Source organism: Solanum pennellii, chromosome 1 (genome assembly GCF_001406875.1).
Source record: "Solanum pennellii chromosome 1, SPENNV200".
Taxonomy (NCBI): domain Eukaryota; kingdom Viridiplantae; phylum Streptophyta; class Magnoliopsida; order Solanales; family Solanaceae; genus Solanum; species Solanum pennellii.
This window is the reverse complement of record NC_028637.1, coordinates 92,876,899-92,948,987: the sequence shown is the minus strand read 5'-3', so window position 1 is coordinate 92,948,987 and position 72,089 is coordinate 92,876,899. Positions and strand designations below refer to the sequence as shown.

The 72,089-nt window shown below is 30.6% G+C and overlaps 4 protein-coding genes across 4 annotated transcripts; 2 read left to right on the top strand and 2 right to left on the bottom strand.

The window, feature by feature from the left end:
- Window positions 1–34,808: 34,808 nt before the first annotated feature.
- LOC107020923 (pheophytinase, chloroplastic) lies at window positions 34,809–38,137 on the top strand. The gene is made up of 6 exons (XM_015221492.2): window positions 34,809–34,976; window positions 35,500–36,257; window positions 36,605–36,831; window positions 37,126–37,317; window positions 37,417–37,573; window positions 37,727–38,137. Exons 2-6 carry the CDS (start codon window positions 35,535–35,537, stop codon window positions 37,964–37,966), a joined length of 1,539 nt encoding a protein of 512 aa, XP_015076978.1. The 5' UTR covers window positions 34,809–34,976; window positions 35,500–35,534; the 3' UTR covers window positions 37,967–38,137.
- Window positions 38,138–39,519: 1,382 nt separating this feature from the next.
- Window positions 39,520–47,969, bottom strand: LOC107007894 (T-complex protein 1 subunit theta). The gene is made up of 13 exons (XM_015206726.2): window positions 47,666–47,969; window positions 46,846–47,108; window positions 46,611–46,757; window positions 46,369–46,530; window positions 44,851–44,928; window positions 44,243–44,376; window positions 43,008–43,080; window positions 42,844–42,921; window positions 42,632–42,754; window positions 42,251–42,345; window positions 41,948–42,157; window positions 40,312–40,369; window positions 39,520–39,957 (listed from the first exon to the last, which is right to left on the bottom strand). Exons 1-13 carry the CDS (start codon window positions 47,799–47,801, stop codon window positions 39,889–39,891), a joined length of 1,626 nt encoding a protein of 541 aa, XP_015062212.1. The 5' UTR covers window positions 47,802–47,969; the 3' UTR covers window positions 39,520–39,888.
- Window positions 47,970–56,430: 8,461 nt separating this feature from the next.
- On the top strand, window positions 56,431–63,206 carry LOC107032673 (putative disease resistance protein RGA3). The gene is made up of 2 exons (XM_015234276.2): window positions 56,431–59,887; window positions 62,800–63,206. Exons 1-2 carry the CDS (start codon window positions 56,563–56,565, stop codon window positions 62,808–62,810), a joined length of 3,336 nt encoding a protein of 1,111 aa, XP_015089762.1. The 5' UTR covers window positions 56,431–56,562; the 3' UTR covers window positions 62,811–63,206.
- Window positions 63,207–65,809: 2,603 nt separating this feature from the next.
- Window positions 65,810–67,887, bottom strand: LOC107008245 (serine/threonine-protein kinase-like protein At3g51990). The gene has a single exon (XM_015207193.2). The coding sequence runs from the start codon at window positions 67,772–67,774 to the stop codon at window positions 66,131–66,133; it is 1,644 nt and encodes a 547-aa protein (XP_015062679.1). The 5' UTR covers window positions 67,775–67,887; the 3' UTR covers window positions 65,810–66,130.
- Between the last annotated feature and the right edge of the window lie 4,202 nt (window positions 67,888–72,089).

The window sequence follows — 72,089 nt, the reverse complement described above, 5'->3', positions numbered from 1 at the left end:
AAAAATTGCCCAAAATAGAACATAAAAGCAGGTGGTATTCTTAATTCTCTTTGCTTTTCTAAATTAAAATTATTTAAGTTGATGATTTGGGATCACTAATAAGTCTTGTCTATATGGGGTTCACCAACATATGGGGTCCAACCTTTCACTTTCATACTTTTACATATTATTATTATTATAAAATACACACAATACTTAAAAATATATTACTACTATGATTAAAGAAGTGGGTGTTAGGGGGTGGGGTTGAATTATTGATTCTACTATCATTATGATTAGTATAATGTCAATCAATAATGGAGAAAGGAAAGAAAGGAGAAATAGTTGTCATGATAGCTAGACATAATATAATGTAGAATATAAAACTAAAGTAAAATAAAAAGGTATTGAGGGTTTTGTATGGAACATGGATAAGATAGCTTAATCTTTAATTATCTTTTCGTTTCAATTTAAGTGTATTTAATTTAATAAAAAAATTATAATCAATAAATTTTTAAATTTTAACAACATATATATAAGTTTAATGACAAGATTTTAAAGAGTATATATATTTTAAATTTTGAAATATAAAATTTATTTCTTAAACCTCGTATTCAATCAAATTAAATTGAAATTTAAAAAGTAATCGTCGATTTCAATTTTAAAAATGAAAAATAATATAGTAAATATCTTCCTCTAAAATTCAATTACGTGATATTAATTTAAATTAGCTGAACAAGTAGATTTGAAAAAAAGATTTGATTTAATTTAAGTGTGAATATAAAAATAATTTTTATATAATTTGTATATAGTTATAAGTAAATTTTCTTTTATTAAGATGGCCCCACACAAATGACATAATGATTTGTGTAGTTGAACATGAATAATCTCATTATTTATTTTAATTTTTACCTTTAAATTTGTAAAGACTATCCAGCTCATACACTTAGAGTAGTCTATTATATTTGACAAAACTAAAGAATTAAACTTTACTAATTATAATTAGTTCAAGTAGGTCTAGTGGTTAGATACTAAAATGAAACTTAGAATAAGGTTTCATTTTGATTTAGATTCTATTTTGATATATTGCTTATTTAAGTATCTTATAAATAGTGGAGAGAACATATAAAGTACAAGAATGTTATTATCCAAATATTGAAATATAGGTTGATATTACAAAGTCATTTTTTCATTATATAATCACTTAATAACATTTATATCAATTTAATTTATTTATTTTTCCATAATATAAAAATCACTTAATTGAAAATGCACAAATTCTACAAAAACTCATTTATTTTTTTATTTGCCTCCAAGGTTTTAGGTTACAAGGACCACTAGGCTCTTTGGCTACCTAATAATCATTCTGGTCGACACTTCTCCTGGGAGACAAATCAACATTAGTTCCTTAATTTTACTTGTCATTTAGTAAATTATGTCATATATAAAAGGACATTATGATTTTCATTTTGTTTTCGATAAAAAATAAATTTTGAGTCTAAATCAATCTAAAAGTTAGTCCATAATATGAAAATCAATTTGGGAAACTCAATATATTTCCCTCTCTTTAGTGATAGTTATTTACTTAGTGAGCACTAATATATAGAGTTATGAAAAGTATTTCTTGATTATTTCTACGAATGAAAAAACCTAAATTCAAATTTCTTTCCTCTTGGATAATCTATATAACTTCAATAACTAATACTTTGTATATTTGGTTTGAATATTTGAAGCGTAAATAATAACATGCTGGTGCTCAACATAAAATAGACTAACAATTGGGATAAATTTGAATCTGATACTATGATAAGAAGTTAATACCTCCCGCTCATTGCTAGAGGTGCAACATATTGGGGGGAAAAGTCCTTTGTCAAATTTGAATAGATGACTTCTTTCGATCCAGGATACAATTAATTCAGCATGGACCACATAAGTGTTAGGATCGAAAATAAGCAGGTGTAAATGCGGAAGCTAGCAGCAAACCTCAAAAGACCACGAGTAAGAAGACAACGAGAAATATACCAAAAGACACAAAGATTTAACGTGGTTCGGTCAATCGACCTACGTCCACAAAGGAGATGAGCAATCCACTATAAATATGAGAGTACAAAATACAGAGGGAAACAACCTCAACCAAATTCACTCAGAATACATGAGAGGTTCACACAAGTGATAACGTATCAAGCTTGTGACCCACAATTTCTCCCCCTAACCAAAACTCTCAAAGCCATTAAGACTACATTGTGAATGCTGATTAAGTTAGAGGGAACATTCCTCTATTTATAGAGTCCTAAACATTTTCCTACAAGAAAAAAGAATTAGTCAATCCAAAACCTTTTTCTAAAAGGAAAACCTATTTATGGTAAGAAATTTAGGGCAAATAAAACTCAACAAATCTCCCCCTTGGCCTGAATTTCTGACAAAATAAATTTGTCCACCTTCTGCACTTAATCTTCAACAACTTGCTTCTCCTCTCCATAATCTCCTTTGCAAAATTTATGTCTCAACACAGAGAACCTCTCTGAAATAATTTCTCCAACGAAATCTTCATTACTGTCAAAAAGGTTGGGGCTAGAACTACACCCGTCAAGATGAACACTTCCTTCTAACCTGGTTCAATCATCGATTATCGAACCACTAAACCTGACTCCATCATTGAATCTGGCTCTGATACCACTTGTTAGGACCGAAAATAAGCAGGTGTAAACGCGGAAGCTAGCAAAGCAAACCTCGAAAGATCACGAGTAAGAAGACAACGAGAAATATACCAAAAGACACAAAGATTTAACGTGGTTCGGTCAATCGACCTACGTCCACAAAGGAGATGAGCAATCCACTATAAATATGAGAGTACAAAATACAGAGAGAAACAACCTCAACCAAATTCACTCAGAATACATGGGAGGTTCACACACAATTTCTCCCCCTAACCAAAACTCTCAAAGCCATTAAGACTACATTGTGAATGCTGATTAAGTTAGAAGGAACATTCCTCTATTTATAGAGTCCTAAACCTTTTCCTACAAGAAAAAATGATAAGTCAATCCAAAACCTTTTTCTAAAAGGAAAATCTATTTATGGTTAGAAATTTAGGGCAAATAAAACCCAACAGTTTTTTGAGTTGTTAGTAGTAGTTTCCTTGAGGAATAGTGGATCTTGTCACGACACTTATCTTTGTATAGTAAAGGCTTCATAAATAAACATTGTTGGAGAGTTTCAGATGTTTTATTTAAAACGTATGTTTCATACTCAGTTTATTGAGCGAAGTTTTGAGATTCAGTAAACTGTTTTAAACGCTTCTTTCAGTATGATGCTTTTATATGTTTGAGTTAGTCTTTCACTTGTAGTCAGTCAAGATGAGGATTCGCTCGAATGTCGACTACGTCTAGGGTATAGGCTCGGATCGTGACAGATGGATCTTATAGACTCTATTTGGAAATGAAACTAGCTACTTGCTAGAGCACCCCTTGAGTAGATCTAAAGAAACGTGACACTAATTCAAGGAACTCTTAATATTAAGATAATATCTGACCCTAAATTAGTGTATTTAGTTTTTCAATTAGGGTAATTAGTAGATATACTAGCATTTGACTGAATTTTTGTCTCCACTTTGTATTTCATGAGTTACTAGAAAATTTGAACTTTTTCTATGTTAAAACTTCTCAGGAGCCAATTTTTTCAGAGATTTCTCCATGAATTTGCCATAGGATTAATTAATTTCACATCGTTTAGATTTTTGATCGAGTATTTATTTTCTTTCCCTCTTCTCCGCTTTAATACAAAAATAACAAGAACCATAATATTATTCTATATTAATATACAATTATAGTAAGCACCTTTTTTTCATATTATTAAGTAATTTATTATCAAATATACGTGGATATTTATTCTGGCTTTAAGAGAAAAAAAAGAAAGTAGTATTGAATATTGACATTTGTTCAAATTGGTTGTTGTAAAGTTCAATTTAGTTGTAGAGGCGTGGTTTTTGCTCCTGCAACTTTTGTTATATTTCAAAAAGGGTTCCCTAAAATATGACTTTCACATTTCCCAAAATGCTTTTGGGGAAAAAATAAAATCCGTTTATTCTTTGTCTTATAGTATAAGAACTAAGATCCACCACCATGAGTGTGTTTCATGTGAAAGAAAATGTTTTTTTAGTAAAGGAAATATTATTTCAAAAATAATATTAGTATGTAATTCTAAAAAATATTAAGGTTATGAGATAGAGTGAGGAGAGGGGTAGCAGGGTAGAATAAGTCCAGGGATGGTAGAGGGGGGGGGGGGTATATTGGATAGATGAAAGAGAAAAAAAGATAATAAATCTGAAATGTCATTTATTAAATTTTATTTTACGTAATTTGATTAATGAATATAATTTTTTTTAAGAAATTTATTTTACCAAAGCAATTATTTTTAAAAAATGTATTTTAATTCCTTACTAAGTGTTTGATGTTTTGTAATATATAGAGCTCTTAAATTGAACACACACATTTGTTCGTAAAAAAATATATTATTATAAAAAGTTATTTCTTTATGAAAAATACGATTTTTTTATATGTTTATGAAAAAAATACGACTTTTATGAAAAGTCATCATGTCTTTATTAAAAAATATAACTTTTATGAAAAATAATCTCTTAAGTTCTATAAATATAAAGACTATCTAAAAGTAGTCTAAACAATTTTGAATAACTTTGTTGTATCCTTAAAGAAAATTGTTTGTATTTACTCTAATATATAAACGCACAATATCTCCATAAAAAAAGTGACTGCACACCTCAAAATCATCTTCTTTTTCAATTGTATTTCATATTTGTTTTTTTAACAATTTTAAAAAGATAACCGTGATAAATGGGAAAAAATGAAAACTGTCGTGGCTGTCTAAAAGTTTAATTTTGATTGATTTTGTTAGACAAAGTAAAATTTATGTGTTAACTATGATAAAGATTGTTAGTGTTCTTAGCCAAAAACACTGAGATGAAGAAGATCGGGATGGATTAATTTGTTATGGATTTTGTTTAGTTTAGTAGGTTGGATTTCGATTCGGATTGAAAAAGAAATTGGATAATTTCAATTTAAATTGGGTAATTTCAATTTGATTTGGAAGTTTCCGTCCAAAGAGGGGTATATTTTTTAAGTTTATTAACGATAGAAATAAAAATAACTTGTTTTTAACGGCAAGAATAAAGTTAACCAGTAAAACAAAGTTGAGAGATAATTTTAACTTTTTACCCTTATAATAATAAGGGCATAGAAAGGACTTTGCTTCTCTATATTAAGGACCAGAAATCTTATTACTGCATTTAAATGGCGTATCAAATGAAAATGGTAAAGGTAATAATTTTGATATGTTGAGACGATAAAATTGATAACAATAAGGGCAATGGATCACGAAGGAAATGACATGTTCTGATTTCTTAACTTCTCTTATTGTTTATTTATGAAATTTTATTCTTCGAAATTTTTGAGAAATGATTTTTCATAAATGTTATGATAAATAATTTATTTGATATGATCTTGAAATGCATTTTAAATAAGTTCAGAAATAACATATTTGATATGATTATTATAAACTTGTTATTGGGAAAAAGAAAATTATTATGGTATTACTGTGTTGCATAAAGACTACGTGGATTTTATTTTTAAATTATGAGATAGATATATAAATTCGTTTATTTTGATAGATAATATTTATACTTGAAAGTTACTAAAATAATTGAAATGAAGAGAAATGATATTTTTTGTTAGATCATTTTGCGTTTTTTAAAGCTTAAAGACTTTGTTTTTTAATTAAATGCTAATTTATAGTATTGAAACACGATAAACTTGACAACAAAATAATCTATTGATGTTTAGATAAATGTTTATGCGTTATAGTAGTGGGACACTATAAATTTGACAATATGATGATTTACTAATGTTAATTAGATGTCCACACAAATCACAATTTATGAAAAGGACATTTGAAACATTTTAAGTGTGGGGGTGATTGACTTATGATAATATTTGAAGAAGTTTAAGATATAAATTATCTTTTTTAAAACTCACAAGATATATCTTTGATGTACTTAACATGGTAGTTTGTGTTTATAAATTGACAATTTTACGATGATTAGTTGTTTAAACTGCTAATGTGATGATTATGCTATAACCCTTCTTAAAAGAAAATACTAAATAATTTTGTGAAATAATGCCGTTTGAAATGTTGTAGCTTTAATGAAAAAAAAGTATTTATTGTAAGATAATTTTCGTATAAACGTGATCATTCATACATAGATGATTGGTGATCTATAAATAGCGAATCTTGTGATGATAATGATAAAATTCATATAAGTTGGATTTGTAACATGTATCCATAAGTTTTGCATCAAAATAGATTTGAATTTCATAGTGGAATAAGAATATATCTAGCATATAAATGCTTGAAATGAAATAAAATAATTAGAGATATAATTTTGAAATTTTGTGATATGCCTATGTGAAAGATTTGTTTAGGATTTATATTAATCTTGTAAATTTTAGTTTCAAAAGATGCGGTATAATAAATGTGCGAATAAATAAGACTAAAATCCTTAAACTCAAACACTAGTGATGGGAACCCAACTTTAAGTTAGTATACATTCTAACAGTACTAGTTCAACGGATAATAACAAGTTATTTTGTATTGTTCAAGCATGAGTCTTCTCTTTATAGAGCTTTGATTCAAGCATATTGTATATTGTTTGTTATATGAGAAGTTGAGGAGTTCTTAAATATGTGAAACAATAGGAGCATTGATTGTTACACATAGGTCAAATTAATTTTTAATGAAATTAGTAAACGTCTACAACAACATGGACATAACATCTAATTTCACCTATATGCATATATGATATTGTGAAAGTGGGGATTGTTGGATATGTTGTAATATATAGAGGTCTTAAATTGGACAAATACATTTGTTCGTGAAAGAACATGTCTATTAAGAAAAGTTATTTGTTCATGAAAGCGGATGACTTTTATGAAAAGTAATATGTTCATGAAAGAATACGACTTTTATGAAAAGTCATATGTCCATGAAAGAATATCACTCTTATGAAAAATCATGTCTTTATGAAAGAACATGATTCTTATGAAGAGTCATATCTCAAGTTCAATAAATATAAAAACTCTCTAGAAGTAGCCTAAGAAAAACATGCATGTATAAACAAAGGATTTTGTTATATCCTTGAAGAGAATTGTTGGTATATACCACAATATGTAAATGGAGAATATCTCTATAAATAAAATGATACACGATCTTGGGCATATTTGTATATCTATATTGCTAATTTTGCTCATAATTATGCTTTTTGGAGTCGTTATGTTTAGGTTTAAGAGTCGTATTGAGTTAATTCTGTGTTTCAAAACGAACCAACGTGATTAGTTGTGTAGGTAGGCGCTGTGAAAGAAATGTGCACTAAAAGGAGAAAAGAAAGCAACATAGAAACCTAAGGAGGGAATGGAGCAAAATGAAGTTGAAGAAATGCCTCAAAGGCATTTACGTGCTACCTCCGCGTCGCGAGGCAAGAAGAGCAACTGTAATCCTCGAATCGCGTTACCTCCGCGTCGCGCAGAAAGCTTCCTCTTTGGATCCAAAGAATCAAATGCTTCTGCATCGCGCGCCTGAAGCCCAGAATTGATCGAATCGACTTTAATATAAATAGGGTTGTATTTTAGTTTTATTAATTATTCTTTTTCTTTTTTTCGAACGGGGAAAAACAGGATCACGACTTTGTAAGTTTTTAGGGTTATATTTTGTCCTTTCATCTTTCATCTTTAAACTTTTTGAATGATTCACATACATTGGAAGATTGATTTGATGATTATGAGTAGCTAACAACCCTAGCTCTAGGGTTGTGGCTACAGATGAATGGAATTTGTTGAATTTGTTAATGGTTTTGCTATGAGTTATCTATGATTCGTTCTTATATTCTTGCTCTTCGTATTTCATGATTGACCAACATAGAAATAAATCCGTTGTCCAAATTGAACTCGAGAGAGGAATAAGAGGATAGAACATGGAATATAAGAAGTTTGGTTGACTCTAAATGATATACCTAAAAACCTTGTTTGAATCATCATACAGGAAGATATCTTAATGCTCAACTTTTATTCACTCTATCCCCGCTCAACGATGTAGTTAGGATAATATCTGTTATAGGCGATTAGAGGTCGAGAGATCATGATCATACTTCTAACCTTGTGGTTCAACATGAGATAATTTCAAAAAAATCTTTATTAAAAGATATTGATTTCATGATTCCTGGTAAAAGCCGCAGTCCTAAATCTTTCCCATATTATTGTTTGAAACCTAAGAAATTGAATCACAATAGTTAATTTATTTCTAAAAAGAATTGGAATGGACTTATCATTGGTAAAGATGGTAAGGAAAAAATAATTAATTAGGATTGTGGAGAAATTTTAATTTTGGAATCGTAAATAATAGTTGAAAACCATGGAAAAGACTACTCTTGTATGATAGGGAGTATGATAATATGATGTGTGCTATCATATTATTTGATATTCATTAAAGTGATAATGTGGTGTAACCTAATATTGTGTTACTGGGGCAATATCTTGGAGTTTTAAAGTTAGAATGAGTGTAACACTTTTGTTTGACAATGGTCTATGGTAAGGTATTTAAGGAGTTGGTACAAATATGTAAATGGGAAAACATTACTAAATTTCTTATATTTCTGATTAAGGCTCGTCGGGCCACCATAGCGAACCCCGAGACGCTAGAATGATTCTACTATGACTTTAAGTTGATCAAGATTGAAAGATTCCATTAGCTGATTAAAATTTCTTGAAAGTTTCAATTTTAAATTCGACGTGTTACATATTTAATCGTTTCAAATGAATATAACGCTATGTGTGTGTATATATATATACACACACACTTATACTATTTTATTGAATTTTTCATGGAGAACTTTCGCATATAGTCACTCAAAAATAGCCTAATTACATTCCATAGCTATAGTTTGCCCATTCGATTCGTAGCTACATGTTATGGGCAGGGGTGTTGTAAGAGAGATTGGGAGAGAGAGGAGAGAGACGAGCGAGATTGGAAGAGGCAGGGGAGAAACGAGCGAGAGAGGGCAATAATTTATATAATTCGTGTGTTTTTGTGTAATTGAGTAATACAAAGTCGGAATCCTTCCAATATTATGAAAGTAGAAATAATGAATTAGTATAAACATAAACATATAAATTTTAACCAATAAAAATTACATTATATAAATTATATTATACAAAATTTGAAAACTACAAGTTTATACAAATTTTAATAAGTTATACACAAAAATATTGAATATATATGGTGATCTCATATACAAATACAAATCATTGTGTACAAATACAAATCAAAGAAGAATTATTAGTTGTGAATTATTACAAATATGACGAATTATACAAATTCAAAATTAATTTATATAATTAGTGATTGTTATTAGTTGCGAATAATAATTTAACAAATTATAATTTTAATAAATAATTAATAAATATAAATTGACTTAACCGCATAATTTTTTGTCCGTGAAAAAAACTTTTTGAGATGGGGAAGCGGACAATGGGCTTTTGAGTTTTCGTTTTCAAATCCAATGCGGCGAATCCTTGTGGTGAGCCCACGCCATCTTGCTTGTTGGGCCCCCGCGTGTTGTCACGCGCCAAACATGAACGTGGAATCAAGCATTTTCTGTCTCACACTCATTTTGCTGTCGGATCAAATGCCAATGAGTTTTGTTGTTTTTACTTTTTCTAAATAAATAAATTATTATTATTACTACATTATAATTTTTTAATTTACTTCAAACTTTACATGCCTTTAAAGAAATATTTCTCATATTATTTATATTAATTAATGTATATTTTTAGGTTTTATAAATAACTCGGAACAACAAATAATGTAAGGATAGAATGAGAAAATATAATTATATTTTTTAATATGTTAAAAATAATAAGTAAAAAAGAATTTTTTTTTAAAATAAGAAAGAAATAAAAATGAATGGGAAAATATTATTAAAAGTGGAACATTATTTGCTTCGAAATCTTGCAGGTTCTATTAAGAAGGAAAAGAAGACCTATTTTCGTGACATTTGTTTAGTTCAATTATTTTTCACTAATATAAATTGTGATATAAAAAAAATTCTATTTAATTAAAAGGTTTTGAATTTAATCTGTTGAGGTGAAATAAAAAAAAATTCTTCGAATGCCTCTCTAGAAGGAGACAATGAAATACGTAAATTGAAATTTATTCGAACATTAATTTAAAAAATTAAACATCAAATGAAAAATAAATAATTATTTTAGGAGTCAAATTGAAATTGCTTTCTCTTTGTCTTTTTGTTGGATGAATATGTCATATACATATATTTAAATTTAATATTCAATATGACATCATTGGTATTATAAAATGATTTTTCTTTCCCAGGAAGAAACAAAGAAATCCAAAATAAGATGTTCAACATTTTCCTGTATTATTTTTCGTGTCAAATTGAAATTGCTTTTTCTTTATTTTTTTGTTGGATTAATATTTTGACGTAATAATTGTTTACAAGAGAGAATCTCAAGAAAATATGTAATTTGAATATAAAATTTATGCCTATTTAAACAAAATAATTTTAATTTGAAAGTTTCATTTTATATTTTATATTTATCCAAAAAGTAGAATTTCAATTTTTGGAACTTCTAAAATTCGATCCATAAACTTAAATGTTACAAAACAAAGATCATTATTTGCCGTATTTTGCACCATATAAGAAGATAACATTAAAGATTATTGATTTACTGAATTAATGGTACTTTGTAAAATATTTATAGTTAAAAAAATTGTGATTAACGTATAACCATAAAATGAACGTTAAAATATGGACACAATGCATTAAAATGTTTATTACCTTATTTATAAATCATAATTTACTCATTATTTTTTTTCAAACATCATTCATAAATTTACTGTGAATATATTCACAAGAAAAAAAAATTGTAAAATAGAAATTACATATTCAAATACTATACTAATTTCAAATCAACCTTGCACAAATATTTACATCATTTTTTTCATCAAATTCCAATGCCAATAAAGTTCTCAGTGATCACTGATCAGTGTCTTTTTAGCAATCATTTCAGTGTCATAAATATCTCTGGCAAAATTACAGAGATTCAAAATGTGGAATAATTTGAACAAATTCTGCTTTCATGTTTTTTTGTTATGCGCATTTAGACATATTTTAGGTTAGGTGCACATATATTTATTAGGAGATAAATAGAAAATGTCCTCTTCGAATACGTTTTATTTTACGCTCTACTCTTTAATTATAGAGAGTTGAAATTTGAAAAACTACTCATATATATTTTCTATTTGAATTTTTGGATATTAAATTGTTAGTTCATTTATGTTATAATTAACCTATTATTTTTTATATAAGGATATTAATTAAATCTTTGATATTAATAGTTCTTTTTAAATGTTATACAATATTTTTAAAAATAATTATTTAATCTTTACTATTTTCATCCAAAAATAATAATATTTCAAATGATTTTTAAAATTTTTGTCATGTTAGCTGAATTTAATTTGATATTACTATTGATTTTCATTATGCATAAAATTTTAAATGATAAACTGAGAATTTTAATTTAAAAATACAATTTGTAAAATAATACTTTAAATCTAACATAACAATGTAATGCATAGCATAATAATTTTAAAAATCACAATAATAATTTAACAATTCAATAATTCGTTTCCAAAATTTAACAATATTCGATCTTTTTTAATGTAGTTGATTTCTTTTTTAAAATAATTCTTAGTTGTTCTTTAAAAATTAAAATAAAGTATAAATCGATAATCTATATTATATAAAGAGTTTTTTAAAAATAAATTACATTACATGAAATTTATATAGGTTAATTACTCGAAAAATAAGATGAAAAAGAAAGGATTTAAAATAAAAATAAATAATATAATGTAGGTTAGGAGTTAATTGTTTCAAAAAATAAAATAAAAATTATATTTTAAAAGTAAAATAGAGTGTAAGGTTTGAAATTGAAATGTCTTGTCGATTAAGGTCAACTTGTGACCTCGACATAACATCAAAGGGAAAAAAAATTCATATTCCATAAGTAAATAAACTTTCATAACATTATCCGGAGTTTTGTCATGTTTTAATTATAAAAAAAAATTAATTTTTTTAATTTTAAATTTGAAAATTGAAGTTGTGTCTGATCATGATATAAATTGGAATTGTGTTTTGACCTTTCGTGAGTAAATTAGAGTGAATGAAAGTGAAAATATTTTTCTTGTTTCTCGTATTCTTAAAAATTCTGAAATTTCATAAATTTATGAATAAGTATGTTTTTTTTTAAAAATAATGAAAAGTTTTCATGACCAAACATCTATACATTTATGTAAATTTATTTCATTCATCATAACAAATATACTCTCCTGCATTTTAAAATAATAGAAATATTTTTAAATATTCTACCATTTTTATTAGAGTTCATGAATTTTTAATTACTTTGAATTATTTTCTGAGTTCAAGACATTTTTTAATTATTTAATATTGAAATTAGTTATTATGTATCAACACCATGTACGCCAACATGGATTGCGGTGGAGTGCTAAGTATTATTTCATTCTTAACCAAGAGCTTTTGGTTCGAGCTCCCAACGCGAATTTAAATTTAGTCAGGCTCCAATGTGGATACTGAATACCTTTTGAAAAAACAAAAAAAAGACCATATACTAAAAATCCAATACTTATTGGAATTTGAAACTTTAATTCTTCCAATTATTTTAAATATGTATTCAAATTCAGATTTCTAAATCTTAATATACATCCTAAAATCGAAATGTGTATTATAAATCAGGCCTTAAAAAGATGCAAAGTTAATTAAAATAATTTAGTGAGGAGTTGTGTAATTAATATCTTGTTCAATTTAATACCCAAAAGAATAGAGCAAAAATGTAATTGTTCAAGTGTGTTTAATTTGCACTCTAAGAACATAAAGGTATTAATGATGTATGAATATATTTGTTTCTTAATTAGGAGCATATTATATATGCATCAGCAGATTTGGTGAAATGTTTGTGTGTTTTTAGGATAATTTGCTTAATTAGCTCTTGCAATCAATGAAGAGATACACACTAATTGCTCCATTCAGTAATCATCATCAAACGAATAATTATATCACTAAAACGGGCCCCTTTTTGCACACGTACTTCTATGCTATAAATAAAAAAACACAACAAATAATTGCTCACACATCATAATTACATTTAACTAAATATTTTGATTTTATTAATTAATTAATAAATAATAGTGGAAATTATATAGACTAGCTAATCATAGTTAAGTACTCTACTATTTTTACATGATTAAAAACAAAAATATTATTATGATAAAGGAGATTAATTTAATGTCCTAATAACCCCTCTATTTTATGAAATAGAAAATAGTAATCCATGTGGAAAAAAAAATTCAACTTTATTATGGTGTAAATATGAGCTGAAAGTGCTGTAAAGTGAAAAGCTTAAACATGAAGGTCCAAAAGTCATAATTGATTGCTTTTATGAAGGCAAAAAAAAAAAAGAAGAAGAGAAGATAAAGAGAAAAATGAAAGTTTCTTTTTTGCATTGGAGCATCTTGGAATGAGAATCATGAAATGATTGAAGTGAGAAAAAGCAATGGAATCATGTATGACAATACCAAAGTCTTGTTGTAGCTATCATTGTGTTGAAGAGAGGGCCAAAGTACCAAACCCCATGAGTGAAAATATACTTTTATCATAGCGGACTCAGAATTCTGAAATTACAATAAAAATGACTTTTAGCAGCGTTAAATATTAACATTAATAAAGAGTGCTAACGTCTTTATTGGCATTAGTTAAGTGTCATTAGAACTATTGTCGCTAAAAACTTTAGTGACATATATAAAGAGTGACAATTGCCGCTAAAAATATATATTTAGCGGCAATTAAGAATTAAATGTCGTTAATGATCATTTTTATTATAGTGGAAAGGCTTCCCTGCTTTAATTATAAATTTTTAGGTGTGTTCTACTATACTAATCTTATTATATATACTTTGGAATTTTAAATTTAATTACTTAATACTAAATATAATATGAAAAAAAAAAGAAAAGGAAAAAATTAATTTTACTAAATTGAATAAGTAGAATAAAATATCTACCGGTATAAAGGTCAAGTAAAATTAAACAGGAGGGAATATGCATGAGATTCTTTTAAGGTAAATACTAAATAGTAATAACTTTGTCTAATTATGACCCTTTATGGGAACTTTTCCCTACTTATTATTGCACTAGATTTCTTCTAACTTCATAAATCTTTGAGTTCGTTAGCATCATAATTGAATACCTTTAGTTTTATGTATTGTAGTTGGGATCGTCAATCACAATTTTATAGCTAAGTATTTAAAATCAATATGCACATATAAAATGTAAGGAATAAAAAACAATTGAAATTTGGCTTATCAATTTCGAATTCTAAACTTGTATATAAAAAAGTTGTAGCTTTACTCGAGTTTTAATTTCAGCTATTTACATTTAAAATTAATTTGGAAAAGACTAAACATTATACATTTTGTATTTCTTTTTTTAATTCATGTCTTAAATAATAATCCTTCAATCCACTATTTGTGCATTTGTCACAAAGTAGTAACTCCCCTTTGATGATGGATGTTAAATTTGACAAGATTCAAAAATGGATTAATGAGAAGATATGGTAGTTAGGAGGATAATTCTTCATTGGTATAAAAGTCAAGATAGCAACTTTTGTAGGTGAAATTTAGGTGAACCATAAATTGATTTCACAAGGTAAATGTTGACATTTTGACATATTGTGATGTCATGGATGACATCAATAGGAAAAATTTACTCCTATAAATAGGTAGCTCCTAATTCATTTGTAACACACCTCTAACTTGCCTTAACATCTCCTGAGGCTTTTGTTCTCCTTTCTCTCTTGTAGTATTTCACTTGTACTCTTTTGGAGTGAAATAAATATTGGTTGGTTGTGTCCGAGGAGTAGGCAAAAGAAAACAAAAGTTTGCCGAACCTCGTTAATTCCTGGTGTTCTTTTTGTTGTTGTCTCATTTACTATTTATTAGCTACATTTAGATATAGCAGTTGTGATTACATCACTCTCTATATATTCGGCTTCCGCAACAATGGATATAATTGCAATTATAAGAAATTCAATGATGAGAAAAACAATGTTTGACTCAAAATGTCGTTATGAATCGAACAAATAAGAATGCTCAACAAACTTAGAGTTAATGTAAGAAAGAATTTACTAAGTCCTTTGTCTAGTTCATTAGAAAAAAATGTTAACACGCAAAACATAATGTATTATTTTTGAACGTATTATAACATATCATCTAAAAGAATGAAAGAGATGTTATCTCACGTTATTACTAGTGAGGTAAGAGGACCAAAAAGATACAAAAATCTTTATACTAAATTTAAAAATACATGTCACGAAGTATTAAATCATATCATAAAAAAATTACACTGAAACGTGGCATGAACGAGTATAAGCTCATTCTAGAACTTTTGCAACTCCTAAAGAGGCAAAAGAAATTTATTTTGAAAAAGCATAACAGCTTGTCAAAAGGAATTCTTATTAGAAACTTATTTCATTAGCGGTAATTTTAGGTGAACTCTTCCTATTAAAATCAAAATGCACAAATAATGTGTAAAAATATTTTATTCAAAATTTGACTTGACAAATCCAAATTCCAAACTTGTATATAAAAAATTTGTAGCTTTACTCAAGTTTCAAATTCAATTATTTACATTTAAAATTAATTTGAAAAAGACTAAACATCATACATTTTATATTTTTATTTTATTAATGTCTTAAATAATAATCCTTCAATCCACTATTTTAGCATTTGCCACAAAGTAGTAACTCCCCTGTGATAATGTATATAATTGCAATTATAAGAAATTCAATGATGAGAAAAACAATGTTAGACTCATTCTTTTTTTGTTATGATTCGAACTAATAAGGATGTTCAACAACTTAAGTTAACAAACGAAGAATTTAGTAAGTCCTTTGTCTAGTTCGTTAGAGACAAAATTTGGATAAGCAAAAGATAATGTATTGTTCTTTATTAAACGTATTATAACATACCATCTAAAAGAATGGGAAAGATGTTATCTCACGTTATTATTAGTGATGTAAGATGACCAATATAATACAAAAAAATTGTATTAAATTTAGAGATGTTCGTCATGAAGCTCTACACACATCATTAAAGATTTACACAGACGTGACATTAATATAAGCTCATTCTACAACCTAACTCATAAAAAAGCAAAAGAAATTTATTTCGAGAAAAAACAAAAGAGTTTGTGATCAAGAGGAATTCTTATTAGAAAATTGTTTCTTAAGAGATGATTTTAGATGAACTCTCCTATTAAAAAATATTTGAAATTTGGCTCGTCAATTTCAAATTATTACCTTGTATATCAAAAATTTTGAAATTTTACTCAAGTTTCTAATTCAATTATTTACATTTAAAATTAATTTGGAGAAGACTAACATTATACATTTTGTTTTTTTTTTTATTTATGTCTTAAATAATAATCCGTCAATCTACTATTTGTACATTTGCCACAAAATAGTAACTCCCCTTTGATGATGGATATAATTGCAACTATATAAAATTCAATGATGAGAAAAACAATAATGTTGTTACGAATCTAACAAATAAGAATGCTCAACAACTTAAGTTAATGTAAGAAGAATTTAGTAAGTTCTTTCTCTAGCTAGTTCATTAGAAATAAACTGTGAACACGCAAAATATAACGTGTTCTTTTTAACGTGTTGTAATATACCATCTAAAAGAATAAAAGAGATGTTTTCTCACGTTATTATTAATGATGTAAGAAGATCAAAAAGATACAAAAAATTTATATTAAATTTAGAAATATTTGTCATGAAGTTCTAACGTACCACCGCAGTATTCCACTCTATGAGTGACATTAATGAGTCTAAGCTCATTTTAGAACTTTTGAAAATGCCAAAAAAGCAAAGAAGAAAAAATCATTTTGAGGAAAGCATAAAAGTTTGTGAAGAGGAATTGTTACTAGAAAATTGTTTCTTAAATGATTTTTTAGATTAACTCTTCCTATTAAATATTGAAAATGAAAATAAAAAATAAAAAATAAAAATTCACTTCCAAGATAAAATTAAAATTCCTTATTCTTTGATCATTTTTACTATTGCAGAACAATTATTTGTGGTAACATATCTTAATATATATTCCATGTTTCATGATTATTTCTCCTTAACTTTTTGTGTGATTTTGACAACAAAAAATGATTGTGTTCATGAAATAAATGTTTTACTCATATCTAATTTTTCAAAAGTTGTAAAATTATTTGTTGCAATTGATGTAACTGTTAAGTCAAATAATCAGAGTCAATACAAAGATTAGTTGGATATTTTAAATTCTGATCAATATTTATCAATATTGAGTTACTAATTTAATAAATTTCAATGGTTTCAAAAAATTTTTTATCGAATTATTAATTCCATAACGATTTAGAATTTTTCATGGATTAATCTTTAATCAATAATAATTAAGTCGTAATGTTTAAACAAAATATGCACGTCTTAATACACCTTAGAAATATGATTTATTTCTTTTAATTTTCTATCATATAGTACTATTTATACCAGTAATAGAATACAATGAACATATACATATACACTAGAAAAGAAATATATTGGAAGTCTTAATTATTAAACTGATAATCCAACTTTTAATGAGCAATCAGCGATACATTAAAATTGATGATTTATATCTTAACAATTCTATAAATGGTTGATTAACATATCTATTAACCTGAACCACTACGCCTATAGCTGATTTGCCACCTTACAAATTGACGTTAAAATAAAATTGTCATTACTATGAATTTTAAATCCGTGTGAAGGTTCATGTAATAATACACGATTAACATGTTGTTATTTAAAACACATATTATAAATGCTAAAATAATTAGCGATGATTTTCAAAGAAAATATGTTTTATTCCATGACTATCATTATTAGGCATTAGAAAATGATAAATTGTCAATAGAGTAATACATAATATGTAACTTTTGTATTTTGTATATAAAACAAAACTTATTGCTAATTTAATAGATTTATCATATGCAAAACTAATTTGTACCCACAACTTACGTAAATGGGAATAAAAAGATTTTCCTAACGAATTTTCTGAAGTGAATACCCTTTTTTTTTAAAAAAAATAAAATTTAACTTATCAAAAATTCAAGATTACTAAATATCATCCCTGTAATTCAACAGTTGCCCATTGTTACCAAAAATTGAGTAGGTTAGGCTTAGAGTTAAATTCAGTTGGGCCATAATAGTTAGGCCCAACTTTGCTAAAGCCTTGTAGCTTGTAGTCATAAATGGATGATTTACATAAATAGCCACTATTTTGAGAAAATTGATCATTTTGCAAAATTAGAATAATGATCTGAAGTAAGAAAGTGAATTCATGGTCTGTATTTTAAATTAAAACCTAATATTTAAATCATGGGTTCAATTTTTAAAGAGTGGTCATGCTTCCAAAGATACAATGGCACAAAAGTGGCCACTTAGTGTAAATATGTGGTAATGGGGATCATATATTTAGCCCAAACCAACTTTACTTGGTTAACTTTTAGAATGGTGAATCAAGTCAAAGCCCAAGACTTGTTAACAAATGACTACTTATAATCAAGGGAAAATTGTATATAATAGCAAACTAATAATCTAAAATAAATGGAGTAGCTAGGGTTTGATTTAATTGTGCTCCATAGCAAACGTTAGCCAAAATTTGCCAGGCGTCTCTCTCCCAAAAATCTCGCTCGCCACTCTCCCATTCTCGCTCGCCACTTTCTGCTCGCCTCTCTCGCTTTATACACAGAAGTGTATAATTCTGTTTCTGTTTTGTATAAAGCGAGAGAAATTGTATATACACATGCAAAAACATATATCTTCGTGTTATACACTTAATTATACAATTTACAAACATTTTACTTCAATTCAATTGTAGACAAATGCAATTTTATACAAATATTGCAGAGAAAAAGGCCAACGAATTATACAATTGCGAATTATACAATTACAGTGAAATACAATTTTCTCTAGCTTTATACAACAGAAGTGTATATATTGTGTTTCTGTTTTTGTATAAAGCGAGAGAAAAACATATATCTTCTTGCTATACACTTATAATTATGTAATATACATACAATTGTGCATTATACAATTGCAGTGAAATAGGATAGCGAATTATACAATTGCAGCGAAATAGGCCAGCGAATTATATAATTTAGGCCAGCGAATTATACAATTGTATATGTATAGCGAATTATACAGTTTTATGTTTGCTATGGAGCGCAATTATGCAAACTTTGCTATAGCATACAAATATGAATTTTTTGTTTGCTATATGTGAAAGTTGCCCTATAATCAAAAGCTTTGCGTTTGCAATTACTATATCTTAGATAAATCTTATAGTGTAAAAGCTAAATTATCTTTTATTTCTTTTCTTTTACTAATTACGCAAATTTCATGTTTTTTAGGCAATCCAGATATATAACTAAGGATCTGGATACATTATTTGTGTCAACTTGTTGCACTGATCAGGGGGGCGGGGGATCTGAAAATCAAATTAAGATCTCATAGTACCATTTGTTGTGCTAATTAAGGTGGAAAAAAATAAAAATAAAATTAAGATCTCATAGTACCTATCTGTTGCGCTAATTAAATGAAAAAAAAATTGAAAAACAAATTAATATTCTATAAATTACGTTATTCCATTTCAAATTACTGTCAGAAATTCAATCAAATAGTATAAAAAACCAAAAATAATAATTTACTTCATCTTGTATCAGTATCCGATATGCATTGATAGGATTGTGTCTTTCGACAACAAAAGAACCTTGTGTAATTATGTGTGATGCAGGTTTATTGAGCTGTGAGCAAGAGATATGTTTGGCCTGTACCAATTCCTCTTTTCTCCTATAAGAAAACTATCCAAATAAAGGACAGTATATTGCACTAAATTTTGGCTATGCATTGATACAATATATAAAACGGTTAAAGAGATATATAACTTTGATGGATATATGTTTGTATGATAATTGCTATGTTTTAGATAGTTTTGATACAAATTTAAATTTATATATCAAGACTAAAAATTAGTTCATAATATATTACAATTTATGCATCTTGTTTTCAATGAGAGAAACCATATTTTATAAAAAATCATATATGTAACTATTTCAAATAACACTTGTTGTGTGTGATACATAACAGAATAGTGATCAATTAACATGTATATGATATATGTAATAAAGTTTGAAAACTGTCGAATTTGATATATATTATGTATCATGCACGTAACAATTCTTGATACACATAAAGAATTTATAAATCAAGTGTATTTATTGGGTAATGTTTTATTGAATAATGTTTACAATACGTAGCCTTCTGTTGAATACTTTTGAGTATATGTATTTGGTAATAAAAGAACGGAAAATTGTATATAATAGCAAACTAATAACCTAAAATAAATGGAATAGCTAGGGTTTGATTTAATTGTGCTCCATAGCAAACGTTAGCTAAAATTTGCCAGCGTCCTCTCCCAGAAATCTCGCTCGCCATTCTCCATTCTCGCTCGCCTCTCTCGCTTTATACACAGAAGTGTATAATTCTGTTTCTGTTTTGTATAAAGTGAGAGAAAATTGTATATACACATGCAAAAATATATATCTTCGTGTTATACACTTAATTATACAATTTACAAACATTTTACTTCAAATATTGCAGAGAAAAAGGTCAACGAATTATACAATTGCAGTGAAATACAATTTTCTCTAGCTTTATACAACAGAAGTGTATATATTGTGTTTCTGTTTTTGTATAAAGCGAGAGAAAAACATATATCTTCTTGCTATACACTTAATATTGCAGCGAAATAGGCAGTGAATTATACAATTGTGCATTATATAATTGCAGTGAAATAGGATAGCGAATTATACAATTGCAGCGAAATAAGCCAGCGAATTATACAATTTAGGCCAGCGAATTATACACTTGTATATGTATAGCGAATTATACAGTTTTATGTTTGCTATGGAGCGCAATTATGCAAAGTTTGTTATAGCATACAAATATGAATTTTTTGTTTGCTATATGTGAAAGTTGCTCATAAAAGATTGCCAGTTATATGTATAATATACTTACTGTTGAATGTGATATATAGTTCTCTAGTTATACAACATTATGATTTATGTATCAAGATTGAAAATACATTATATAACTGGATACATGTAAATGATACATTATGTAGTGTTTATGAATCAAATACGTTTATATCGAACATGTTAAACACTAATCAAAGATTCAACAACATTAGAGTTATGTATTAATACCTTAAATATGAACATGATACATTGCACAAAACAAAAGGCTATTATAGAAGTGTTGTATCAGATCAGTAATAACACTAATAAAAACTAATTTAAGAATCAAAATAATATGTATCTTTTGGTAGTCTTTTGGTAGTGAAGAACATGTTATGGCAGATCCAACTTTTTTCCTTTTTTTTTTCATTAGATTTAGAGCTCGAGCATGCATCATTTTCTCGACTTCTCCACTCTCAAATTCTTCATGATCAGTGGATTGTTTCATTGGTTAGATGTATTTCCACGAAAGTTTTCACCGTTAGAATCAAATACACAAGGTACCATATTAAAAGAGGGAGCTGAATCAATATGTATCAGAAATTGTAAATGAAAAAGATAATTTTTAAAAAAAGAAAACAATAATCGAAGAACTGTAAGAAATAAAATCGATAAAGAAATAATTTTACCTCTTTTGGAATTAAAAATGATGAACTGGAGAGAAAATAGATTTGAAATTCAAAAATGGAGTGATAATATATATGCCGATATATGTGAGTGATTTTAGGTGTGTAAATAGAAACAGAATCGTTGGATTGGAAGGGTTGTGAATATGTATCCGGGAAAAGAGAAAAAATGGAGGAAATGATGGATTTTTTTATTATTCTTGAAATGACAGGAAATTTAGAGAATATGAAAAGAAAAATTGTATAGTTAGGTAATGTATCCTATCAGTGGCGGAGCCACATATAGTTAAGGGGTGTCGAGCGACACCCTTCGTTGGAAAATTACATTGTGTAGCTAGAATAAAAATTATTTTTTATGTATATATATTACATATTGATACTCCTTGGCTTCTACGCGATTTTATTTCTTAATATTTTGACACCCCTTAAATAAAATTCTAGCTCCGCCATTGTATTCTATGTTTTAATGCTTACTTAACATTACTTATTACTTTACTAGACATAGGTGCTCGTGCTAGGCACGGACCCAATATCTATTATTTTTAAATTTTAATATATGTAAAATAGATAGGATTTAGAAAGTTAATTAAATTTTTAATATGTTTTTTTTTAGATATTTTAAGTTGTTAATTATTATTTTTTTGTGTAAATTTAATGTGAAGGAGGCCCATTAAGATGTTCATAATCAAAGTATTTTTCACCATCGATTGTTTTTTTAATCGAAGTAGTTACAAGATATGAACAAATATTAGCAACGTTTAAAATAATAAACCTTCACTAATGAATATAAATTTAAAACTAAAAGTCATAGATAAAATATGTTTCATAATTTCAAAAAAAAAATTATACACTAATCAAAATTAAAATAAAACAAAAGAAATGATTTTAATTTTTTTTTCAAAACACACTGAAGTTGACACATCAACGGAGACATGTCTGCTTTAGCATGAACTCTCTCTTATATAATAAAAGAAAATTTATCTTCCAAGACATGCTAACATTTGTCATTTCAAAGTAATTCCTTCGTTCACTTTTCACTTTTATTTATTTATTTTAATTGTTACATGTCTCTTAAAAAATAATATTAAGTATGTATGACATTTATATACATATTAGTTAAGTATGAAAAAGGTCTTTCTTCTAATATATTAAAAGCGGTTAGTATAAATGAATATTTTAATAGAATGATTAGTAGATAAGTAAAAGTGACGAGAGATTAGATTCAATATATAATCATCCCAAGAAGCCCCTTTTGATATTTGAACATCTTTTGATCAAAAACTGTCTTTTTAACATTATGTAGTTTTTCCTTTGATTTTTCATGCGGTGTCCCTTTGATATTTTGAACATCTTTTGATCAAAGACTTAGTCATTTTAAGGATTATAGTTTTTCTTTTGATATCTCACGCGGTCTTAATATTCACATTAAATTTTGATTATATCAAATTTGTATATATTAAAAAGTTACTGTTTAATATTATTTTTTTATATTCATAATTTAAATTTGAAATCTTTAGTTAAGAAAAAAATTACTTCATCTAGATGCAGACATAGTTGCTACAAGTGGATTTTATTATTCAAAACGTGTTCTCTACTCAAACAACATTTTATCCACACTTTGTACCTATCATTTTTTTCACAATTAAATACTTCATTTAAAGCACACGATTCAATGGCAAAGACTCTGCTTGTAACTTTGAGTAATCAAAACGGTAATTATTGTAAAAAGTTAAGGATATATTTATTTATTGTAAGATAAAGAAATAAATAGTGTGTAAAATAGGATATAAACAAACATGAAATAAACGAGGGTGTTTCTCTAAGATATTTTTATGGTCCCTCTTATTTATTCACAAGCTTATTTTCCCCACTTTGCCTTTGAATTTTCCATTTTGATGTGCCTCCTATAATATCCATAACAATCGCCTTACATAGTCAAAAACATAATTAATAAGATTAATTATTAAACAAATATTTTTTTAAATAGAGTGTTTATTTTAAGTAAAATAAGACTTGAAGGTGCTTTTGGAAAAAAAAATTTAATATTTTCTTGTGGGTGTAGAGTGTAGACTAATGCCAACTTAGGATTCGAAAATAATTAAGACACTATTAGACATGGATGCGTGTAAGTTAAAGTATCAACACTTCATCAAAAAAATATTGTTAAACAAATATAAATTGATGTCAGTAAATATAAATTAAACAAAAATATAACACAGTTCAATGTGTGGTAAAATAATATTGCCAAACAAATATATACTCAAAAATATCAACAAATATAAATCAAACAAATGAGTAACATAGTTCAATGTGTGGTTTGATGATTTTTATCATATATACTTAAAAGTTGCTAGATGCAATTTTTATTTTGAAAAAAAAAAACACAAAAATGTAGTGACTAGAATTAAAATTGGGAGAAAATGCTAGCGAAGGAGTGGTGTCACGACCCAAAAATCACGAGTCGTGATGGCACCTATGTTCCCAACCGATAAGTAAGCCAACCCAACAAGTATCACCAATTCAACTTAAACGTGAGAAAGATAATATCAAACTAATATCTAACATACTAAGTATTCAAATAAATGCGGAATATAAATAAAACTACCCCAAGATTTAGTGTCATAAGTACAAGAGCTTCTACAATATGATACAATTCCAAACTAATATAAAAATCTAAACATAAGAATTATCCTATCAGCATAACAAAATAACCTACTAAATAGAGGTAGACTGAAGGTGTGGGCCGCAGAATATCCCAAACAGCACACCACAACTCCAAGATAATTCAAACTCATATCCAATCTCGAAGAACGTTCCCAAATTGAAAGTCAATCACTCAATCTGCACCACAAAAGTGCAGCAAGTGTAGTATGAGTACGAAACCACGTGTACCCAGTATGTCTCATTGACCGACAACGAAGAAGTAGTGACGGGAGTTATATAAGAAAATAAATTCTTAGATTATACAAGTATATATATATATATATATATATATATATATATTACACTTACTATTTAAGTTTCATCAATAAAGGAAATCAACATTAAGTATTTTCCAAACACCAAACGAAACATAAAATCATCAAGAATGAATGATGGGATGAAATGCAATGCAATATGATACCATGTAATGATATGTCTCAGAATACCCAGTACTCACTCAACCGTATATACATGATACTCCTCGGAAATACATCGAGAGTTCATGACCCATGGGGGACTCGCGAGGTCCATATACCGACACGGACGATCTCCACGTGTCTGTGCGGACGATCTCAACGCACTATCATAATATCAAACAATTTTCGCACGGACGGTCTCCACGTGCCCAAATTACAATCTTAACATCTCACCATCCCCAGCACGGACGATCTCCACGTGCCCAACTTATACTCAGTCTCATCTCTATGCATGTGCACAATATTGTTTCAATAGAGGGAATGATGATGCATCTCAATCAATCAATATGAATATAATACATAACCACCTCAATTATCTCAACTATACGGGTGAAATAAATAAAACACAATCACACAAGGAATTCAAGTCAATAATATATCAGCTAATGCCCATATGCTTTGGCATTCTCAAATTTCAGTCCACATTCTATAATAGTACTTTTCCTTTCTATAACACCGGTACTCGTACCAATGCCCGTCACACCATTGATACGAGACCACCATCTTTCCCCCTTACCCCTTGTCTATTTTCATTTTTTTTAATCTTTAATTAGGAAAATGTCCTTCAACAAGTCTAAAAAGTCTTAACATACCTTAGATGCCGAGCTTGTGCCACGAATCTTTTAAGATTTTTCCTTTCCTTTTCGCAAGGTTTCGGAACGTTCCCAATCTACCAATTTTGCAATATTCGTAAGTAAGCAATTTTTGTAGACATTCAAATTATTATATGTCTATCATAGACGCTAACACTCACTCATTTTTTTCAACAAACTCCAAATCTTGATATATATTGGCATGCCAAATTTTTCATACTTGCTAAATTTCAAGCCAAGAACTTAACTCTAACCTCTTCAAATGGACTAAAATTCAATGTTAGATCATATAAAATAACACCTAATAATTAATTACCAATTAAAAAATCTATTATCATTGTATACATTATTATTATTATTTTTTTTTGCAGAAACCCATTTGTAAACAAGTGCCAATTTTCTAGAATATTTATCAAATTCCAATCATTGGCAATCATTGACAATGATTGGCTCAATCTTATTCCTACCATTCTGAAACTAACAATATATATAATAAATTCTTTTGACAAAATCACAGAAAACATTAACCTGCAGCCATTCAACTATTCGACTTCGATCGATTTTTATATATATATATATATATTTTTGAATACTAACCCAATTGCTAACAATGTAATATAATTTAGTAATCATCACCAACTTACCCATTATTTCTTATCACCCATTATCAATATAGCATAAAATAATAACATAATCCCAAGCACTCCGACAATATATTACTATATATAGAATTGAAAAGAACGAATATCTCATATCTTTACCTGAACAATGGCTATGATTTTTCTCCCTCTCGCTGGTCGCCTGTGGTAAGGTTTCGCATCCATTTTTTTTTCTAAACAAGAGTTTATTAACCGTGAAACCCCACTAACCTATTATCTATATTACTTATTTAATAAAAGTTTCATCAATTGGGTACTCATAGTTATCTAATAGTTTAAAAATACCCCTTTAAATTTTTAAATGGAGTCAAACTAGTCCTAGTTTTCAAAACGACCTAGCGGGTCGTTACATCATCTACCACTAAAACAAACGTTCGTCCTCGAACGGTAAAATAATAGGATATCAATAGACGCTCAAAAAGTTAGAGATATCTGGTCTATATGTTTGAATTGTACTCCTTAGTAGCCTGATCATCCAGATGATACTTCTTCAATATCAAAAACATTACTATTACACTCAACAATAAAAAAAAAACAATATAACTCAAGTTCAACTTTCCTTTCTTTTTGAATCTCATCACACCTTTTATGAGTGAAACCTTTAACAAAACATGTTCTCCAATCATGAACTATAAATCACGAACCTTTTTAATTTGTATAACTCTCACCTGTTTTTAAGCGATGAGAAACCTATCTTGAAGAACTTGACCTTATATAAGAATTTTCTCAATCGATCAGTGTCCCACAACCCAATCAGCTCAATACATCATATTTATCTTTTGGATATCAATATGTCCTACCATGCAATATCTCGAATGACGCTATCTCACTATTCAAATGATAATTGTTGTTCTATGTATACTCTACTAAAAATAAGAACTTGACCCAATCACCACTAAAGTTGCTCACACACGCCTGAAACATGTCCTCTAAGACCTAAATAGTTTATCAACAGACCATTGAAGGTGAAAGCTTGTAATAAAATCCAACCTAGTACCAACTCCATATGCATAGACATCCAGACATGAGATATCAATTATGTATCTCAAATAAATTTAAAATGGGCATCTCATACAGGTAACTATCTCCTGAATGTAAATCTAGACTAACTTATTCAAACTACAAGTAATCTGAACTAATATAAAATATATACACTTGGTAAATCGGTCCATTATAACCCATATAACGTCAAACTTGCACAAGATACGTGGCAACCCTGCCAAAAATTTCATAACAATATATTTCCACTCCAACTCTAGTATAAAAGCATCATTTAATTCCTACTTTCATGCTTTTGGTGCTCATAATTTTCTTGATAACAATTCAAACACGAGATACAAATTCAATCCCTTCATACGATACTATCGATAATATTGCTTCAAAATAAAATATACTCCAATTGCCTCTAGATAAAATAAAAAAATTGAACTATCGAACTCTTTCATGATTAATCTAGTCAGCTCACATATTGGAAGAACATAATTAAGTCTATAATACTTAAAACTCATTCACCACCAAGAATTTCTTCCTTGACTTCTCCTTATAACACCTTATCGTAAGTCGTACACAAATTTCCATCACCAAACTATCGAACATGAATAAGCATCTCACCTCATGTAACAAAGGTAGACTACCCATACTCACTGTATTTCGCCCTAAGTAATCTACTAGCACATTTGTTTTGTCCATACGATAAAGATTAATCATTCCATAATCCTTGAGAAACTTCCATATCCATTGTATTAAATTTAGATTTCTCTTATTAAAACTTATACTAAACACCTCGCAATACACACTATAAATAAATGCCTCTACAATTTTAATGCAAGCACCACCACCACCAAGTTTAAGCTATAACTAAGACAGTTCTTGTCTTGAACTTTCAACTATCTCGAAGCATAAGCTATTACTTACCTTTCTTCATTAATACCCAACCAAAAGATAAATATAAAGAAAGACCATCCAAACACAGCTGTTGTTCGGGCCTAAAAACAGTATCATACTAACCTCTGAATTCGATCTCCACCGTTCAAATCAACCATTAACATGTCACGAACACTCAATCCAAATTTCAGCTCGATCCAACGGTTAATTAATCAGGAAATACAATCTGAAGTTTGTTGGTCGAAGGGAAAAATGCAGCAAAACAAACCTTTTTCTTCTCTCTTCTCTCCTCTCTCTTCTCTTGTTAAAAGCTCTCTAAAAAAAAATCTATTATGTCCTAAAGTCTTTCAAAAGAAATACTACTGAGTAGTTGAGTTATTCCCTCAAGACCATCCTCTATTTATAGAGTTGTTTTTTTTTTTTTCCTACAAGTCAAAACCAACTGGAAATAGGATTACAATTCAAATCCTTTTCCTAATAGAATTGAAAACAAAATAAAGAGAATAAATCCAATTCATTTTCAAGTAGGATTAGACGATGAGCCCCTTGGTTGAAACATGGGCAATAGCCCAACATTGAGCTTTAGAAAACTCACCTCACACACATCAAACCATTGAAAAGCCGATTATTTCTAGGTTAATCTAGTTAATGCATGTGTAATGAATGCGAGCACCATTGATACTAACCAACTAGGCGTAAGAAAATCCAAATATCATAGCTAAAATAGGCCAGTCCCAATTTCAAACTGCCTCAATTCTCTTGGGATCCCTGTTAATACATTTCTTGGTCACTTACATTTCAACCATGCCACCAAACTAATCGAAATCCACACTTTAAAAAAAACATGAACAAAGCTTAATTTTCTTCAGAGTCTAGAGAATCATCCTCAAATAATGCTCGTGATCCTTCCTACTATGGGAGTATACCAATATATTCTAGATGAAAATAATAACAAAGGAATCTCAATATGATAGAAACACCCAATAAAAATGTACTTGATCCAACAAAATTCCTTACTCAACAAGTCTTGTTATCGTTCTTTCAAATTTATCAAAGTATTCCAATAAGAAATAATAGAAATAGGCCAAGTGTTTAACTATAAGTCAATACTAATTTTTTTATATCAATCTCACATGGAATGCCCTTAAAAAAAATTCTTGCACCATTTAAATGATTTCTAAAAGAGACATAGCATCACTAGTATCACAACTTAAGACGAATAGGTGAAGCAACCCTTATTCCTCACAGTGAAACTTTAGAGACAATGATGCCTTTCTTAAATGGGTAATGATACTATCCTGCCACTTAAATTTTTAAATATTAGAATATTTGAAGTTAGTGTCTTACACTTATAGTCATAAATTTCATGACAATGAGAAATTCAATCCATAACCAAATGATGTTTAAATCTTCCTCATATAAAATAACTATGATTTTCCACGTGTCATATACTATTAAGTCAATATAAGATCGATGTAATCGATCTACCACTAAGAACCATCTACAGGTGTAGGAATATGTATAGGCATAAGAGAAAAGGTCACAAAGCATATCCAGATTCAAAATAAGGTACATACTTACGTAAAATAAAGTAGATCCACTTTCGAAATAAAATTATAGTCAACCGAGAGCATATCGAACTATACTTTGGACAACCCAGGTTACTCAAATACAGTTATTTATTTGCGGAGGTAATATAACCAATCATCACTGTATTGTTCTATGATCTGTGTATTGATTCATAACTATTTTGTACCCATCTCTACAAGTGTTCTCATATAGCTTCATACAAGTATCCTTTCCAACATCCTTTGACAAAAAAAATTTTTTTTCTCCCCTCTCAATTTCAACAATATTACTGATCCTTAATTCAATATATAAAAAGCTCCCCGCAATATGAATTTATCACTATTTATCATTAATTATTCATTAAAATATTCTTGCTAGTCGATATTAGTATAGCCTTTTATAATCTCTTGATGTATTTAACTTAACTCACCTTGTTGATTCTATCAAATGAAATATCAATATGGTCATCGTGCCATTCAACTTGAACTATTCAATTTATCTTCAATATACCTCCACTCTAAAGGATAAAAAGGGAAATATGTCATACAAATCTTATAACAAATCTTAGTCTCTCAACATCATGATAAGTGATCACATTTTATATCTCTACTCAACTTTTTCCCATAGCCTTACCATAATGGCTAAACTCTTATTTGATCAATTGAATGTTCCTAATCTTATCATTATCTTCAAGGCATCAACATATACCATTTCATTACTAAATTATTCACATATCATAAACACATGTTATAAAATTGTCCCTAGTAAATTCAAATGAAGTTCAAGTATCCTTGTCTAAATCACACCTTGAGAAAGTTGTTCTTACTATTTCAAACCTCGTCAATTTCATTATTAAAATTTGAAATGCTCAATACTAAGTTATTTTTATAACCACACAACTTACGTACTAAACTGCATAATATCATCCCCTACCACAAATGTCAAATTTGAAAATGTATCCTCACCGTTGGTGAGAGAATGAAACAAGAATTTTGACCTTAAACCAAACCACACACGCACGATTAGGAATGAAAGAAGAAAGTTTCCTAAAGTCCTGTAGTCTCTCAAAGATAAGTAACGGACGTCTCCGCACCTATCCGTAAGACTCTACAGACTCAGCTCTTGTACTCGTGAGACCGATGAACCTAGGGCTCTGATACCAATTTGTCACGACCCAAAAATCACGAGTCGTGATGGCACCTATGTTCCCAACCGATAGGTAAGCCAACCCAACAAGTATCACCAATTCAACTTAAACGTGAGAAAGATAAGTATCAAACTAATATCTAACATACTAAGTATTCAAATAAATGCGGAATATAAATAAAACTACCCCAAGATTTAGTGTCATAAGTACAAGAGCTTCTACAATATGATACAATTCCAAACTAATATAAAAATCTAAACATAAGAATTATCCTATCAGCATAACAAAATAACCTAATAAATAGAGGTAGACTGAAGGTGTGGGCCGCAGAATATCCCAAACAGCACACCACAACTCCAAGATAATTCAAACTCATATCCAATCTCGAAGAACGTTCCCAAATTGAAAGTCAATCACTCAATCTGCACCACAAAAGTGCAGCAAGTGTAGTATGAGTACGAAACCACGTGTACCCAGTATGTCTCATTGACCGACAACGAAGAAGTAGTGACGGGAGTTATATAAGAAAATAAATTCTTAGATTATACAAGTATATATATATATATATATATATATATATATATATTACACTTACTATTTAAGTTTCATCAATAAAGGAAATCAACATTAAGTATTTTCCAAACACCAAACGAAACATAAAATCATCAAGAATGAATGATGGGATGAAATGCAATGCAATATGATACCATGTAATGATATGTCTCAGAATACCCAGTACTCACTCAACCGTATATACATGATACTCCTCGGAAATACATCGAGAGTTCATGACCCATGGGGGACTCGCGAGGTCCATATACCGACACGGACGATCTCCACGTGTCTGTGCGGACGATCTCAACGCACTATCATAATATCAAACAATTTTCGCACGGACGGTCTCCACGTGCCCAAATTACAATCTTAACATCTCACCATCCCCAGCACGGACGATCTCCACGTGCCCAACTTATACTCAGTCTCATCTCTATGCATGTGCACAATATTGTTTCAATAGAGGGAATGATGATGCATCTCAATCAATCAATATGAATATAATACATAACCACCTCAATTATCTCAACTATACGGGTGAAATAAATAAAACACAATCACACAAGGAATTCAAGTCAATAATATATCAGCTAATGCCCATATGCTTTGGCATTCTCAAATTTCAGTCCACATTCTATAATAGTACTTTTCCTTTTTATAACACCGGTACTCGTACCAATGCCCGTCACACCATTGATACGAGACCACCATCTTTCCCCCTTACCCCTTGTCTATTTTCATTTTTTTTAATCTTTAATTAGGAAAACGTCCTTCAACAAGTCTAAAAAGTCTTAACATACCTTAGATGCCGAGCTTGTGCCACGAATCTTTTAAGATTTTTCCTTTCCTTTTCGCAAGGTTTCGGAACGTTCCCAATCTACCAATTTTGCAATATTCGTAAGTAAGCAATTTTTGTAGACATTCAAATTATTATATGTCTATCATAGACGCTAACACTCACTCATTTTTTTCAACAAACTCCAAATCTTGATATATATTGGCATGCCAAATTTTTCATACTTGCTAAATTTCAAGCCAAGAACTTAACTCTAACCTCTTCAAATGGACTAAAATTCAATGTTAGATCATATAAAATAACACCTAATAATTAATTACCAATTAAAAAATCTATTATCATTGTATACATTATTATTATTTATTATTTTTGCAGAAACCCATTTGTAAACAAGTGCCAATTTTCTAGAATATTTATCAAATTCCAATCATTGGCAATCATTGACAATGATTGGCTCAATCTTATTCCTACCATTCTGAAACTAACAATATATATAATAAATTCTTTTGACAAAATCACAGAAAACATTAACCTGCAGCCATTCAACTATTCGACTTCGATCGATTTTTATATATATATATATATTTTTGAATACTAACCCAATTGCTAACAATGTAATATAATTTAGTAATCATCACCAACTTACCCATTATTTCTTATCACCCATTATCAATATAGCATAAAATAATAACATAATCCCAAGCACTCCGACAATATATTACTATATATAGAATTGAAAAGAACGAATATCTCATATCTTTACCTGAACAATGGCTATGATTTTTCTCCCTCTCGCTGGTCGCCTGTGGTAAGGTTTCGCATCCATTTTTTTTTTCTAAACAAGAGTTTATTAACCGTGAAACCCCACTAACCTATTATCTATATTACTTATTTAATAAAAGTTTCATCAATTGGGTACTCATAGTTATCTAATAGTTTAAAAATACCCCTTTAAATTTTTAAATGGAGTCAAACTAGTCCTAGTTTTCAAAACGACCTAGCGGGTCGTTACAAGTGGTGAGACAAGAATTTAACGACCATGCTAGATTAGCTTTTGTGTATAAGACTGCACAAATAAATATATTATCGTCATTTAGATATTATACATGTGTACCTCTTTCTAAAATAAAACTCATAAAACATGTTTTTTATTTTTCAAAAGATATTTTTTTAAAATACTCACCTAATCGAGTCGTGAACACCCTGGAATGAGTAATAACCATATAAATAACATGTAATTCCAAATAAGTTTGAAAAAATTGGCCAGAGGTGGCCCTATTGAGTGCACCTCAATTTTTTGGTACAAATTAATAATAGTAATGTGCGAATGATTTTTTATGATAATTTTTTTAAAATATTTTTTTATACATAAAAAGTATCTTTATAATAAGGATAAGTTAATAGGCATTCGGTCATACGATATCATATCATGATATTATATTGTGAGATAAAATCAGCATTTAAACATTTGATTTTACGTCGATTTTATCTTATGATTCTATATTCTCCAAAAACCATGATATCAAATCATATGGGAATACCATATCATGATTTGAGATATTTTAATACAAAAATTAATTGACACGTTTATATTTTGTTAAAACAACCCTACATTTATATCTAGTAACTATTTATTTCACGTGTAAATGAAATTATAGTCACATCATTACTTTTTCAAATTTATTATTCACACGAACATATAGTCACTTTAGGTCACACTTCACGAACATTGAGTAATAAAATCTTGAAGAGCCCGTGAAAAGTGCTTCATTTTTTACTCAAATATATTGATGAAAAGTGAAAGTTAGATTGAAACAATTACTTAAGTGGAGAAGAAATAACTTTATAATAATTTATTATGTAATTTTATAATTTTTTATTTAATTTGATAAAGATTGAATAAACAATTGAAGCAATTTTAGAGCCTGTTTGGCTCAGCTTAAAAGCTGGTCAAACTGACTTAAAAGCTGATTTTTGACTTATTTAGCTGTTTGGGAATACTCAAAATAACTTATTTTAAGTTAAAAAAAACTTATTTTAAGCCAAAAGTTAAAAGCTGGGGTAGGGGTGCTTTTTTTTTTTTTTAGCTTATAAGGTATTTCAAGTTGACCACATTTTTATCTTTTTGCCCTTAATATTTTTATACAATCTCCAAATTACCCACATAACCCTAACTTTTCTCTTCCATTTTTCCCTTTTCACGTTTGGCATAGCAACTTCAGCACTTTTATCCAGACACATAACTGCTTATTTTAAAAATAAGTTTCAGCACTTTCAAAAGTACTTTTTTAAAGCTACTTTTATTAAGCCCATCCAAACGGGCCCTTAATAGTTTTAGAACTAATGAGATTTTCATGATTATGAAAGAATATAAAATACCAAAATTTTATATCGAATGTTCAAATAAAACTTTAATTTCATCTCATGATTCCATATCATGATAGTATATCGCATGGCCAGACCGCCTAAATCTACCATTTTGTTAAATATTGTCATTTGTTTTATTTTTTCTTGGTTTCTAAATAGATCCCACTTTTTTAAGCAATCTCTTGTCTGGACTCTAGAGTTATGTAGAAATATATAACTAACTGAATGCTAAAAAGAATAAGAAAAAGCAATTCTAAAATCCCATATCACTTCTCCTAAGCTCTTGGAGATTTTGCTCATAATTATCTTAGAAAACTGATTTAAGGTTAGTTGGCTTTCAATTTTTCTTTCTAGTTTGTTAAGGAATTGTGAAATGTTGGTCTTTTAGGTTATTGATTTTTAGCTTTTATTGGATGTTTGAGTTGTAGAATTTTCAAGTAAGGTTCAATATTTGCTCAATTTTTTGGTTTTCCAGATAAGGTTGATCTGTTGACAGATTCAGAATTTGAAGTTTGTAGTTCGGGATTTAGATCTTTTGAGTTACTGAATTCTAAATTAATAACTGTACATATTAAATGGATTTTTTTAATGAAAAATATAGAGTTTGAACCAGAGTTATTGGGTTCAATAAATGTGTTTACATCAGGAAAAAGATGAAGGTTGAATTTTTTTTTGTTGTAGAAGAATATGATGTTAGTTGATTTTATCTTATTAGCCAAGTAATAATAATTAGATGTGAATAAGTAAATTACTATATTGTTGTTGAGTTGATTGCATTACTTCCCTGTATTTTATTAGTATTTGATAACAACCTAAATGCTTTGTTTTCAATGTATTCTTGATTTCAGGTATTCATTTTAGAGTTTAGAAAGCTGACTCTGGGATGGAATTTTGTTCTTTCTATTCGACACCCTATTACTGCGTTGTAAATGTTAAACCGAATGTGATTCAAAAATGCGTAATTTCAAATCAGACAATGTTTTCTAGACTAAAAGAAAGAAGATTGTGTTCTGGTTTAGATGTTTATAGCGTAGAGAAAAACAGGAAGCGGAGATCTTGCACTGTCACTTCTGTTAAGGGGGTTGACAGTGTTGTTGACTCAAGTCTCTTGAATGAAAGCTATAACACAGATGTCGTAGATGGGAAAGTCGGTACAGAAGGTGTGACTAGTAGAGGTAGATCAGTACCAAAGGTTATGATTCCTAGTTTACCAAGTGAAGCTAAAGGCGATGCTGTTGCTGTGATTGATAGCTGTTTGTGGGAATGGAAGCCAAAACTGAATGTTCATTATGAGAAATCTGGATGTCAAAATGTTAACTCCGCGCCAATACTTTTTCTTCCTGGTTTTGGTGTTGGTTCCTTTCACTATGAAAAACAGCTAAAGGATCTTGGTCGTGATAACAGAATATGGGCATTGGACTTTATTGGACAGGGAAAGTCATTACCTAGTGAGGATCCAACTTCGCGGTCAAAAAGATTAGATGAATCGGAAGGTGATGGAAACAATGCTCTCTGGGGTTTGGGGGATGAAGTAGAACCTTGGGCAAAAGAACTTGTCTATTCTATTGACTTGTGGAGGGAGCAAGTACGCTATTTCATCGAAGAGGTACAGTTTCTATCTTTGTCCTTGTGTTTTTTTCCTCGAAGTGGTTGATCTGTAGATTAAGCATTGTCATTGATGTATTGCTAGCTTTTTAAATTCATTGTTTTTCAATACTCTGGCTCGTAACAAAGGCTAGAAAATGAAACTATAAATATTCATACAAGGCTTACAAGCACATTACAGTTGCAGTCATGACAATTTGCTATAGTGTGCCAGACAAATGTTCCTTAGCACTACTTGTTTCTTTTTGTTTGATTTAGGCTATGGAACGATGGGCTTCTCAATAAGTTTCCAAATTGTTGATTGGTTACAAGGAACAAATTATAAACTTGTATCCTTTGGTGATGCAGGTTATTAAGGAACCAGTCTACATTGTGGGAAACTCACTTGGTGGATATGTTGCTCTCTACTTTGCAGCATACTACCCTCAATTAGTGAAAGGTGTAACCTTGCTGAATGCTACGCCTTTTTGGGGATTTCTTCCTAATCCTGTTAGATCTCCGAGATTATCTAGATTATTTCCATGGGCTGGTACTTTTCCTCTGCCCTCCAATATCAGAAAGCTCACAGAACTTGTGTAAGTGCCCTGACTTTCTGTTTTGATTATGTAGTTTCCTGATCCTACAAACTTATATACCGAGTAATAGGATCTTCTTGCCGGCAATACAGTTTATATTGGTTAGCATCAAGACGATGACCAAATGATGTGTTGTTACATTTTGCAACTCATGCTGAAAAAATGAATCGTTCTTGGATAATTTGATGTTCTTTCATCATATTAATAGAGGGACATTATGGATCGTATCCTTGTTTTTGGGTTTTGTCTGGTTCTCAAACTTATCCGTCTGTACGCTTCATTATGCTTCTGTAGATGGCAGAAAATTAGTGCTCCTGAGAGTATCGCAGAGGTGCTTAAACAAGTTTACGCTGATCATACCACAAAAGTAGATAAAGTTTTCTCTAGTATTCTTGAGGTAACAGAACACCCTGCAGCAGCTGCATCCCTTGCTTCAATAATGTTCGCTCCTCAGGGACAACTAAATTTTAAAGAGGCACTGACTGGGTAGGTAAAGCAAGTAGTATTACATAGCCGTGTCATTTGGCTTGCATATGTTTTCTTATACAGTAACAAAGCTTAAATCTTTCACCTTGCTATATCTAGGTGTCGAATGAACAATGTACCAGTCTGTCTCATTTACGGGAAAGAAGACCCCTGGGTGACGCCTATTTGGGGTTTACAAGTTAAACGTCAATTCCCTGAAGCTCCATATTATCAGATTAGTCCAGCTGGTCACTGCCCCCATGATGAAGTCCCAGAGGTACGCCGTCTTTCTTAGCTATACATCTGCTTTTGACATTCGATCTTGTCTGTCAAAAAAGTTTAAAACCTTACATGATATAAGATGATGATCATTCTATGCCATACACACTGACTCTAGATTTTGGTTTCGCCTCTAAATACAAACGTGCAGATTGTTAATTTTTTGCTGCGGGGTTGGATCAGGAACGTTGAATCCGACAGTTCAGTTGCATTGCCTCTACTAGATTATCCAGAAAGCGTTGAATACGACGTTGTCAAAGAATTGGAATTTGTTCGGCAAGGAGTGAAAAAATCAGCAAAAGTGCAGTTTTATGGATCAATGACTTCTCAATGGGAGAGGCTTTCCATGTTTCTAAAATCTAGATTCCAAGATGGAGTTTACTCTCCATAACTGTACATTTTTTTTTTCATTTCTTTGTATCCACATTGTGAGATCAATTTCTGTGTTACATAGCAACTTATGTAAACTGTAATTAGGTCACATATATTGAGTGTAAAAAAGAAAATTTAATTCCTTGATTAAATCTTGTTTATTATTGACTAAAATGTCAATTACCATGAACAATTCTTGTTTTTGTTAGGAATGATTAAAATGACCAGATAAGAATTACTATGACAACAGTCAAATTAACGTAATCCTTTTCCTATCATATTCTCTTTTAATCTTATTGTTCATTCATTTATGTTTGTTATTTTAGAGTATAGATGTATAATATTTTCACCATAGCTTTTGCTCTTTTATGTATTCAACATGCTTTTAATTAACGCTTTTCTCATGTTCGAGAATTTATCAAAAACATTGCATATTACTTTTTTTTTTATATATCAACTACCTTGGTTCAACTTGAATGTTTGATATCAATGTAATCATATCAATTTACACGCAACTCAACTAATTCGCCGACCTGAAAAAGCCAAGTTAGTCCCTATCCCTCCAAAATATAAGCTCATACCAAGTGTTATATAAATGAAGGTCAAACCTTAGTTGTACAAGTTATTGTTACATGCCTCAGTCACTGGTTTGTTCGTCTCCTTTCAGCTATTCTACATAAATACGTCAACTCTGATCCAACACGATGGCCAACAATTACCACTTGTTTCTAGTTACCAAAATATGGAAAGTTGAGTTCATTACCACACAATTTCGAGCTAGTTAAAACTCACACGTCCTAAAGAGTCAATTAGTGCACCATTTTCAACTTACTGATGCATCACAAAAGCTAATCCAATTGGATTAATAGATAAAGAAAACTTCACAAAGTCGTTATTATCTGGGGAGCCAAAATTGTTCTCATTTCGTCTCTGCATGATGATATTTGAGAAAATGTAAATTTTATAGGGCAAAAGACAAAAATCACATACTTTTAAGGTAAAATTACAATTTATTCCTTATAAGTCTATAATTACAGAAATCCCTCAAATTCATTGGCGCAAGATACATTAATAATTTACATTTTATACATGATACATTAATTTGATGTACATTTTATATATAATACACTAAATTAATGCACGAGAGACATTAATCGAGATATATTAATCCGATACACTGATACATTAACTTGATGCGAGAAAATAAGAAATTTAGGTGATTGGTAAAACTAATAGGAAATTATAGCAGTAAAGAGAACTTAAAGTGAAATTTCTGTCATTTTTCCAATTTTATTATATGTTAGTGGTTATGGTAAAAGAAATTAATAAATGAGTGAATTTAAATTTAGTACCGAAAATACCAGAAGTATCAAACTTATGTAATTCAAATGCTATACATGAATGAGAAGTTTAAGCAAAGCTCATATGCAACAATTTTAATAACATTCCAAAATAGATTATACATAAATTAGGGGTGCTGAAAGTAATTGATTTGAATATCATATTATTAGCAGTTTAAAATTTAAAAAAAAATAATCTCCATTGTCAATTTGATTAAAGAAAGCATAAAACTGACATTAAAATTCATTTTTGTAATTTGTGGAAAGATGATATTATGATTCAGAATAGAGTATCACATAAATTAGAACATAGAACTTCTTTACTACAGAAAAACGACACCAACTAGCTAGTTTTCCAATAATCGACGTCGACCAGCGAAACTATTGCCTAATACCATTACATGGCATTTACCTAAGCAAATCAAAATACACAATAGAGACTTAATACTGTCAAGAGCAACAAAATTCTTGAGCCAAACCTCTGCCATCTAACAAGAAAAAACTCCAAAAGTAAAAATTATAAGAAAAAGAAGAATCCACAAACCATGCAAAAGAAAACATTATCAGCAGAAAGGAATGCGAGGAAGATGGAGAATAAAGATTAATCCTCGTCCATCCCTGCAGGTTGTTCTCTCCTGCCTGGACCTCCCGCTGGTTTTGACATTATAATCTGCACCAAGAAATAGACGTTTAAAAAGAAAAACTAAAGAGGAGGTAAGAAGTCTCTACTCAAAATCAAAAACAGAACTGGAAAAAAACTAGATTGGCAAAAATAGTCGAATATGAGCACAGATCAGTTTCAAATAAGCCCTCCTTATCCCTCTCCTATCATCGACTATTGAACTTTAATCTATCTATCATTTTTTTTAAAAATGAATTGGATAAGTTATTAATTTAACTATTATTTAGTTTTCTCCCATGCATCTCAAACAAAAGAGTTGACATCTTCACAAGGTGGTAGAAAACTATGCACTTCTCAGGATTCAAACATGAATTGAGTAGCAAATCTAGAGAAAATTATTACCTGGTCTACCCGAAGCACAGTGCAGACAGCATCAGCAGCATATTTTAGAGCAAAAAATCTGCCCAAAAAGGCCAAGATGTGTTAAGGAACAATGATTTGCATAAATAGATAATAAAACCACAAAAGAGATACTCGGGATACAAAATACATGATCATTGTTCATTAAATAATACAATACTCCATTTGCTTCAATTTATTTGCCTGATTTTTGACTTGGCACAGTTTCACGGAGTTCAAGAAAGTAAAAAAAGACTATTGAATCTTGTGGTCTTAAATTAAAGATGTGGATTTATACCAATATGCCATTTAATCTTGTGGCTCTTAATCATGCCATGTTTTGCACTTCTCCATATGGCCTGGTTGCCTCCACCAAGGAATTGCCTATTGAAACTAAACCAATGATCCGGGTACTCCTAAGTCTATACAAGACACAAAATGAAGAGACCCTGAAGCCTGCTGAAAGCCATAGGCACCCATAAACACTAGCCTGTCAATTCAAATTTATGTCTTGTTTCTTCATTATTTAAAAGAAAGTTTTTGTTTTACCCTAGGATCAAAATCAGTTGATGCTGGATAAAAGATCTCACAGAATTTAACAAGAAGAATAATAAAGAATATAATTAAATAACTTTCTTTGACAACTGGTAAGTAGGATTCCTTCGGCATTGAGAAAATGCCAGCCACCATCAGAAAAGGTTACATCCATGTTCCAACAAAATTTTACAATCTTCCCATCATGTCTATGATTTGATCTACATCTTCTATACATAATTGTTTACACTAAAAAACGTGACAGCAGAATATATGAAGCATGTCTATTAAGAGAAAAAACATGGCTTATCCTTGGGTCTATCTAAATGCTTCATACGTCCTTTTAATCCTTTTTATTCATTAGAAGTTCACAACTGGTATGATTTAGGTATCCAGTAATTGCTCTATCTCGGATGTGAATTAATATTTGTTGCTAAACTTGTTTTGTACATTGTTGTTTTATTGTCTCTTTCTTATTTCCTGCATCAGTTACACTTCTTTGAGCCGAGAGTTTATCGGAAACAGCTTATCTACCCCCGCAAAGGTAAGGTTTGTGTACATCCTTCCATCCCCAGACCTCACTTGTGGGACTACACTAGGTATGTTGTTCTTGTTGCTACTATGGAATCCATCTGCTGACGAACCAAATTCCAATCTGATCAACATTACTTTATGTCAAATCATCCTTGGTTTTCACAATTGTAATCAGAAATGTGTGGTTGCACACAGGAATCCCTAGGGATTGCTCACAATTGACAAAAGAGTCTCTCTAGAAACTAGCTGTATACTTAAATTGCCTATTAACAACAATATGAACGAGTGTACGCACATTAACATTCACAATATGCCATTCTAGATGAGAACAGGTTCAGTTAGCTTGTAAATTCACTCCCTCTCATTGCATCAGGAAAAATGAATCAATTGAATGCTACTCCAGTCTACTGGATCAACTATAGACATGCTAGTGAAAATTTGTTCAAGAAAAACAATAGAACTAAACAAGCAAAAGTGAGAAACATCTAGAACTTTTTTTTGTGTTCACATAGATCACTTTCAACACTTCTTACAGAAAGAAGAAAACAGACACCATGAAAAGAACACTTACTTGGTAACATAGAGGTCCCATATACTCAAGCCAGAGATATCCTCACAGGCACCTTTCTCCAAGTTAAGGCCCACTTTGACATTTCCAGATGCATGTTCAGCATACAAGGATGATATGATCTCCATCGCATTGAGGCCAGCATTCTCAGCTAGCGTTTTAGGAACCATCTCAAAACTTTCAGCAAACTTAGCTATTGCATATTGATCCAACCTGAAAATAACGACTTGAGTTATACAACAGAAAAGTTGACCTGCAGTAAGAAGCAAGAGATCATCTGCGAAAAAAAATCAACAAAAACAATACCCCATCTCTTTGAAAGAGAATTCTTTCAGCTTTCTGGCCAGCTCAATTTCAGTAGCTGCAGCTCCAGGTACGATCCGACTATCCCTGCACATTGCCTGGAACGAACATAGAGAAAGCAAAGTCAAATTTTTTTTGAAAATGATAACTTTATACCAAAGTCAAATTTCAAGATCAGAAGCAGACACAATCAAAGCTATCCATCATCTCTCAATGTCTCAATTCTTAGTAATCAAAATTTCATAATGTAATTCTGAACTCTAATTCTACGTCCAAACAACACCTAACAATGAAGGGACAAGTAAGCACAACAGACTATTACACATGCGTGAATCTGCAAAGAAAAGAGCTAAGGTATAAATACTATGTTTTTTACTTTTTTACCTTATAGGTATTTACACCATCATCAACGGCTCTTTCAAGGTCGTCCAAGATACTATCAGTGCTTCCCCGCAGAACAACAGTGGAGACAGAATTTCCACCATCTTCATTTCTCACAACTGTAACCTGTCACATATTTAAGTAATCAAATATACTGAAAATACCAGCTACACACTAAACGAGCCCGGATATAAATAAAAATCTAAGAATATTACCCTGACACCGCCAATTTCCTCCACTGAAACAGAATCCACATGGCCAAGGTCATCTGGATTTGGCTGGCTAAGCTTTAACTGTTTTTATAATCAAAGAAGAATGCTATAAGAAATTTAAGTATTATCTTTTAACATATATTATCAAACAGAACTAGTATGCTTACAAGTGCAACAGCCCCAGTGGTACGGCAAAAACGGCGGAGTTCAAACTTGGAGCTGATTTTCAATACCATAAGTCTGCAAACACAAAAAATGAAGTCCATATGAAGCAGTTCTAAATTACACCAGCGTAGATGTAAACACATTAACAAGTCTAAGAAACAGAAATTAAAATATATTTTCATAAGAGGTCACATAAAAGATTGAACGCTCTAATTTGTGTAAAGCAAAGAGTACCTGTGATGCAAAAAGAGATCTTTTCTTCAACGGACAATAAATTTAATTTATGGGGGTTAGGGGGTAGGTACGGAAAAAACAAACATCTATCACTATGTAAGAAGGAAATAGTATTAAATATCTCCTTCCATTTGACCAAACAAGCAAATTTCCTCCATCCGTAAAGGAAATAGTGTTAGTTCGTCTTTTCATGGCACTACACCTCTTATCAGTGTATCTCCTCAACTGCTTTACCGTAAAACTTAAACATTAACTTATATCACCAGAGCATTGTCGGCAATACAACACAACACAAGGACTATAGTCAGTTCAAAAGTTCTCCTTTTCTATTTTGATGAGTTTCAACTTAATATAGCACAAGTTCAACTAAAATCTGCCAAAAAAGAATATTTGTGAAGCATAGGAAGATTAGCAACAAAATGAGCAGTACAGACAATAAAAGCACAAACCAAAACCTTCTGAGTTGCTCCTTAAATCTTAATGTAACTGTATGATGCTCTATATGGAACAGATAAGTTGTAGGTTCCATAGTTGGATTAAGAGGAAAACAAACCAGGTTAGTGGGATCTGCAATGCCGACTATGGACAATTCCAAGCAAGACAATAAGGATTTGACAATATCACACTCCTTACTAGAGAGCAAAAGAATATACTGTGGCAAATCTAAGATAATACTGTATTTCAGTTATCATAGTTGCACAGATTTGTTCAGAACAATTATCTCTTTTGACTTTAACTGTAAAAACAGTTTGAAGGTGTACTAAAAATAAAGTTTCAAATTATTAAAAGCTCAATCCTCTGATATTAATAAATAAGATCTCTGTATGTATGTGTGCAGAGAGAGGACACAAAATGACCCACCACCCCACCACCCCAAAAAAATTAGTTTCTTTACTCTGCTAATTCAGAAAACATGCAACAACTGCCCAGAAATATTTAGGAGGTATACAGAAAAGTCGCAAATTATTAAAATATCAAATATAAGACCAAACATTCATCTTACTTGTAACGCTCACAGAAATGAAGAGCCATCTCTCCCACCGCTGCTCCACTGACAATGACCTTGGCACCTGAATCAGCAACTGATTTAATAAGTTCCTCCACCTTAGCCTCCTCAGTCTTTGCATAGTTTTCAAGCTGCAAATGCAAGAGACAAAGAATCACTGACAAGCTGAAAAAGTTGAAAGATAAATAGGTAGAAAAAAATAGAAGACATGAAATTAACTTCTTTGGACTTCAAATGAATTCTAAATTTGATATCAACCATGTAAGAAAACATGAGGTGTGAATAAAGTCATAGTACCTAATAATTTGCAAATTATTTAGTAAAATAGTTCAGCGTGATGCTAATCCTAGACTAAAAGCTTAACACTACAATTAATAATAGAAAATTTATTCTGAAAGGCCATACAAATATCAGATTGAAATCAAAATTAGCATTTCCTGTCTTAAGCAGATGAATGCATCATCTATCAGTTTTCCTGTTAATTACTGTTTGTCAATTAGCATATCTAACTCGATCCAGAAACAACAAAATACTTGTGCATATACTTCCTATAACAATGAGAAATTCACATCTTCCGTACAAGCACTACAGTTCCAATGGGTTACCTGCTCAGCACTATGAATAAGAACTGTTCCTTTTGTTTCGGTTGCAGATGTATCAACACCTTGAACAAAAACAGCGACCTGCATTGGAGTAGATGGATCCTTTAAGCATAAAACCAAGAGAAGGCTGAACGAAGAGGATGATAGTTCAACTGTGAGTATGCTAATGTAGACAGCCGCTATTATTAAGACATAGAGACCAAACTTGAGAGAAGACCTAACGGTTCCAACTTGACAAAAATAGCCAAAGCTCATCACACGAGAACAAGATAAGAATTTTCCATGCATACGATCAGCAAGCAAATACCAAACATAGAGGACTGAAAAGCACATATTCACTGTGTTTTTATCTGCCCATATGGGTGATTGCATGAGCTTTATGAAGAATAGTTGCTCCAAATAGTAACCTCATACCCAGTAGAGCTTTGTCCCATCTGTGTCTGCTAAAATGTGTTAAATTAGGAGGGGGATGAAGAACAACAAAGAAGCCCTCTATAAGTTAAGTAATTTCAGCTCCATCAATGCAACACATATCCCATATCCTAGAATTTTCAACTACTATAGTCCCTCAGAAATGTGAAAAAATAGTATCATGAGTTTCACGTATTTCTTCAGTTTGATATAAAGACTAATGGATGCTTGAAAAAATGTACAAAACAAATCAGGAGCAAAGAAAATTGGCTTGAAGAAACAGGGATCAGTGGGAGAAGCAGGAACAGGGGTCTAAATTTTGGTTCTTCATGATGTGAAGGAAGGAAAACAGCAGGTACAGGAGGCTAGGAAAGCACTTATCCGGGAAAAATGTGAAATAAACTGGAAAGTGTTTTGACCAGGGAAATAAGAGTGTGTGTGTGTCGGGAGGGAGGGGAGGGGGGAGCTCATCTTAGGTAGTGATGAGAAACGATGAGAAACACTGTAGTATCTGAAGGAATAACAGGTATCCGGGTATCAATGTAAACTAGCAAACTGTCAATTATTGAAACTCAAATGTTCTATATTATTAACCATTTATCAGGTTATGACTATTATCTAAAGGTTCAGCAACTACCCATTGTCCCTGTAATCCTGCTTAGGCATGAACTAGCCCAGTTCAATTAGAATTAAATTAAAACCAAAAGTGCATACGTATTTTAGTAGAAGCCCACCAAACATAATGGAACATCCTAGAAAATGAGAAGTGCATCTTCATATAACTGAATGGTTTATGAATAACAATTCTTGCATCATGCTGAAGATACAATTTTAAATTGAAGTATGCAGAAGAAACTATTTTCAAATAGTAATATGAGGAAAAGATAGCTATAATAGGCCTTGTAAGAGAACACTAAAATAGATCTCACAAACAGGTGAAAATTGCAGAAAAGGCAAAGTGAAGGTGAATCTCAAGTTCTGAACTATAACCAAACAGGGTAACAATGACTAAACCTGAATAAGGAAGGGAGATGTAAATACCGAAATAGACCTCTTATGCTGTAACAATAACAGAAAAGTAATTTCTCGAATGTGTTTGTAATGGTTCACCTTTGCCTTCTCTATCCTCTTTATGCTCCCAACAGCATCACTTTTCAACACCATACCTCTAACTATGGTGGAATTATGCAAACCCCCACCCAATAGCTTTGCGACTCGTACATTATCCACATTGAAGTTCGCTGGGTTTTTAGGGCACACTTGAATGCAAGCCTACACAGCACAAAAAAGTCAAATTAGAAAATGTGGAAGCAAAAACCACCAAGAATACTACAAAAGAGCAGGTCATGCACCTCAGCAACAAGGGGACACAGGACATCCTCTAGTCCAAATTGTTTGCTAGCAACTGCAGATTTCATCCGTGAAATAACTTCATTCGTGTCTTTGACATTCATATTCTCGGAACCTGCCTCAACTAGCTCATCCAATAATTCAATTGTCTGCAGGGATGTAATCAATTAGCAAGTCAACCTGAGATCACTTGTCAACATAGTGGTAAGCATGATTAGTGTAGAAGATATAACATACCTTATTTATTGCCTTATTGTACCCGATGATAATTTCACTAGGGTGCAACCCCATCCTGATGAGCTCCTCAGCATTTTGGAGGAGCTCCCCCGCAAATGAAACAGTCAAATTAGCTCCATCACCAATCTCCTCTTGCTGTGCCTTTCCGGCCAAAACCAATATCTTTGCAGCAGGGTGCTGGACCTCAAGCTCATTCACAATAGTGGCAGCATCATTCGTGACAAAAAGCTTGTCCAGATGATTGATAACCATCTTATTCATGCCTGAACAAATGAACAGAATTGAAGTCACTAATGAACGGCAATAAGATTAAGAAAAACAACTCATAAAAAGGATACCAAGGAGGAGCATGCATGGAGCACACTCCTTCAGAGATGAGAACGATTTAACTAGTCTCCAATTTAATATCCATATTGCTACATTTGGTAAACCCCCTCAATGAATGTCTACTATATTATCCCTTATATATTTTTCCCAACTCTAACCCTCTGAAACTATTAATATCATTAAAGCGAAAAGCAAAAACAACACAGAAGAAATAAACTGCTATAATTGTTCTTCTTTCTTGTGGTTGTGAGGGATCTTAATGGAAATGCTGTTTCAGATTATTTATCAAGTACAGACATAAACTTTCCATTAGCATTATATACCCAAACTGACACTTTCTTGTCATCGAATCTACTGATCCGAAAAACACACATATACATACACATTGGCTGTCAAAAAAACAACTATACCTACAAAATCATCGATGTTTTTCAGCAGAGTATACAAAAACGAAAACCCAGATCAAAAAGAAGATCTTGGAGAAAAGAAGTACCATTGGGTCCAAGAGAAGTTCGAGTAATGGTGGAGAGCTGTTTACAAGCATCGATGTTTTTTAGCACAGCTTCATCGAGACCTGAAAGATGCTTGTGCCCTTCTTTCAGCATTGATTGAATTCCATAGGGCTGCATTTTTGTTGATCTCGTAAGGCTAACAACAACTACAGTATCTACTCGAAGATTCCTTAAACCCTAGCAAATGCTGTGAAAGGGTTTCTGTGGAAGACAAAGAGACAGTAGCTAGAGTGAAAAAAGAAGAAGAGGGAAACCCAAATAAAAGCCCTAGTATACATTCTTCTAGCTTTACCCCTGAAATATATATTTTAATGGTCGACAAATATTTTGGAGTGTTTTTAATAATTAATTAATTAATGACAAAACTTGAAGTACACATATGTAATAATATAACTAGGGGGTTTCTTGATCGGTTATTGATTAAAATTAAAATCAAATTAATTTGATTAATTTTTAAAAGTTTTAAAATTAAATCAAAAAAATAATTATTAGTTTAGTTATTATCGGTTTGGTTCAGTTTTTCTGATTTATTTGATTTGAAAGTAATAATTTTTTCGAGGACATACTTGTCTCGATAGGCACAAACACGTTGTAGATGAACAATTCACAAAAAAGTTATTGTTGGTTCAATTTAGCCATTAAGCAATACTAAAGTTATCATTACAAAAATAAAGTGATTCAATTAAGAAAAAGTGTGACTATTTTATCTGAAGTAGAATCGTTAAAGTTTGACTAAAATGAATTTTGATGGATATGGACATAGGATTAATATAGTTGGGCTAAGTTTGAGGCTTGAGAAAATGGTAAAGTTAAAGACATAAGTTAATTAAAAATTAATAAAATATATATATATATATATTATTTATGAATAATATAAAATAATTATAAGATTTATATATCTAATATATTGGCTCAATTTGGTTATTGTTGCGGTTGTATATTTGTAAAATCAAAACAAAATTAAATAGTATCGATTTTCAAAATTTAAAACTAAACCAAATATCAATATTTTAATGGATCTAATTGACATTGTGATTCGATTTTGATTTTTTAACCATAACCATTAACAATATTAAATTAATAATATATACTAAGAAGAATTAACAATGGAAATTTTTTACAACAAATATGTGATATATGCTAATTAAAAATTAATTATAAGCTATAATTAGGATTTTGTAGCTATTTTCTCTCTCCTCTATTTTTTTCCCTCTCACCTCTCTACTTTCTTGCTTGACTCTCTTCTTGCTCTACACTCTCTGTTGCAACTTGCCTCTCGCCTCTTCCTGCCCCCTCTTTTTCTCTCGCTTCTCTTTCCTTCCTCTCTTTTATATAAATAAAATAACAATCAATAATGCAAATACAAATATTAATAGTCAATTATAAATACAAATAATAAATGTTAATTATACAAATCATTTTTAATGATACAAAATACAAATGCATATATATTCATTATTACTACATTGATACAAATGATAATCATCATTGATGAAAATTGTATTCGTTAATACAATTGTATTCATTGATGCACATAATACTAATTACTTTCTCAGCTTCTAAAAGACTGGCCTACTTTCGTTTTTAGTCTGCTTCAAAAGAATAATCCGTCTCCTTTTTAGCAACACTTTTGATTTCAGTTTTTCACGTGATATATTTAAACCACAAGATTAAAAGATATTTTTATACACTTGACATAAGTTTAATTTAGGACTACAAGATTGAAAAGTCCTCTTCATTTTCTTAAAATATTTGTCAAATCAAAAGTAAGTCAATTAGTCAAAAGGAATACATATATACAATTATTCAACAGATATACATATACAATTATTGATACATATGCATACTAGTTACATATATAGAGTGACAAACAAATATACAATACAATTCGCTTCTTTATACTCTCTCTCACTCGTCTCTTTCCTCCCTCTCGTTATCTTGCTCGTACATCTTCCTTTGTAACATGTAGCTATTAATCGTAAATAATCACTAACGATACATCTAAACTATTTATATCAACGGAAAAGGGCCTAAAATACCCTTGAAGTATTGAAAATGGTACAAAATTACCCTTCATCCACCTATTGGCTCCAAAATGCCCTTTTCATCCACCTATTGGCTCCAAAATACCCTTGTCATCCACCTTTAGGTTCAAAATTGCACTTCTTTAATTGTTTTAATTAAACTCTTTGAATATTTTTAAAAATACTTGGCGTTAAACTATTCGTTATAATTTTAATTTATTAATATAATTTATAAATCAACCCACTACCCACTCATTACTAACTAAACCTCACCCAATTAATAATCCAATTATAATATCAAAATCGTCATAAACACTACTAAAACACGATGAAATTATAGATTACTGAAAATGACATCCAAAATTATTCGAGTCCGAATTGAAGCCCCAATTAAATTTAGGTTGAGACGCTTATTTAGGAGGACACTTTCTTTCAAAATTGAATTAGAAATTTATGATTAAAGGTAAAGATGTAATACATCCCGAATTAATTCATGCACTTTTTTTAAATGTAATTTTATAAATATTTATGATTTGTTTTAAAACCTTTAACATATTATTTTGAAAAAAAGTTACCTATGAAGTAGTATCACATAATTGAGACGTAAGAATAATTAAGATGAACATAGTCAGACTTTTAAGTTTATCGGTGATTTTTATTTAGCCACTTGAATGTATGATAATTTACTTCTATAATTTTTAAAAACACTCAATTGGAAGTAGCTTGCATTAATAATGTTACGGGTTTATTAATTTAGAAGAATTTAATTAATAATGGGTGGGTAGTGGATTGATTTATAAATTATACTTATAAGTTTAGCTATAACAAATAGTTGAGCGCCACGTATTTTAAAAAAATATTTAAATAGTTTAAATATAAAACCGTTAAATAAGTGGTCAATTTTGAACAAAAAGGTGGATGACAAGGGTATTTTGGACCCAATAGGTGGGTAGGAAGGGTATTTTGGAGCCAATAGGTGGATGGAGGGTAATTTTGTACCATTTCCAATACTTTAAGGGTATTTTAGGCCCTTTTCCGTTATATCAAACACAAGCCTAATATATATTATATAGGCTGAACCCATCAATGACCCCCTAAAGTTGGCACCAACTTTCACTTAGACACTTCAACTGAGCTTTATTCATTTTAGACACCTTATGACTTGTCTCACTGTGTCATTTTGACACTTTTTAACAATCAACAAAAGTTAAAAATGTGTGTAATTTACTCGCGGATGACATGGCATGATGAAAATTTTTAAGAAGACATATGTCAATTTGGTTAAAAAGATAAAAATAATTATAAGAAGAAGAAGGAAAAAACATTTAAATGTATATTTTAAATATTTCAATAAGAAAATACTTTATTTTCTAGAAAGTCATTTTAATGACCCATATCTAAATTTTTTCGCCGCAAATTAGAGTTCCGCTAGAAAATTGAGGAGATTAGATCCCAAAAAAGTTTCGCAATGACATCTCATATTTTATTTTATAACTAGTAATTCTAAAATTAAATCAAATATGTTTAGGTGGAAGAGAGGGAGAGAGAGAAAAATAGTAACAAAAATGGTGGATCTCCATCTTTTCCGGTAAGGTAGTGATGTTATTTATTAGATCTGATTTTTTTTTAAAAAAAAAATAAAATTTGTAAGTTATTTCAATCAGTTTATGATTCTTTTTCAATCTATTTTCAATGAGTATATGATTCTTTTATTTTTACTCAATCAATATATAATGGTGGTGAAAGATGAAGGAGAAAGAGGGAAGAAGATGAAGTGAAAAAAATATTTGTTTTAAAAAAAGAATGCTTTCCGCGCGCTTAAAATCACTGCAACATACGCACCTTATCAATTCATTAAAAAGTGTCAAAATGACACAACGGGCATGACATGAGGTGTCGAAAATGAACAAAGTTTAGTTATGGTGTCTAATTGAAAGTTGATGTCAATTTTAAGGGGTCACCTATGGATTCAATCTACTTTATTTATCTTAATTTATGTGGCACATATATAATTAAAAGAGTTGATCAATTTTTAAAATATTTTATGTTATCAATTATTGTGATTTACGATTTCTTTAACACAATTTTTAAATAATATATGTTACTCACTTTGTCGTAATTTACGTGGCACATGGGAAACTCTGAGAGATAATCAAAATTTAAGAAACTTTAAAAAAACGGAAAAGGGTCTAAAATACCCTTGAAGAATAAAAAATGGTACAAAACTATCCTTCATCCACTTATTGGCTCCATAATACCCTTCTCATCTACCTTTGGGTTCAAAATTGACCACTTATTTGACAATTTTAAATTTAAATTATTTAAATATATACATGATACTCAACTATTTGTATAATTTAACTTATTAATATAATTTATAAATCAATCTACTACCCACCCATTATTAATTAAACAACACTCAATTAATAAACCCGCTCCACTACTAATGCAACAATAGAAAAACTACTCTCAATGAATGTTTCTAAAAATTTGAGGCGAAAATGTCTATAGGAGTAGATTATAATACATTCAAGTCCTCAATCAAAATATATTATAATTCAAGTGTCTAATTAAAAATTATCGATAAACTTTAAAGTCTGACTATGTTGATCTTAATTACTCATTCATCTCAATTGTGTACTATTAATTAATAGATAACTTTTTTAACAAAAGAATATATTAAAGTTTTAGTATTTAAAACAAATAATAAATATTTATAAAATTATATTAAAAAATGCATGAATTAATTTGGGATGTACTACTTCTTTACCTTTAATCATAAAATTTGAATTCAAGTTTAAAAGAGAATCCTATTGAAAGTGTCCTCCTAAATAAGCGGCTCAACCTAAATTTAATTGGGGTTTCAATTCAGACTTGAATAATTTTGAATGTCGTTTTCAGGAATCTGTAATTTCGTGGTGTTTTAGTACTGTTTAGGGCGATTGATATTAGAATTGGTTTATTGATTGGGTGGAGTTTAATTAGTAATGAGTGGGTAGTGGGTTGATTTATAAATGATATTAAAAAATTAAATTATATCTAATAGTTGAGCGTCAAGTATTTAAAAAAAATATTTCAATAGTTTAAAGTTGAAACCGTTAAATAAGTGGTCAATTTTCAACTCAAAGGTGGATGACAAGGGTATTTTAAAGCCAATAGGTGGGTGAAAAAAGGGCATTTTGGAGCCAATAGGTGGATGAAAGATAGTTTTGTACCATTTTCAATATTTCGAGGGTATTTTAAACCTTTTCCATAAAAATAATTTAAGTTGTGAAATTTTGAGAGTTAACCAATTTTTATTACATTAAAAAATATTCTAAATTGTTAATTATTGTGATTTATAGTGTTCTTAACATAGTTGTCAAATAATATAGGGAAAATGCACAAGTACCCCCTCAACCTATGCCCGAAATCTCAGAGACACACTTATACTATACTAAGGTCCTATTACCCCCCTGAACTTATTTTATAAGTAATTTTCTACCCCTTTTCGGCCTACGTGGCACTAGTTTGGAAAAAAAAGTCAACCATCGTTGGACCCACAGGATAGTGCTACGTAAGCCAAAAAGGGGTAGAAAATTATTAATAAAATAAGTTTAGGGGGGTAATAGGACCTTAGTATAGTATAAGTGTGTCTCTGAGATTTCGAGCATAGGTTCAGGGGTACTTGTACATTATCCCAATAATTAGGTTACTCTCTATATCCCAGATTTTGTGGGACTAGTGAAATTTTGAGAGTTGATCAAATATTTAATATGTTTTTTCATATTTTATATTAGAGAAAAGATATAAAGTCACCATTGAAGTTGTCTCGTATTTTCATAAAGACACCTTAACTTTGCGACTGTCTTATTACCCCACTTAACAGTTTTGAACAGATATTATTATACTATTTTTCGATCAGCCCCAAATTTTAAGAATCAAGTGAGTTCGCACTCCAATCATTACATGACACGTGTTAATTTAATTAAAAATATAATCTTTTCATTCTAAATTTTCCTTTATCTTTTTCTTTCTTTATTTCTCTCTCTCTTCCTTTTGAATTTTAATTTTGATATATCTTAAATTTCATTTCATCTTCCACCTCCCACTTTCAAGTGATTCATACCTTTTTTTTCTTCTTTTTTTCTTCATCTCCCATCCCCATGTCAAATTAAAACTCACTTCCATTTTTTTCTTTTCTTTTTCTTCTTCTTCTCCGGTCAATTCTTTATAAAATTCATACCATTATTTAGACTTTATTGAATTATTGATAACAAAATTAATTATTTTTTAAGAAAATTTAAAATTTTGAAGATATCATCAACTACTCATTTTCATATAAATTCAGAATTAGAAATGATAATTCTAAAAGAATCAATAAAATTGAAATAACTTAATTGAAATTGAACAAAAAAACTATATAATACTTCCAAATCATCTTGAAATTTAATGAGTTTATCGAATTGTTCAAAATGTAAGGAAATATTTAGATAAAATTTTAAAATTAAAGAGAGTAAAACTAATAGTAATAAAAAAAGAAAGGTGAAATTGTGGTAAAATAGTGACATTGAAAGTAAGAGTCTTCAATGAATTGAGATTGACTATGAATTTTTGAAAAGAAATAAGAAAGAAAGAGAAAAAATAAAAAGGAAAAATAGTTAAAATAATAAGAAAAATAATAAAATATATTTTATAGTAAAATACTTGTAAAAATAAAATTATATTAGTTATCTTAGGCTGCACACTTTCTTGAGAGAGTGCACTCTCTATGTCAGATGGACGAAAAATGATATAATTATATCCATTCAAAATTGTTTAGTGGGTAATAGAACGGTTGCAAAGTTAAGGTGTCTTTTTAAAAATTCGAGACAACTTCAGTGGTGACTTTATGTTTTTTCTCTTTATTTTATTAATTATTGTGATTCATAGTATTATTATTTTAGGGATTTTTCCCAAATAGCTACTTAATAAACTTAATATAGCTATAACTATATTTTGCATATTATGATCAGTTGTAAACTTGTAGCTACAATTTAAGCAACCTCATTTGTACAATTCGCGGGTGCATTTGTATAATACACAGATATATGTTTTTAATTGAAAAAGGGACGAATTTACCTCCGAACTTTAATAAATGATACGTCTTCGTTATACTTTGCGTACACATATGTCCGTGCGTCCAATTATAGGTATAAATATACCCTCTCACTAATGACCCCAATTTTTTTTTACATGTGTATTAATCCTATTAAACTATCTGTTTGACCAATTTTTTTAACCCATAACCCAACAATCAGCCCCATAAACCATACCCACCCAATATACACTAAAAGGAATCCTAATTAAAATATCCAAATTAGAACTGATATACTAAAAGCATCACTTCCAAGTTGTTAGAATGTAAAATTACTGTAGATAAGCTCCCCTCAAACTACTAAAATAGAAAGTTAATTTGGGTGTTTTAATTAGGATTCCTTTTAGTGTGTATTAGGTGGGTTATGAGTTATGGGGCGAATTGTTGCGTTACGGATTAAAAATATGGGTCAAACGGATAGTTTTAATAGGATTAAAACACGTGTAAAAAAATAGGGATCCACTAATGGGAGGGGTATATTTGTACCTATAATTGGACGGCAGGGACATATGTGTAAGCAAAGTATAACGAAGGGCATAGACGTACCATTTATTAATGTTCAGTGGTAAATTTATCCCTTTTCCCTTGTTTGATTAAACTATTTTTGTATAAACTCGATATAATGAATTTATACAAAAGCAAACATCTGAACTTTAACAACTATACAATTTACATCATAAGAAATTACATTATACAAATTCAAAAACCCAATTGACGTAATTATCACTGAATATTAATCGCGAATGATAATTAATTGAACTTATAATTATGACGACTAATTAATTAGTATATATTTACTAATCATGAAATTTCCCCCTTTTTTGAAGTAACATTAACTACATACTAAAAAATAAAACAAATAAATTAAAATAAAGAAATTGTTATAAAATAACTGCTAAGTAACTTAATATTAGTGAACTAAAAGGAAACAAGTGAAAAATGATAAGAAAGTAATGTAATTCATACATATGTATCTATATGTAAAGTGGTTATTTATAGCCATGAGCTTAATGTACAAATGTATAACTTGGCCTATTATTGGCCAAGTGATGTATACCTCTAATGGGAGAGTTCCATATGGTATGCATAGTTAATTTGCACAAGTGATGCAGCTCTTTTAATGTTTAGGGCCCACGTGGCACTCGAACATACTTTACAGCAGAAATCATTAAATACAAATAGCGGAAAATGACAAATCCGTCAATCGACCAATAGATTCTAAGCCCCTCTATTCGCTTTTATGTTAAACATTTTAGAGATATTTTCACTTCAACCAACGTAAATATCATTAGATTGCAAAATTTCATAAATTGAAAAAAATATCAAAAGGGCGTCTGGATTGATTTAAAAGTTGATCATACATTTTTGAAATTATTTTTGATTTTTGATAGTGTTTGACAAATATATAAAAAATTTAAAATAAGTTAAAAATAAAAAGTAAATCTCTCTCTATTTTTTATTTTTTTATGTAAAAATTATTTCAAATTTAACTTTGTTAAAAAACATTTTTTAAGACAATTTAAACATGCTATAATTCTTAATGAAAAAATCTGATTCTGTAGATCTAACTAGGATACCTTTTGTAAGAATTTATGAAAGTTTTAATAGTAAAACATAAAGAATCTAACCTAGCTATATAATTTTCGCATAAAACTATAATCTACTGTATAAATTGAATTCTTTACTAAATCTTGATCAAAGATATTTGTTGATACCCTCACAATTTTCAATACTAGTCATGGCTGAAGCATTACTTTCTGCTTTAATGGAAGTTCTCTTCCAAAAGATAGCTTCCCAAATTTTCCAAAAAATTGGAATACTAGGAAGTACAAAGAAAGAGATGCTGAATCTGCAGAGCACATTATCAACAATTCAAGCTGTTTTACAAGATGCTGAGGAAAGGCAAATGAAAGAAAAAGCTTTGAAGAACTGGCTGATGAAGCTGAAAGACATAGTCTATGAAGCGGATGATTTGTTGGATGAATATATGACTGAATTGCTTCGTCATAAGGTAGTTCTTGATGACAGGGGAACTCGTTATTGTGTTTTCCATGCTGTTAATTCTCTTTATTTGAATGGTTCATTAATTTTTTTGGGTTATAGTATGAAGTTGAAACTGAAAGAAGTTGTCGAAAAGTTAGAACTGGTAGCGAATGAGAGAGCCAAATTTCATTTTAGGGATGTTGTTTATGAAAAAGGGTTTTCTTGTGAAAGACCACAATCGGATTCTTATGTAATTGAATCGAAGATTTTAGGGAGAAATAAGGATAAAAAGAATATAATCAAGTTACTTATAGGATCAGATGTGTCAGTTGTGAGTATTACTGGAATTGGAGGAATTGGGAAGACAACAGTTGCGAAATTGGTTTATAATGATGCTGTTGTGGAGAGTAGTTTTGATACGAGAATATGGGTTTGTGTCTCAGAAGGATTTAATGTGAAAAGACTTCTAAAAGCAATCATAGAATCTGGCACTGGTAGTAGTTGTAACCTTGTAGAGATGGATGTGATCCAGCGGCGTGTCCAGGAGTTGATATTGGGCAAGAAATTTTTGCTTGTCCTAGATGATGTATGGGATGATGATCACGAGAAATATGAGAGATTGAAGAACTTAGTTCACAGTGGTTTGGATGGGAGTAAACTCCTAGTGACTACTCGCAATGAGAAGGTTGCATTATTGATGGGCACAACAAATCCATACCGTTTGGAAGGCCTTTCAGATGGTGATTGCTGGTCCTTGTTTCAGGAGCTTGCATATAAGAATAGGCAAAAAGAACTATTAGCTCTTGAGGAGGTTGGGAAAGAAATTGCAAAGAAATGTAGGGGAGTTCCTTTAGCAGCAAAGGCCCTTGGAAGTTTGATGTGCTTAAAGAATCAGAAATCTGAGTGGTCCTTCATCCGAGATTGTGCAATGTGGGATCTTATGGAACATGAAGATGGAGCTGGTATTCTTTCGGCCCTAAGATTAAGTTATGAATACCTGCCAACACATTTGAAACAATGTTTTGCATATTGTTCTATATTTCCCAAGGGATATCGGATAAATAAGAACACCTTGATACACCTATGGATGGCAGAAGGATTTGTTCCGTCCTCTGAAAGCATACCACCGGAAGAAGTTGGGAATGGTTATTTCAATGAGTTGTTGTGGCGCTCCTTCTTCCAAAATGTGAGAAGAGATTTTGATGGGAATATAGTCGAGTGTGACATGCATGATCTTGTTCATGATCTTGCCAAATCTGTAGGCGGTGTTGATTGTTTTACAGCAGAACTTGGCAAGGAGGTTATCATTCCTGTGGCGACACGCCACTTATCAATGTTTGGCAATGAGGTGGTACCTAAAAATCCCGGCATGTTGAAGAGTGCTCAAAAGCTGCGATCATTTCTTCTATTGGATGGGCAAAGAAATATCACAAAACTTTCCAAGAGTTTCTTTTTGAGCTTTAGATCTATTCGGGCTTTAGATTGCAGCAGTACTCGCATAAAGAAGTTGTCGAATTCAATTGGTACTTTATTACATCTGCGGTACCTCAATCTTTCACATACTCTGCTGAGAACATTGCCTAAGTCTATCTGTTGCCTCCTTAATCTTGAAGCTTTAATGCTTAAGCATTGCAACCATCTGATAGAACTTCCGGCAGAAATTAGAAAGTTGGTGAACCTTAGACATCTGGATATATATGGATGCACATCCTTAACCATGTTACCTGGTGGCATTGGACAGATGAGATCCCTTCAAACTTTGCCAGTTTACATTGTTAGCGATGCTGCTGCTAGTGACATCTCAGAATTGCAGAGACTTGATCTTCATGGTGAATTAATGATCAAGAACCTTGAGAACTTGTCCAATGAAATATGCGCCAAAAATGCAAACTTGAAAGGTAAGAGGCACATCCGATTTCTAAAATTAAGATGGGCACAAGTTGAAGAAATGGAGACAAGGGAAAATGTTGAGCGAGTTGTTGAAGGCCTTCAACCAAATTCTGATTTGAGGAAGTTACACTTGGAGGGTTATATTGGTGCAAATTTCCCCAGTTGGTTGATGACTACATACTTGGTAAACATTGTGGAACTCTCACTTCTCAAATGTCACAGGTGCGTGGAACTGCCTCAACTAGAGAAACTGCCTTTTCTTGAAGTTCTCACTGTTGATGGAATGGATTCTGCAATGTATTTCTGTGGTAGTTCTGGTGTAAAGGATTCAGCTACACATTTTGCATCACTGAAGCAACTGACCCTCAGGAATATGCCCTCTCTACTGGGATGGTCAGTTAATGAAGATCATGGTGTTCTTCCTCGTCTGAAGAAACTTACGTGTGAGGCATGTCCCCATTTGAATAACCTGCCATATCTACCCTCTCTCAACTCATTAGAATTGTCTGATTGTAGCAATGAATTACTAGCAGAGACAGCAGCCAACATTACCTCCCTTACTCATCTTATGATCAGTGGATTTTTTGAACTTATACTCTTACCTGAAGGGTTGCTGAAAAACAATAAAAGTCTGCTGTCTGTAGAAATTAGAGAGTGTCCAGAGATTCAAAGTCTTTCGAGTGAGCTGAAAGTTCTTCCTTGTATCGAGTCATTAAGCGTCAGTAACTGTAAGAATCTCAGTTCTGTGCTCGATTCCTGTGGACTTGGGACTTTGAAGTCCTTGTCCATTCATGGTTGCCATAACATTAGCCTGGAAAAAGGATTACAAAGCTTACAGTTTCTTCAATATGCATCACTCTCTGACTGTGGAAACTTGACAACCTTGCCGATGCCCATGAAACACCTTACGTCTCTTCAAACTCTGCATATATGGAGCTGTTCTGAGATGTATATGCTTCCAGAATGGCTAGGAGACCTCAGTTCCCTTAGAGAATTGGAGCTGTGGTACTGCGGAAAATTAAGTTCTCTACCAGAATCAGTGAAAAAGCTAACTAAGCTTCAGTTTCTGTCTATATGGGGCTGTCCAAATTTGGGATCAAGATGTAGAAAGGATGTCGGAGAAGATTGGCACAAGATAAAACACGTTCCATTCATCAAGATTAATGGTCCATACATCCAAGCTATGACAGGTAATTCATTTTAGATCATGTGCTTTTTCTGGTTACACTGAAACAATCAGAATATTATATATTACTTCTCATTTTGACTGCTACAAGTTTCAAAATAAATAAATATTACTTCTCATTTTGTTCAACATGAGTTCGTGTTCACAGAGATAAGAGAAATATATTGAATACAAATGATTTTACTATTGATGTATTGAAGGAGAGCCTGGGAGCAATAGGAAAGTTGTCTCTGTGAGACCCATATGGGTCACGGGGTTGAGCCGTGGGATCAACTACTGATGCTTGCGTCAGGGTAGGCTGCCTACGTTGCATTCCCTTGGGGTGCATCCTTCCCTGGACCTAACCTGAACGTGGATGCTCTTCACTGAAATAATTTTTATAATATTGATTTGAGGATAATGTTACATCATATTTAAAATTAATAATAAGTACACTTCATAATTGTTGTATGTTAGTTTGACTTTTCTTGATGGTAGTTTTGCATTTAAGGAGGTTGTTATTTTTTCGACAACCTTAAGTTAGATAGTTGGTCAAACCAAAACAAAGGGGAGAAGTATAGCTGAAACACTGTTCTTGCTTTTCATTTCTAAAAGAATTTGTCCTTTGCTGTTTGAACTTCATATTGAACCAACATTCCACAACCCTCTTTATTGATCAGGGTTTAGGACCAACTACATTCTGTGAGGCAAGAGCATAGTTAGAGTAATTGCTGTTAAACTTACATTAGTTATTTTGTTTCCAGGGGATATTTATGTTTCGTTAAAGATTTGTATGTTAGTATAGAATAAGTGTGGGAGTTAAAGAACCTCTAGTTTGAGGGAGCCCTTGGTGTTTTCTTTTCTGGATAACGTTCAGAGAATCCTTAAATTCCCTAAAAAGAGATTATTGAGTATTGAAATGAAGTACGCCCAAATAGAGTGGAATGGATATAAAGGATTCATATAGCTGACACCGACTAGTTTGGGTTGAGCTAGTAGATTGATTGACAGTCTGAACATGTAGATAGCAGTATCAGTTTGGTTTCTTATTCAAAAGTTTTTTTGAATTGGTCAATTTGGTTTCTCATGCCATCAGGATTTTGGTTTTATTAGTACATCATTCCACATAATGTATTAGCTACTCTATCCTTTTTTATCATACCAATTGCAGTAACTTCTATTACTATCCTCTTGAGTATTCCATTTATGGTAATCCAAATGTATCATAAGCCCAAATCAAATTGCTGTTTAATGATTTTGGAGCTAAAATTGCTGTTTTAGTGAGTAAAGGTAAATAGTCATTACGTGCTTAGCAATTGCGCCTCATCCATCTATTTTCCTTGAGATTCCTTCGATTTGCTATATGATCAGCAATGCTTTTTGTCATAGAAGTCATATGAAATGCTAGAGAATTGTTACTTAGTCCCAGTGATTTTAGGCTCTCATCATATCTATTTCTTTTACTTGCCTAAGGTTAAGTATAATTCTTGGTTGTAGCACTACTGGGGTCCTTGTAGAATGTCTTGAGGGGTCTTTGATAATAGAACCAAATAATACACGCGACAGCTTGACATGAACTCGAAGAAGTAAAATTTTAAGCCTAAATATGAAAATTTCACTCATAAAAAAATCATTCACACAAAGTCTAAATCATACCCTAAATATGAAAGTTTCACTTGTAGAACAATGCTTGTTGAATCAATGTTGGCCTGCATACTAAACATATCATGCAAACCATTTCACTACCAACTAGCATTACAAAAATAAAGTTGGAAGAACAAGATCTTCTTGCATCACTCGCTTGGAGATTTCATAATGATAATAACTCACTCTGGGAACAATTAATGAATGCAAGAAATATAGATACGAATAGCTCCCATACACCCGCCCATACTTGGAATAATGTTTGTGCAGGTTGAAATCTTTGTCTCGAAGGTCTTCTCTGTCTAGTAGGCGATGGAGAAAACAAATGAAATCTCGGAACAACTCTTGGATCCAACATTCCTTGGCACTATGTAACATGATTCATAGGCCTCTCAACTTCAATGAGGAACACTTAAACCTTCTCAGACTACTTACATGATAGACAAACTTTTCTTCCTATCTTTCCGTTGAACTTCCTGAACACATTTTCAATAGATTGGACTATACTTACATTAGAAGTTCCAACCGCTAGGAAGATTTCGAGATCTTCTTATGGAAACAAAATGGGTTGTTCAGTACTCCATCAGCCTACCATCTTTTACCACCATAAAATTGGAAGAGATCATACACTTAACTGTAAATGGCTCTGAAACTAAACACTTTGAACAAAATGACGTATACTTCCTTTGGCTAGTTTTGCATGACGTAATAACTTGAAATTGATAGAGTTATTCCCTTTCTGTTTTTGGTAACAACAAGAAGATTCCTAGTGTAATCCCACAGGTGATGTCTGGGATGTGAGACCTTACCCCTACCTTTGTGGTGTAGAGAGGCAGCTTTTGGTACCTATGGTAAATAGAAATAAAAATTTATTTAACAATAAATAAAAAATGCTCGGTATCGACAATGTTGTTACAAGGGTAACTTAATATACAACCCTAAACAACTACCAATAGTATCCTCCATCAAACTGTTGAGTCAAATGGAATCCTCCTCTTACGAACTTATACAAAATGAATGTTGCTAAAGCTAACCTTGGAATGAAGGATAATGGCATGTAACAAGAAATAGCAATGGGGCAATAAGTTGCTGATTAGCCACAAAACTAATACATTTTCAGAGATTATATTGCGGTTATGGTAGCATTGTCATTTAATTTATTGTTCGGATCAGCTTGCACTCACCTCGGCCATTATCTTTTAATTTATATGTGTTGGAAGTCGAAAGAAAGGTAGTCAACGTGCTAACTAATGGCAATGAACGTTATGCTAAATCTCGGTGATGATATTGCAGGTTATCCTTGACTAAGGTGGAGTCGCCAACCAAGTAGCTGATGGACTAGCTACAAATGGAAACAAAGCTGAATACCTAAGTATCTTCTTTTTAAATATCATCTGTTTTTGCCTCCTTGTGTATCTGTACGTTATAAAGGTTAGTGGTCGTTTTGTAGCTGTTTGGTGGTGAGTTATGTTGATATTAAATCCTCCCTACGTAATATCATGGTAACTAGTTAGGATGTAAGTTATTCATGTATAAAATTTGATATGATATTTAGTTTGTTATTTAGAAACACATATATAAGTTAACGAGTGAATGTATATTTTATTTTATGGTGAATGGAAAGGCATATGATAGGAAGGAATATAATTTTGTTGCAAGAAGACAGAGAGGTAAAAGTCCAACTCTTTTGGAGTTTTCAAGTTCAACTTGTTCCTACTCTTCTTTGAATCTGAAGCTCCAATTTGTCTCTTACTGCAAAAGGAATTTAGCTGCTGCTGCCTGTGATTATTTGTCTCTTCTTTTTTTTTTTTTTTTGTTACAGTTTGCTTTCTCGTGACTTATTCGAATGATTAGTCACAATTCCTTTCAAGAGTCAACCCATACTCTTTAAGATTCTTTTTCAAATATTTTCAATAAAATGATTTGAAATTTTAGTAAGAGTACAGTGCACTCTTATTAAGTACTATTCACTTATAATTAAGATAATTCAAAAATTATGTCAAATCAAACATAAAAACTTTTAATGCTTGCATTAATATAGTTAAAGACACAATTATTCCATCTTTCTTTCGTTATATTTGTGGAAGGTATCTTTTTATATTTTTTTCTTCTCGAAATTATGCAATGCATGTTATTTCTAATAAATCAAATTACATACTGTATAAGAAATAATGCTAGCACAACAAATAATAATATTACTAATATGTTCTTTGCAACATTATTCTTATACATTTTACCAAACGCCCATACACAACATGAGTTAAACAAGTAATTTTCTAAGGGAATCGAGTATTTAAATTGGGGGTGAGTCATTTGATAAATTTAGTCGAGTGATTTTGGAAAAGTCAAAAGTAATTTTATTGCTACTAGGTGAATTTCGAGAAGCTCTTAAAATCCATCTCATATTTAGTTATACAAGTCAAGATAATTGCTTTTAATGTGCAGTTTAAGGTTGGCTGTAATAAGTAGCCTTGCTAGTCATTTGCATGCATCCACTGGAAAAAGAGGGTAAAAAATCTCCTAAAATGAGCTAGCAAGGACATGTATAAATAAATTAATAAATGCAGTGTCTGAGTTGAATAAGACGTTTATTAAAGACAATAGTTATCACAGCTATATATGGGAAGTCCATGGAAAATGAGTATGACAAGTAATACTGGTTATGATAAATGCACATCTACTATATATCATACTACAATTTAATTTTGATGTTTGGTGAGAATGCATATCATTAATTGAGACCAGAACATGCCATTCCCAAACATGAAAAATAGCTATTGTCATGGAATTTAATATAAAAATCGTCGTGAAGTTTTACCTGTAGAATTTGAGACACTAAAAATGTGAGTAATTTTCAAAGACATGATCGAGACATGGCCAACGGGCGTTAATTATGTGAATTGTACCTATCAAACTTCTGTTGTTAACAACTAGGCATGTTAAGCTCAAATAATGGCCAAATCTAAATTAAAAACTTATGACTTTGAAAATTAGGATATTTACCTGAACAGAGATAACATAAAAATGACAAAATCCACTTCAGAAGAACAACATGTTACTAAGATATACCTAAGTTTTTCACATTAAAATAAGCATATTTCTCTTATCAGCATTAGAATACAAGATCTGTTCAGCTACTTTCTGCATTTTGTAGATCTCATATTTTCTCTTGACAAACATCATAATACAAGATCTAGTTCAGCTACTTTTCTACAACATGTAAATATATATTGCAAGATATGTAGCATGTACACTGGGAAATGGCTTTTCAAAAAAAAAAATGAGTTTATAATGTTCGATATGGGAAATAAGACAGACCCGAGTAAGTACAACTACATTCAAAATCAGAAGATGGATATGTCTAACATCCTGCAAGACCCTAGAGTCACTCCGAAAGTCACTCTCTCTATTGCCTTGACTTCTCAATCTCAATAGGATAAGAAAACAGAATCCAACAATTGCTAAGTAATATCTTGAACTAAGAGAACGTTAAGTAATACTTGATCAATTCCCCAATAACAAAAGCAGAAGAGTAACACTGGTTGATTGTTATCAGAATGAATTCCAGCAACTACAAATACAACAAGCTTTCACTTGTTTAGACATTGCAAGATCTTAGCTAACTTTCCAACTACTTTGAGTTTGCAATTGTACAAGATATAGATATACTCGAGAGGACCAAATTCTCCACAAAATTTTCAATTTGTTGTAGAATGATCATGGTATTCATTTAGATAATAAATAAGATTACATCACAATTTCGAGGATGGAAAGTACTGAGCATTCCAAATGATAGTATGTAAATTAGTTTGATTCAAATTATATTTAAACAGATGCCAACAAGGAAAAGGCGGATAGTACCATGCTTAACATATTTTATACTGCAACTTTGTCCTAGTGATTTGGGCATATTGATACTTGCATCAACAATAAGGAATATTTATGTTTCCAGGACCACATATATATCTGCAATAAGGTGCTCAGATAAAGAATATTTTGAACCACTTTACACTGAAAAATCTAAACACGAGAGAATATTAATAGAGTAACACAATTACAGAAGAAAGATGACAAATCAAATTGCACGTCTGATGAACAAATGAAAATCTTATGTACCTTGTGAGGGCCAGTTACCTCTTCCAGGATGCTGGTTCATTCGGCTTGCAGTTAAGAAAATAAATGTGTTATGAAACAGCATTATAGGTTTATCTTCCTTCTCATGAAGTTCCAATGAGGATTTGTGATCCATATCCTTTTTATGCAGACAAGTAAATATAAGCATTGCCATCAATGAATTTTGGCATAAGTGAAAGTTAATCATTTGTCACTATTCATATATATCAACAATTGATCAAATACAGAAGAATCCATGAAAAGTACAACAGGTGTGCTTTTGAGCAACAAATATGACCAATCGATCGAATTTACTAATGCTCTACATAAGAGCCTAAAGAATTCAACACCCCTACAATACCTTAATTCCATATGATCTGAAAGCAAGAATAAGCTTTTTCTTGCTCATCAAATCCGAAAGACATTTCCAAATGACTTTCCAAAAATTACAATGCTCTACAAAGATTGGCACCAGAGTTGGAGCGATTGAATTAACAATTCTATCAGCTCTTCAATCCCTATCTGAATGCTCACCAACTGAATTGTTTCTTCTAAAACGGGATGTACCTCCTCTACCATTGCTGTGAACTAAAGATTCATTGTTTCTTCTACCAACAACTGATCCGCTTACATATCTGCAGCTCAAAGCTCTACTGATAGATTTTGACTTAGTTTCAACCCCATCACCCTCTCCACAAAATTCAGACTGCCCCTCATTTCCAGCCATTAAATCCATCAAATTGCTGCGCAACCCCAAGTCAGAGTAAACTCTCGGCGAATTCCTTAGTGGCGTTGCAAGTCTAGCATCTCCACCATCCCAATCTCTTTGTTTACTACCTTTTCCCCTCAAGTTCAACTGGCTGGTTCTCGACTCCACAGGTCGGCCCACGGTCTCAACCATCAAACAAGGATTGGTAAAACCATTCCAAGAATTTAGAGGTACCAACTTACTCAACCCACTCAAACATTCAGCCACCTCCTTCATTGTTGGCCTCCTCTCCCTACACGGCCTCACACATTTTGCAGCCACAACTGCCAATTGCTTTCTTAAACTAGGATCCTTGGGAGGTGGAATCCTTGGATCGTATACAGCCAAGAGCTTCCCTCTCTTTATCAATGGAATAGCCCAATCCACAATAGAGGGGGGCGAATACGCCACATCGATAGCTTTCCTCCCACTAATAATCTCCAACAACAAAATCCCAAAACTAAAGACATCAGTCTTGGTGCTCAAATTATCAGGGGTCACATAACATGGATCAAGATAACCCATTGTACCAGCAGGAGGAGTAGACCTCAACCTAAAATCATCAAGATGACACCTTAATGCTAAACCAAAATCACCCAAACGGGCATTAAAATTCCTGTCTATCAACACATTAGCAGACTTAATATCACGATGAATTACAGGAGGACTCAAAGAATGGAGAATATCAACAGCCTTAGCAGTTTGTAAAGCCAATTTCATCCTTCTCCCCCAACTTAGTGGACGAGAATTGGAATGCAGTACATCATAAAGGGTACCATTAGACATAAACTCAACAACCAAAAGGGTGTCATGAGAATCAATAGAAAAACCAACAAGATTAACCAACCTTGGGCTCTGCAATTTCGAAAGAATATCAATTTCATTCTCTACCTCATTACAATTCTCCTGCCCAGATGTCGAGGTGTTTCTAATTCTTGGGGCAATTCTTGAAGACCTCTTGACAGCTACAAGACGCCCATTACGAAGCATCCCTTTATATACAAGTCCATGGCTACCCCTACCAAGAAGCTTTTGGTCAGAGAAACCATTAGTGGCTGCTTCAAGATCTCTGTAGTTAAACTCCTGGATTTTGATGGGTTTCTCCTTTTCTTGATTATGGGTTTTCTTCGGAGTGGCCGTACAACTCTGAGAATTGGAAATTGATATAGAAGATTCAGCTTTACATGATAGATAACCCATAAAGTTTCGATTTTTTTTTTCTCTTTTCTGTACACTCGCAAGCTTTATGTGTGTTTTCACATATAAATACTGGCAAATCAAGAACAAAAAAGATAGTTCTTTTAGCTTTTTGGTTTCTGGGTATTGCAGATTGGTGATGAAGAAGAGAGAGGTTTTGCGATTATAATGGTGAAAATGGGTTGCCCAATGTCCACTGAATTGCACCATCTTATAGTATTTATTTTGGCTCAAACAAATAGGGTAAAATGAAGTTTGAACTAAAATTAATTTGAATTTTCATATTTTATTTGGATCGAATTTCTACATTTAGGCTAAAATTCGAAACAATAGATTTTTATGCAATTCAAACTTTGCTCTTTATTAGGTTAGTCTATTATCATATCGTATTTTTTGACTTGTTTTTATTACTATTTTTAATGTTAAGCTTAGAGTACAAATTTTCTATGCTTACACACTATTTTTCTTATATATTAGTGTTCTTTTATCATCTTGTTCTATTAAAATTGATACGTCAAAATTCATCTATTAACAATAATCATAATCTATACTAGACGTTAATTAACAACTATTGCCATGAAGTAAAAAATACTGCGTGGAAAACGTACAAAAAGTAGAACATTCATATTTTTCTATACTTCCCAAACATTTAATCAAACAAGCTATTTATTATTTAAGTGTGGTAAATTTAATGATGATTTCATTTTATATTAATATACAATAAAATAATAATGTCTAAATTTACCTATGAACAACTTGAAATTGCTCATAACTTTTGATCTATTCGTATCTTTGTCACTGACTAGTAAATTATCTCATACTTCAATTTATGTATTTAACTTTTTTCTTGAGAGAAATAAAAGTCTCAGTTTATCCTTCAATTATTTATTACGATTTAAAATTACGCTTGGATTGAAGTTAATTTTGTTTAGAATCAAAGGTAAAAGTAAAAATTTTTCCTAAATTGTGAAAGAATAATATTAGAACAAAAGTCTAGGGGGTTAAAAGTCACTCAATTGTGAAAGAAAACTAAGCTTTTTATAATTTGGGATAATGCATAAGTATCCTCTCAACCTATGCCCGAAATCTCAGACTTATACTATACTTAGATTCTAGTACCCCTGAATTTATTTTATTAATAATTTTTTATCTTTTTTCGGCCTACGTGACACTATCTTGTGGATCTAACGCTTATTGACTTTTTTTTTAAACTAGTGTCAGGTAGGTCGAAAAGGAGTAGAAAATTACTTATAAAATAAATTCAAAGAAATAATAAAATCTTGATATAGTATAAGCATATCTCTGAAATTTTGGACATAGATTAAGGATGTACTTGTATATTTTCCCTAACTTCAAATATGAAAATGGAAGGAAAAGTGTGAACTAAGGAAAGTAGAGGGATGAGAAGAAATTTCCACATTTTTTTTTCTAATTTTTTGGACTTTAGATTGCTTAAGAAAGTGAAAGCAATAATGTCAGAGGAAAAAGGCAATTTATTTTAGCCACAATAAATCAGATAAAATATAAAAAAAATCAATGATATCAATCCAAAATAGTTTATACGGCCTTAACTATCAACTCTAATTAACCATTTAAAATCAAAGTTATAGTGTAGAGACACCTAACGCTAGCTGCACACAAGATACATATTGCAAAGTCAAGCCTTTTTGAAAGATCGAAAGTTTTTATTAATTAACATATTGAAAGCTTGATAAATCAAAAGAGTTTATGACTGAAAATAATATCATAATTTTTTTTGATTGAATGTATATACATAATCTTCATTAGTCGATTCATTTTCTGTAATTTCCTTATGAATCAGTACTAGAAGCTAAATGAGAAACTATACAAGTCAAGCCTTTTGAAAGATCAAAAGTTTTTATTGATTAACATATTAAAAGCTCGATAAATCAAAAGAATTTGTGACTGGCAATAATATCATAAGTTTTTTTGATCGAATATATATACATAATCTTCATTAGTCAATTCATTTTCTGTAATTTCCTTATGAATCAATACTAAAAGTTAAATGAGAAACCATACGTAAAACTGAATAGAAGGCCATCAAATACACTATTTATGCCTAACATATGAAATAAGTGCATAAGTATATTATTATATTCTATGTAAATGAAAATTATGAACCGAATTCAAAAGTATAAGAGTCTCTTAGACACACACTATTAAAAAAACTTTATTGACTCAGTGAGTCGATAAAATAACAACTACAACAAGAGTTGAACATGTAACAATTCAAGATTGAATACTCAGACAAAGAAAGTTAAGCTATGTCGACTCGTAATCTAGTTAACAAAATGTGTCAAGTAAAAAATATAAAATAATTAATTAGTAAAAATCATCATTGTATGAGACCATACTAGATTCCAATTTTTATTGTCAAATCATTACATTTCTCATCCAAAAAGTTAGAGAAAAAAATAATCTTTTCCGAAAACATGATACTCTAAAACAATAAAATTTGATGTAATATAATGTATAAAACTTGTGAATTTGGACTTACTACTTATAGTAATCAGTAATGTATGAATAAAAGGAAAAATGTTTAAGGAACAAAATTTAATTCCAATTTTAGTTAATAATAATAAGGAATTAAGGAGGTTAATTATGCACGTGATTTTGGTCAACTGTGGGCAAAAGTATGCCTATAAAATATTTGAATTTTTTTGTACATTTCTTTCCAACCTTATTACACAAAGCGTATATTTATAGGTTAAATAAACTATTTTTATTTTATTTTGTTTGCATTTGTTTATTATTTACTTTCTGGGAATAGAGGAAAAGTGCACATAGGGATTGCTTGATCACAGTAGATTTTTATTATTTTAAAAAAAAAGAAAAGGTTGGGGGATCATAGACGTCCCAACTAATTGAATTTTCTATATGAATCTTTTCTTTTATTATGCCTTGATTAAAATTATATATGTATCGCTTTGATTTTAAGTTAATTAGGATCGATAGACAATACACATGGAAGCTATTATTTATGTAACTCAATGTGAGCGTTCTCAATTCAATATTAAAAGACATTCTATAACTCTAGTAATTCTACACCATTTGTATTACTAACATATAAATCTTTCACAAGACTTGAACTTTTAGAAATGTTGGCCTAAACTAAATATATATAGCATAACCATATTCCCAATTAACTTAAATCTTTTATTTTTGTCGATGTGTCTTACCTTTAGGCTTTAGCTAAGTTAGCATGGATTTGAAGAATTTGTATATATTACCGAATATCATATTTTCATATATTATTTTTGACGTGGAATAAATCAAATCAACGAGGGACATATAGGTCATGTGATTACGAATGAAATTGTATTTATAATTGCGTATTCACATGTCTATCGAACTATTACATAGTACATTAGTTACTACAATATTAATTACGGAACAAATGTATTTATTCTATGAATTAGTAGTATTATATACATTAGTTAAAAAGGTTAGAAGTTTGAACACTGATGGAAATGTTTTTTTCACCTCAAATTATTTAATCAAATCTTGAAGTATTAAAGGAAGTGTTAATTTTTTCTTAATAAATATATTTAATTTTGAACTTATAAATTCAGAAGTGTATAATAAATTTGATATTTAAATCTTAATTCATAAAATAGAATCATGAATTAGCCTCTTGATTAGAGTGGCTGGTGTCAATTGTTAATTAAGAATCAACTTGACAGCCTAAAATTATTCAAATTCAAAATTATTTTCCTACCTAACGCATGTTTTCTCCATCTTCATTATTTCTTTATTTAAAAAATAAAAATAAATTTGAAGTAGGACAGATATGTTTGATAACATATCTCGTGATGAAATAATTCGAAACGTAGAATTTAAGTAATTAATTAATATTACACGAGGTACACAATTTATTTCTACTGAAATTTTACATTTTAAATTAACAAATGAAAAAAATGTTTATTTTGCTTTATATCATCAAGTGATATTTTATCCTCATTTTAATTTTTTTTAACTGTTTGATTTAACGTAAAAATCTTATAAATTATGCGGTGAATATACCATTTTATAAGTATCAAATATATTTAATCCAGTTTCTTCCTTTCTTTTTGTTGTAATACATGGCATGTTCTTATTTTGAGTAAACAAATTTAACCCTCAATAAACCTATTAGGTAGTAATATTAATGCTGGTGCATGGAGCTTAATTAACTAATTAATTATTCCTTAGAATAATAAAATAAATTGAGAAGAATGAGTTTTATACGTCGATGTAGAATGTCATATATGTAACATGTTTTTCCTACTTTTATTAGAAAAGTCATTGATCTTTAAATATTTTTGATTAACTGATCAAACATTAGAATTTTTCTAAAAGACATTTCTTAAAAACAAAAATTAGAAGTACAAGATTTTTGAGGAAGATGACAAGGTGCATGTAACGACCTGTTTAGTCGTTTTGAGCAGCAGATTTTATTTCTGGAAAAACTGTGTGAGTCGACGGAACCCACGACGGACCGTCATGGGCACGACGGGCCGTC

Bases quoted from the DNA above. Each gene is read 5' to 3' on its own strand.
- LOC107020923 (XM_015221492.2), top strand. From the start codon at position 35,535: ATGGAATTTTGTTCTTTCTATTCGACACCCTATTACTGCGTTGTAAAT. The intron at 36,832-37,125 runs GTAAGTGCCCTG...ATGCTTCTGTAG, and splicing joins AGAAAGCTCACAGAACTTGT to ATGGCAGAAAATTAGTGCTC. The intron at 37,574-37,726 runs GTACGCCGTCTT...ACAAACGTGCAG, and splicing joins CCCATGATGAAGTCCCAGAG to ATTGTTAATTTTTTGCTGCG.
- LOC107007894 (XM_015206726.2), bottom strand. From the start codon at position 47,801: ATGCAGCCCTATGGAATTCAATCAATGCTGAAAGAAGGGCACAAGCAT. The intron at 46,531-46,610 runs GTGCATGACCTG...TGTGCTGTGTAG, and splicing joins TGTGTCCCCTTGTTGCTGAG to GCTTGCATTCAAGTGTGCCC. The intron at 42,755-42,843 runs GTAATATTCTTA...AATATGTGACAG, and splicing joins AGGAAATTGGCGGTGTCAGG to GTTACAGTTGTGAGAAATGA.
- LOC107032673 (XM_015234276.2), top strand. From the start codon at position 56,563: ATGGCTGAAGCATTACTTTCTGCTTTAATGGAAGTTCTCTTCCAAAAG.
- LOC107008245 (XM_015207193.2), bottom strand. From the start codon at position 67,774: ATGGTGCAATTCAGTGGACATTGGGCAACCCATTTTCACCATTATAAT.